This window comes from Toxorhynchites rutilus, chromosome 1, assembly GCF_029784135.1.
Source record: "Toxorhynchites rutilus septentrionalis strain SRP chromosome 1, ASM2978413v1, whole genome shotgun sequence".
Taxonomy (NCBI): domain Eukaryota; kingdom Metazoa; phylum Arthropoda; class Insecta; order Diptera; family Culicidae; genus Toxorhynchites; species Toxorhynchites rutilus.
In genome coordinates this window covers 177,623,361-177,695,449 of record NC_073744.1, presented here as the reverse complement: position 1 = coordinate 177,695,449, position 72,089 = coordinate 177,623,361, and the positions used below count along the sequence as shown (strand labels likewise).

Here is a 72,089-nt window from a genome sequence, read left to right as displayed (position 1 = left end):
TCGACACTGTACCACTGGCATCGCAAATGTTCAATTACAGGTTAAAATTACCTCCAATCCGACACTGAGTGGTGGTAATGCGACGTGCCATTGAATGTAATTTACTGTAAAAAAAAAATATGTCACAAGCTGGATGGGAAGAAATTTTCCAACTGTGAAAGCTGTGGCGAGTGGCAAACGCAATCGCTAAACAGAAAGGTTTAGCCGAACAAGATGGGGATATCGAGTGATAACAAAACAATAAACTCTTTAGATTGAAGATAATTTTGTGATCCTGAAAAGGACCCTTTTTAGCCTGCATGTGAATCCAACGAGCGAACAAATCGTAATGAATGTATTTTTCTTTCTTTTTTTTTGTTTTTAAGAGGCTTTAAACTTTGAAGTTCATTCGCCTCTAGCCCAGTGGAGAGCCACAATAAAACCAGCCCAGAGGGGACTGTCGAAAGGGAAACCAAAAAACGCAAAAACACAACGCCAAAGGTTCTTTTCAGAACCACCAACATGTTCATAAAGAGTAAACAGTACACTAATCCATTTTTCAGGTAGATAGGTAGGTATTCACGTAGGAGAAGAAAATAAAACAATATATATAAAATATATATTTAACAAGAGCTGTCCCCTTTGTATAGTCCTACGTCACTCCGGTTATGTCCCCGACATTACCCACCCGTCTTTTTCAGCACAAATTGATTGCATTTCTATCTGATCAGTTGTATGCAGTGAAAACATGCAAGTCACATTTTGTCCCAATAATCAGTCGGAGTAACTGGAGCCGGTGTTTCCACCTACGGGTCAGTGTTCCACCACGAGACACCACTACCAATCGATACAATTTAGATTTCTCCGAAGTTATCCGACCCCAGCCCACACCACTGTGATATTGCAATTCGCCAGCTAGAATCATTCTCTGTTCGCTCTCTGTCTCCCATTTTCAGTAAATCGCCATGCCATATTCATAATCTTCCAGGAAAAGAAACGATAAGCGTGGTGTCATCATGATCGCAGTTCCGTTGAATCGAAGTGCCGAAACACGCTCGATTCGGAATCGTTGTGTTCGAAATGATCATCGATGCTTGCGTTTCGAAGGAATAAGCCTTGCGCTAGCAAAGGAGAAAAATGTGAAGAAATGTACATCACAAGAGTACACAAGATTATAATAGTTGGATGAGCGAGAGATAAGAAAATGTTAAGTGAGAGCATCTGCATCATCTAGTACAGGTAAACAGAAGGAAGATAAATAAAAGTCAAGATTAAGCCGGTTCTTGCACATGCCTTCGATGGTCGCCACACTCTAGCCAGAAGAATTATCTCCGAGGAATCAACAAAAGGGAGAACGCAACAGATTCCACTCCAAAAGCAACAGGCAATACTTTTTGGAATGCTCAGTCTCGAGCAGCGTTTATCTCGACAAATTATCTAGGATTTGGCCTTCCACGAGATGAAACATCGAAAACTTACCTGGATAGCATACGCACATATCAATTATCGAACACATCCTGGATGAATAATACATAGCACGAAAGGGAGCACAGTGTTTTGATGGTGTGCGCCATGTGTTCGGTGCTGTTGCCGGGCATCATCGCGATTGCATAATTTATACATACATAGCGCGGCGTCTACTATACCGACGCGGTTATATTTGTACGCGTTCGCCGGTGTCCCTCTCGTCGGTCCAGAAATAAATTTGTATGCACATAAAAACAAATCCAATCGCAGCATGCCCTCACTTTACACTCAAATTCCAAGACGCCACGACAGGGTTTGAAATTCAAATCCTGCATTCGGGCTCCGATTGGCAGTCAAATTTTCATCCACCTTCGGAGCGGGTGGACCGGACCGTTGGCGCGTGCATCCGCTGTCTTCCTTCCTCTTGATCTCGCTCAGTTCAGTCCAGTCCTGAAATTTGATTTCTGCTGCTAGCTTCGAGGAACCTTAGCACACCCAATAACCTTGAATTCGTTAACGTATTTTGGTGATTTGTTTATAAGGAGATAAGTCCAAACTACGGAGTGACAATACCTTACCGGGGTGCATTCGAGAAGGGTGTCAGTTCGGCTTGCGGTGCCGTCGTGGTCGATAGAGTGTTCGTTATCCCAGGATTTCGTGTCCAGGATTGGAGAGAAACTTAGCTTTTTGGCGGCACAGGATGGCATCTGTTTCGCTGCGAGGTGACACTGGAGATCTGCTGAAATATGTTGGCCTGTCGACGGTTGCCGCCGGATTGCTGCTGGTGTTGCTCAGCAGGAGGGAACGCCGGAAACGGACCGCCACCGAGCGTTCGGTTGTGTTCGTCACTGGCTGCGATTCCGGTCTAGGGTGAGTACGCAAATTGTGGTTTTTTGGTGGAAGCTTGTAAACGGAATAGCATTCTCTCGTTATCTCCTTTACCACGATTGATGCTTGTATACCGGTATGTGAAAAGGGAATCGTAGTCAGTTCCCTATTTTTTATCGCTTCATATCGTTGAGATTTATCGGTCCGAGTGCTCGATGCGAAGAGGTAATAAAAAAACTCTCTGTGGCTCCGTTGCTCCTACATTCAGTAGAACCTAGTTTGACTCTAAACAAGCTGATTTGTATTCTATGCCGTGATCGTGAAGAGAGGAATTACGATGGCTTTCTTCTCGTACTGATCCAATCTGATCGAGAGAAGAGATAAAGCTGATAAGCTTTTAAATGTAGGGTGGCTCTGGATATTCGCGTTTTTCTTGCTTTTTAGGCGGAATTTTTACAAAATGGTAGAAGTGAATGAAATGGGGGAGATCAAAATTTTTCGTTTGATTGATGTTTCAGAGTATGATGATCACATATCTAACCTCACTAAAGGATACCTTATATATCACCAAGCTATAGATTACAATTATGTTTTACGATTAGCAATTTTATCTAATGAGAATTGACAGAGAAAGTCAAAGTGTTCTTCTAATACTAATAAACGCGCACGACACAAATCACCATCAATAAACCACTGATGTCATGGCGTCATGAGAGTGGAATGCAATGTTATCTCATTAAGATTAAGTGCAAGATCGTGCTCAATTAATTATACAATATCGGTGCTGCTACTTTGGAACGTGCCATTTCGATCTATGGCTCCATAAATTCGTTCCCATGAGCCAACTGTAACGGCCAAAACGTTCTTTACTATCGGGACTATTAAACTGTACACGTTCATTTCAATGACATGCACTCTTCGGAAACTTTTCGCTACCCCTTAGTTTGAAGTGACCAGATGGTCAGAGGTCTAACGCGGGACACAAAAAACAAAACGTTATGTGAACATAAACCATAGTTTAGTGAGTCTAAACTGATCATTATTATTTCTTTCTGAGTATCGGCACTCAGTTGTGATTTTTCGGTGGTTTAGATTTTGTTTACGCCCGAAAATCACTCGCTCAATCAGCTCATTTACGCCTGGCAAGCAAGATTCAAATGCTATAATTTTCTTCAAATTACCGAATGGAATGCTCGAAAATTCCAATTCATTTTTCATCGATTTTAGTGTTAATGTATGCATTCAAAGAAAAGGACAAATTTGGGATGGCGATGAAAGACAATTTAATGGAACAAATTTTCCTTAAATCTTACGTTTATTAAGCCTACAACACAAATGATTCAAGGCTTGATTCGCAGTAGCAGCACTGTCAAGCAACTTGATTATTTTTTTCATACTGCAAGCTCCACCCCACAGCGAAGGAGTAGGACATCTTGACACCTTGTCCGCCAGATATAGGCGATCTGGTATTGACAATATCATCTCTTTGCCGCTCCTTAAGCCGGGAGACCGAAGCAACCGGCCAAACGGTGGAGAAGAATCTGGCCAAAATTGACATTTTTATGCGGAAGGTTCAGACGAGACCGACCGTATCTGAGCAGCAACTTGATGCTAGAATTCAACGAATGGCAGAGGACCGGGTACTTTACGTTCCCCAGGTAAGCGATGACGTCGAATATATCATTCACATCAAGTTCTCGAAGAAGGTCCTTCTCTGACAGACGTGAAGGGAATGTCCAAGCCGCTCTTCTTTCGAGTCATATGGTGAACGGGGAAATATATAGTACGAAGTGCTTGCCGGAGTTGGGAAGGTGATGTGGTCTTTATGCCGAACATGGGATCAGCCCATTATGCCAAAAGATCACTGGAGGATTGATCGGCTGGACATAAACATTGTTGCGAGAATCACAACCCTCCGCAACATTCCCCAGCAGCGTCCGATAGGAAAGTTTTGGGCGAACGGCCAAAATAGAGCGACAGACGACCACCGAAGCCACGAAAAGGTAAAATAACACGCCGTAAGACCGCCCAGCGCTTCATTTACGACACTGCATCAAACAACTTTGCCTCTTCCTGTCGAGTATACACTAGTTCTTCGGGCTTATTTAAAACGTTAAGCCCTGACCGAGCTAGGGAACCAAAGATGAACTTTTCGTCTGACTCACGTTGGTCCCTGCGGATCGATAGGGAACTTTTAAAAATCATTTTCCAATTTTGTTGTTGTCGCTTCCAGTTGACACTCTCTGAACAAAAAGCCCAATGTCGGTGCGATGGAACCAGCTCAACGTATTAATCTTTGGATACATTAGAAGCGCTCTTGAACAGCCTGCCAAATAAAAGTTTTTTTGAGTTTCATCCATTTAAGAAAATCAACATGATCAAATTGTTATATTGAAATATATTGATATCGCAGGACATTTTGGTTTTTTTTTTGCCAAATGCGGGTCTTTTCGCGAGACGGAATCTTACGCGGGACATTTTGTCGAAATGTGGGACTGGTTCCTTGGAGTAATCCATCAAAATAATCCAATACTCTTCGTCGCGCGCAACTGTGTAATGTTTTCGGATATCAGCTAGAAAAATGTAAAGAAGTGATTTAAATTCAAACTTTGTTTAACGCGAACAGATTGATTTTATTCCGGTGGGCGAAGCTAGATAGTTGAACAAATTTTCTGGAGTCTATCAACGAGAAACAATCCTCTGTGGATCTTTGGCGCGGAGAGAACGCGCTAAATGGGAAGAGAAGGCCACACAACCCCATTCTTCAAGTGGATGGTACAACCATCAGCGATCCGCCAGATACTTTGAACACGCTCGGTGAATATTTTGCGGGATTGTCCTCCACCTCCAAATTCGACCCCGAGCTCATCAGTCGGCAGGGAGCGGATACTACTCCAGTCAGCAACTTTGTGGTTCCAGTGAGTCGTCCCAATAATCTTCTCAGCCTGAATTTCACAATCGAGGAACTTTCCGTCGCTATACATTCCGCTAAAGGTGAGTTCACTGGCTCCGACGGTATCGGCTGAAAGATGCTGAAACAGCTGTCCCTGCTCGGATAGTCCGTCCCAATCAGCATCTTTAACAAGTGTGCACGAATTTTTTGAGGGTTGGAGACATAGCCTAAGGTCGGTCAAAGCAGCATCAATGTCAAAGACTACCGTCCAATTCCCTTGAATCCAAGATCGCGGAAAGAATTGCGAACAGACGTCTGGTCACCTTTCTGCTCCAAAACAGGAAATTGGACTAGCGGGAGTTCGCCTTCCGGCCGGTTATAGCCATGGGAATGGTAGCACTGGACCTGGAAAGGGCGTTCAACGGAACATGGATTCCGTTAGTGCTGAAAACTGTGCCAGATTGGGGTTTTGACGGTAAACTACTCAACTTTATCAAGAACTTCCTCACACGCCGAACCTTTGAGGTCGAAATCGGTAGCAATAGCTGCCGAGTTTTCCACAAGGAGACAGAAGTACCTCAAGGTTCTGTTCTTGCCGCTACCCTATTTCTCGTCGCAATGAATTGCCTGTTCCAGGTCTTATCTAGGGAAATCTTCGTGTTCGTCTACACGGACGACATTCTTCTGATGGCAGTGAGTAATACCCCTAGGATTCCACGGATCAGAGTACAAGCAGCCACCACCGAAGGAGCATTTAGAATTTCAGGGCAGAAAAGCGGCCATATGGTGATACGTTACTACAGACAAAAGGGTTCCAACTCCAATGCCAACCGGTCGAACATGTTGAAAACTTTTTCCAAACCGCACTGAAATAACAGCAGAAAGATCCGGCTACGGGTGGCCAAAGCTGTTGCTCGCTCTGGCATCGATCTATAACAAGGCACAACGGACTTTTGCCATCAACATCAGTTGCCTCTGTCTGCGTTAGAATTTGAGAACCCCCCTTTCGACCTAATCATCGACTCGGTGATCGTTTCCAGGATTGTCAGATTGCTGTCTATCTCGCGTGAAGTTGAGGATCACCAACTCTTTTCGCAACATTCCCTGTGTTGCTGCCCGAAATACGATGATGTGAAAAATTTCTATGGAATCAACTGGAGTATACGAGACATCTTGATCGACGATTCAACGAGAGTAGCAGCACTTTTCTGCTACTTAAAAGAAGCCGAACTATTTTTCAGGATCTCACGCCAATGGATCCGCACGAATATCCTTGTTCCTTTTCTCTCCACGATGAAGGGAAATAAGAACATTTTTTAGTTTAAAAAAAACTCCAAAGATTAATACGTTGAGCTGGTTTCATCGCACCGATATTGGGCTTTTTGTTTAGAGAGTGTCAACAGGAAACGACAGCAACAAAATGGGAAAATGATTTTTATGAAAGTCCCTTATTGATCCGCAGGGACCAACGTGAGTCAGACGAAAAGTTCATCTTTGGTTCCCTAGCTCGGTCAGGGCTTAACGTTTTAAATAAGCCGCAAGAACTAGTGTATACTCGACAGGAAGAGGCAGAGTTGTTAGATGAAGTATCGTAGATGAAGCGCTGGGCTGTCTTACGTAAGTTGGCCGGAACCTGAACCATGACCGATGAAAAGATGTATATCGGCGTGTTATTTTAGCTTTTCGTGGCTTCGGTGGTCGTCTGTCTCTCTATTTTGGCCATTCGCCCAAAACTTTTCTATCGGACGCAGCTGGGGAATGTTGGGAAGGTTGGTGGTCATCGCGACAATGTTTATCTCCAGCCGATCCATCCTCCAGTGATCTTTTGGCATAATGGGCTGATCCCAGGTTCGGCATAAAGACCACATCACCTTCCCAACTCCAGCAAGCACTTCGTACTATATATTTCTTAATTCTCCAAATGACTCGAAAGAAGAGCGGCTTGGACATTCCCTTCACGTCTGTCAGAGAAGGACCTTCTTCGAGAACTTGATGTGAATGATATATTCGACGTCATCGCTTACCTGGGGAACGTAAAGTACCCGGTCCCCTGCCATTCGTTGAATTCTAGCATCAAGTACGTCTCGTATTTCATTATGGGTACGAAAAGAAGTTTTTTACTCCTTCTGGGGTATTGCCTGCTGCTCAGATACGGCCGGTCTCGTCTGACGCTTCCGCATAAAAATGTTCATTTTGGTCAGATTCTTCTCCACCGTTTGGACGGTTGCTTCGATCTCCCGGCTTAAGGAGCGGCAAAGAGATGATATTGTAAATACCAGATCGCCTATATCTGGTGAACACAAAGTGGATCAGGATGTCCAACACCTTCGCTGTGGGGTGGAGCTTGCAGTATGGGAAAATCATCAAGTTGCTTAACAGTGCTGCTGCTGCGAATCAACAGCCTTGAATCATTTTTGTTGTAGACTTAATAAACGTAAGATTCAAGGAAAATTTGTTCCTATAAATTATCTTTCATCGCCATCCGAAATTAGTCCATTTTTTTGACGTAGGACTACGTCTAACCGGAAGATATAGGGGGTGAAATGGAAATCTAGGCACTGAACAAGTAGGAAAAAATGCAAGATTTGGAACGCTTATAATTCGAGCATTTCTCAATAGATCGCAAAGGTTTTTGCATCAATTGATAGGAAATATATATATAAATATAATAACATTTCATTTTTCTTGAGATAAATAATTGAATAATTGTGAAATATCAAGCATTGTTCAATTGCACTATGCGCCCATTTTTGATTGGTCCATTTTGTGCTCCTCAAATCGTACCGTCCAAAACGGGCAACCAGAGCAGCAGCGAAATAGAATGAAGTACGATTGGAAAGGAAAAAGAAAAAAAAATAACGAAACAATGGTCGCAGTCTCACACATGCGTAATTCTCGAGCCAGCCAGTCAGCTTAAAAATCCCCGCTCGGCTGCCGTAACGATCATTCTTTGTGTGGACACCGACTGGACAACATCGTTGCTGGACGAGCTGGATGGCGAGGGATCGAGTGCCTTTCTCAAGGCAAGAGGTCGGAGGTGGTAGCGCTGGAGTAGAGTAGAGTAGAGTTTTCAAAGGGCCTTTCTCAAGGCTAGAGACGAATGAACTGCAAAAGTTTAAAGTCTCTATAATACAAGACCTTCCTTCCTTCTTTCCGTAACGATCATTCTCATCCAAACCGTACACCACATGGGTTCGCATCACAACACATCAACAAACCAACCCAAGCAGCCATGTCTGGACATGGTAAAGGAGGAAAAGTGAAGGGAAAGGCAAAATCCCGCTCGAACCGTGTTGATCTGGAGTTCCCCGCAAGGGTAGCTAGGCCGAGCGCGTTAGTACCAGTGCACCAGTCCACCTAGCCGGCGTTATATAGTTTCGGCCGCCGAAGTGATCGAGTTAGCTGGTAAAGCTGCTCGCGACGATAAGAAAACCCGCATTCGGAACAGAACACATTCGGTTCTGTGGACATCAAGACAACAGGCAGTTGCAGCGAGTGGCGAGTGGCAAACGCAATCGCAAAACGGCATCAGGTAGCAGAAGAAAAAAGTTTGTTCTTTATACAAACTGCTTTGGTGGCAAATCCAGAACAAGGCGGCATCGAGGGCGTTCGAAATGGTTTTTGACGTAGGATTACGTCTTTCGGGAACATATTGGGGTACAAATTGAAAATCGAAAATCGAGCACATCGTGAAAATTGTCCAATTTCAACCACTTATTGCTCAGTCATTTCATGATGGATTGATGAAATTTTTGCGTCAATCGATTTCGGCACTTCATAACAAATTTTATATTGAAAAAAATAATATATGTCATGGAACTAACTATCGAACAATTGAAAAATCTCAACCCCTATCCCAACGGAAATAACCATTTCTGATTGGTTGAAATTGACGACACATGCGGCGGGTCCCTAACAGAGACATCGAAACTAAGCTGCCTGGGGGAAATCGGCATTGCAAATACATGAAAGTAGGGAGATCTTTTGTTCCTACCGAAATGTATTCCCTAACAGAGACATCAAAACCAAGCTGTCTGGAGGAAAACGGCATGGCAACTATATGCAAGTCGGGGGCATTTTTATATTGCAATTAAGGTGAGTGATACGATTAATTCTAGCAAATAAAATTTAATCTTAGAACTTTAATGTTGGTTGCTTCGTGAAATTTTATATCCATGACCGATCGTGTATTGTGAAAAATTTAGCACAACTGTAAGTGTAAACTTGTATATGGAAGCAGTTTTGTTAAAAATGACTTGATATATGAAACGACTTATTTCAATTTTTATAAATAAAAACCAAGTTGTGTTCCCGCTCGAGAACAGGTCGTTTGGTTTAAGCTGTCTGTTTTGTTGTGTTCATTTTCACCCAAGGAAAGTTTATACGGCGTGAAAGATTGGAAAAGTGAAGAAATATTAAAAAAAGTGATTCCCCATTTGCTCTACATATAGTATTAGGTGTTGTTAGTCCAATTAAAATTCGCATTGGGTTGAATAAACACTTATTAGGTAAAAATTCTAAAATAAAATTACCTTTTCCATTTTAAATATGTAACATGTTTTCACTGAGGAGAAAAATTGATAATTGTGTTCGGTATTGGTAATTATCTTATATTACATTGGTGAGTTTTTTTTTCTTCATTGCATTCATACATACCAAAGGAGACATCTCGTCTAGGACAGACCTGCATGTTTTCATCTATGTAACTTACAACTGACGAGGCACGCTAGTCATTTCCTACTGGCAAAAATCTCGATCAAATGGTGACTGACAGAGTACAACGCAACAATTTGCCTGTTACTGAGCTTTGTTAATACGTTTTGACCGATCAAGTAGGCGGTAAAATTGTCCATAATGAATTGATGATTGTCGCAGATTGCATTTTATTTTCATCGAGCAAAGTTTCGATTTTCATTCCGGTTGTTGTTTCTTGTATTTACTGAAGTAAATACTATGTCTAACACACGATAACGTGTGAGAGATTGCAAACCTTTTAGGCAACGGAATATATAATTGACCAAAGCTTGAACAATCTCTACATGCTGAAATAATGAAGAAATTTCTCTTTTCGTTGTAATTTCTGCCCGATATCGAAATTCACGTATTTGAAACTCCGTTTGGACTCATTTATATCCTTTGTTCTTCTCGATGTTTTGGCATTTTATATAATAATGGTATTCAGGTAGCAAAGTGAACAAATGCATCCTGGTAAAAGTGTAAACTTCCATTACATCAGGTGACATGGTATTTCTTGTCTTGACGATCATAGTGCGCTGACTTGTAACATGCTTTGATGGTCAAAACACTGACAAACTATTTAACATCAAAGAGTAAGGAATTTGTTTTGTAGCACGTCGTTTGGTGGTAATGTTGCAATGGTCGTCATAGTAGTCCGAAAATACGCAGTGACTGTGACAAATTGCAGCACTGTTCTAGGATCACAGAGTGCGGTTTTCGTCATATCTCGTTTCAATTCGGTTATCTTCTATCTAATAAGCTCCATCCAACGTCTGTTTACCATCCTTCTGTCATCATCACTCGGTAAACACTGGTCGAGTGGACAACCAAAGAAAACGGCCCTTTTCAGGGCCACCAAATCGTTATCAAAGAGTTTAACGATGTAATTCTTCAAACATATCCAAAATCAACAGATAGCCTAACGGAATCCTACGTCAACTATGCGGTCGTGTCTCGGACACAACCCTCCTGTGACTTTTTTCAAAACCACGAGTACTAAGTTTTCTAAATTGGAACCATTCCATAAAACAAGGCGCTTTTCAGGGCCATTAAACCTTCCAAAAAAGAGTTTAGGAAATACAGTTCAATGCTTTCTAAAACAATATCCAAAATAATAATAAAACACAAATTGATTTTTTTCATAATTTGTTTGTCAGGTTATGATGAGTATGTGAATTTGGCAGTTGTTCTGAGCTTATTGATTATTATTATTTTTTTTTATTGAATTTATCACCAATTCTTAAATTGCTTTTAGATTGAAAGTACAGTAATTTACACTTATCTCGACATTTAGCTAATTGGACGGACCTGTAATGTGACATATTTAGTTGGACATTTTTGTAAACATAGAGTTCGGGGTCCAAATTATGACCCCACATTGAAAGTCGACACTGTACCACTGGCATCGCAACATGTTCATAAAGAGTAAACAGTACACTAATCCATTTTTCAGGTAGATAGGTAGGTATTCACGTAGGAGAAGAAAATAAAACAATATATTTAAAATATATATTTAACAAGAGCTGTCCCCTTTGTATAGTCCTACGTCACTCCGGTTATGTCCCCGACATTACCCACCCGTCTTTTTAATGCATGCGTTAACACTAAAATCGATGAAAAATGAATTGGAATTTTCGAGCATTCCATTCGGTAATTTGAAGAAAATTGTAGCATTTGAATCGTGCTTGCCAGGCGTAAATGAGCTGATTGAGCGAGTGATTTTCGGGCGTAAACAAAATCTAAACCACCGAAAAATCACAACTGAGTGCCGATACTCAGAAAGAAATAATAATGATCAGTTTAGACTCACTAAACTATGGTTTATGTTCACATAACGTATATACATAACGTTTTGTTTTTTGTGTCCCGCGTTAGACCTCTGATCATCTGGTCACTTTAGATTAAAAGAATGTTGAAAACGTTTTCAGGAAGCTTGAAAACATATATTTAGACACCCTACACGTGTTTTTTCTGAAAATTTCAAATTTTACCCTCTCCTCCAGCCCTTGCTTTGGAGTTCAAAACCAAAATGACTCAAAAATAGATTCAGCATCTTCGAAAACCCCCGTATATCCAATTTTAAGGCATTCCTATCATTTTTCTATTTAATGCCACCTAGAATTTCTGAGGGACCACTGTGCGCCGTTTTCACCCTTCTATTGAACAATGCCCGCATTCACCGGAAAACATTTTCTTCTATCAAAGCGTGCACGAGTGCACATTTGCGCCACCAAATTTAGCACACAGTGATAGTCTCCCAATTTCAATTATAGAAAAAATGAATGGCGGAAAAAGTTGGAGATGAGGTCATTATTGATATTTACATACAGTAGTTCGAACAATCGCAATTTGTAATACGGTAATAATTATGACCGGATGCGAGCCCACCTTCACGCGCATGTCATGCGCTCGTAAAATATATTTCTCCACATGGCATCACGTCTCTCTCTAACGTGAACTCAATATAGAAAAATAAAGTTTTCAATCAACGGTATGGAGTAACGATTTTTCTATGTAAACAATCTGGGTGTGTGACTTTAAAACGAAACAACAAATTCCTGTGCTGTTTCCAAGAATCAAGAACCCTATGCACCGTCACTTATCTTTGAGATTATTTCACTTTCCATCATGTTCCACTTGCATTCGCTCCGAATCGGTTGCCTTCTTGTACGGTTCCGGACCAGCACTGCATCATGTGCCTCTTTAGCTCAGTAGGCAGAGCGCTGGTCTTGTAAACCAGCGGTCGTGAGTTCGATTCTCACAGGAGGCAGGGCGTTTTTTTTCTCTTCCCTCATTTTAATTATTTTTAAATCCCTCTTCCAGATTCAACGTGGCCAAGCAATGTCACCGATTGGGTTTTACCGTCTTCGCCGGCTGCCTAAACGTCGACTCGGAGGGAGCATCGCTGCTGAAGGAAGTGAGCAAGGAAACTGGCCGACTGGTGGTGCTTCCGCTGAATATTACTCTCGAGGAGAGCATTATGATAGCGCACAAAATGGTGAAGGATTTTCTGGCACGCGAACCGGAGTTTGGTTAGTTTAGCTGAGTTATATATGCAAATTCGCAAAATGTGTCCTTTGATTGTTTCGCAGAATTTTACGCCCTCATAAACAACGCCGGTGTGATGTGCTTCGGAGAGTTCGAGTGGCAGCTGGTGCAACATATCGAGCAGCAGATTGGGGTAAACTTGCTGGGTACGATGAAGGTTACCAAAGCGTTCCTGCCCCTGATTCGACGGCAGCGCGCTCGATTGATTAACGTTACCAGTCACTGCTCGCTGCAGGCCCTCCCCGGTCTGTCGGTTTACTCGGCCTCCAAGGCGGCCCTTCGCTATTGGAACGAAGCGCTGCGGATGGAACTGTCCTACCACGGGGTGGATGTGGTGAATTTCATCCCCGGCTCGCTCGTTATGCAGACAAACATTAGTGCCAACCAACAGGTTTATGCCACCGAAATGGCGGCGGGATTCAGTGAGGAACAGAGAGACTACTACGGGAGGTATTTCGAAGAGTATAACGCGTATTTGAGCTTCATTTCGGGCGTCAAACCGGTGCAAAGTTTGCCGGACGACCACTTTGTGGTGAAGAGTTTTACGAACGCTCTGCTGGATGAGAAACCCGCGCTTGTTTACAAATGTGAACCGTGGCGTTACAAGGTGTATCACTTTCTGTTCCGTAACACTCCGGTAGGCGTTAGCGATTGGTTGGTGCGGAAGTTTATCACGTTGCCAGTATATAAACCTCCCCACAAAAAAGAAACTGAGGTCCACCAGGAGTAAAAATCATGAAATAATTATCACATCTATATTTCAAGAATATAAGTATTTTTGCCACTTGAAACTGATTTCTCGATTGCGTATGATGACAGCCTTATGGGCGGTTTCAATGGGCAGGGTGGCAACTTGATTTGTGTTTCGGAATTCCTGGTTTTCCTGGTCAATTCTTTGAAAAATTCCTGGTTTTCAATAAACATGCAAACTCTCTACAGGTTTCCAATGCAAGATGCATTCATTGTTTTTTCTCTGTTGCAGATTGTCTTGGAACAAGAAATATAGTAAAACAAGCAATAGAATTGTAGAAACTGGACAGAATTATTGAACAAAAGTTAAACAAAATAACACTCGTATATGTAGAGAAAATGCTTAAATCTTTTATTAATCTTACAACTTGACATACAAAGATTATCTTTGAAAAACGTTTATTTCTTGGTGCATTGATTACTGACTTATCAACTTCATTTGCTCGTCAATCTATGGACCTGATTCTCGAATACACTTCGAATACACTTCACGGTGGAAACGGAATGAAACGTATCCGCGATGACAACGGTACGGTGTCGACATCTGGATACGAGATTAGTTTCCCACTAAACTTATCATTATAATATCAAATTATCTTCAGATTAAATTTTTGTATGAGATTATTATATCACATTAAGAAAACAAAGTCTTCCACTCACATTGAATACCAGTTTGATACGAAGAAGTTAATTTTCATTAATGATTTGAAAAGTGCTCATTCTGCCTGAAAACTCGTTATTATCTTCGACACTTCACTAGCTCGTAAAACGTAGTTCAATGGTGTGCCGTTTATTTCGTTTCCACCGTGAAGTGTATTCGAGAATCAGGTCCTATATCTATATACATAAAAATGGATTGCTGTCTGTCTGTCTGATTCTCATGGACTCGGAAACTACTGAACCGATCAACAAGAAAATTGGTATGTAGGGGTTTTTGGGGCCGGGGAAGGTTTTCGTGATAGTTTGAGACCCCTCCCCCTCTCTAAGGGGGGGGGGGCTACCATACAAAATAAACACAAATTTCTACATTACTCGGGAATTTATCAAGCAAATGAAACCAAATTAGGCATATTGAGGTTTTAGGGCGCAATAAATGTTTTTATAATGGTTAGACTCTCCACCTCTCTCTCGAAGGGGGGCTGCCATACAAATGAAACACAAATTTCTGCATTACTCGAGAATTAATCAAGCACTAATTTGGGATGTGAGGGTTTTTGGGTATGAGAAATGTTTCTATAATGGTATAACACCCCTCCCTCCTCTGAAATGAAGAGGGGGTCCCATAAAAATATTTCAACCAAAAATATTCCAACCAAACATGACAATTGAACATTTTCAGAAATCTCTGAAGGAAGAAGGGAAAATTCGGAAAATTAAATTCCCATATGTTCTACAATTACATAGTGACAAGTGCTGTTAGTCCATTTGATGTTGGCGCTAGCGAAATTGATCTCTGTTCGAAACTGAGAATGGGTTCTAATGTGATAAAACGGGCTCCTATATCTTCTTCTATCTATACAAATGAAAATGGATCGCCGAAATTGTTGATAACAGCAAAACTCCAGGAAGGAATAGTCCGATTTAGGGCTGTCTTTATTCTATCATATATTCTGTATCAAACATTTATTCCATGTAACGGAGAAACATGTTATTTGCAAGTGGTTGAAAAATCTTGAACGAGAATTGTGTCTGAAAATAATCTGATATTATGATGATGAGTTTTGTTAGAAATAGTAGGAACTTTATAGTAAAAAGTAAATTGAACGGGGACGAATAGAAGATCAGATCTGCGATTGGAGCCATGAACTTGCTCATAGTAAGAAAACGTGAATGTTTGAAGGTATTGATAACAAAAAGTCACAGGAGGGTTGTGTCCGAGACACGACCGCATAGTTTACGTAGGATTCCGTTAGGATATCTGTTGATTTTGGATATGTTTGAAAAATTACATCGTTCAACTCTTTGATAATGATATGGTGGCCTCCTGAAAAGGGCCGTTTTGTTTGGTTGTTGGGTATTGTTTGTTCACTCCACCAGTGTTTACCGAGGGATGATGACAGAAGGACGGTAAACACTCGTTGGATTTTGCGTATCAGATAAAAGATACCGAAGTAGAACGAGATATGTTGAAAACCACCCTCTGTTATCCTAGACGAGATGCCTTTTGTGTTATGTATGATGAAATAAAGAAAAAAAACTCACCAATGTAATATAAGATAATTACCAATACCGAACACAATTATCAATTTTTCTCATCAGTAAAAACATGTTACTTTAATATAGAGAAAACATATTTGAAATGGAAAACCCAATGCGAATCTAAATTGGACTAACAACACCTAATACTATATGTAGAGCAATCACTTTTTTAAATATTTCTTCACTTTTCCAATTTCCCCCCCCCCCCCCCGTATAGACTTTCCTTGGGTGAAAATGAACACAACGAAACAGACATGCTACCATATGCAATTTTACACTTACACTTGTGCTAAATTTTTCACAATACACGATCGGTCATTGATATGAAATTTCACGAAGCAACCAACATTAAAGTTTCGAATTTAAATTTTATTTGCTAGAATTAATCGTATCACTCGCCTTACTTGCAGTATAAAAATGCCCCCGGCATTTATGTTTTTGCAATGTCGCATGGTTTTGATGTCTCTGTTAGGGAATACATTTCGGTAGGAACAAAAATTCCCCATATTTCCATGTATTTGCAATGTCGATTTCCCCCAGGCAGCTTGGTTTTGATGTCTCTGTTAGGGATCCGCCGCATGTGTCATCAATTTCGTCCAATCAGAAGTGGGTATTTCCATTAGGATAGGGGTTGAGATTTTTCACTTGCTCGATAGTTAGTTTCATGACACATATTATTTTCTTCAATATAAAAAATTGTTATGGAGTGCCGAAATTGATCGACGCAAAAATTTCATTAATTCATCATGAAATGACTGAGAAATAAGCGTTTGAAATTGGACAATTTTCACGATGTGCTCGTTTTTGACTTTCAATTTGTACCCCAATATGTTCCCGAAAGACGTCAAAAACAAATTTTGGGCGGGACGAAGTATGCCGGGTCAGCCAGGTAATGATAATTGTTTCTGAGCATCCGCAAGTATTTGGACCTTTCTCCTTCGTTTCCTGCGCCGCTTTGCGCTTCCGTTCCGCTATGATCTTCTCTTATCTGCTGATCTGAGAGCCTCCTTGCATATTGCATGATATGAGATTGAGATTGCATGACAATAACTGTTGGATCGACACAAGAAATATATCGTGCCACGGGATAGGACAAAGGTGATCGTTCCTTCTTTTTTCGAAAAAATACTATGTAGTACTCTTTACAGTTCTGTCGTATAATACAAATATTTTTCTCAGAGACTTGATTTTCCTCCACAAAACTGTTGATTGCAGCTTTCACAGTGAATCTCAATTCAACGTTAGCTGCTAGCAGAAACGAATCATCAGAAAGATCGACGTTTATGAGGGACTTCAGAATTCCTTTCAAAAGCGCAGGCTTGATCAATTCATCCATTACTGGTTTGATAAGGTTCGTTAGTTGAGAGAAAAGGAAAGGTGTCATAGACTCGTCATTCTGGAAGCTCATCAAAAATGGCTGAACTGCAACAGCTAATGTTGAGAAAAGGCTTAATTCATTCCTCAGCAATTTACCTTCAACAGCCTCTGCAACTACTCTAAAGTACTGACTGTGAGAACAGCAGCAAAGCTCCTACGGTTCCTTTAATGCTTTGACTGCGGCTACGTAGATTTCAAGGTACAGCAGCATGTCCAGTGCTCTTTCTTCTACCGGTGGGTTTTCGATCCATCTAACTCCGCAAAACTTCAGGGAGAACTTTGCCGATCCAGTAGTTGATGAGTACTTCGCGCGTTATAACGGAACGTTCTTAAACAGGCTGTACAAGTACTGAAGGAACTCCTCAATTTTCCAACCAGAACTACGTCTTTCATTAAGGGTGCCAAATCAGAAAACAGGTCACGTTTTGACGTAGGACTACGTCTTTCATTTCTGTACCGGGGTGTAAAATCAAAGTTTCGAAAACGAAAGCGTTACGCCGGAGACCGAGATTTTGAGCGTTAATAGCTCCTAAACAACTGAACGAAATGGTATGATAAACACTTCATTCGAAAGATAAAATGTCCACGCGTTCTATACTTGTTACTTTCTGATCCAAAAACTTGTTTCAATAGTCTTAAATTTGCTTTCAAAATAGGCTATTGAAATCACCAATCGGTATATAAGCGAGCGCCGCTCGGAAATCCACTCAGTTCTAATTGAACAGCGATTGGAGCATGTTGTCGCTGTTGTGGTGAAGCTCTTCGTTTATCATGAAAGCGCGAATGAACGGTGTCACCAAGAGCCTGTTTGTGCACCTTAGGCCAGAAGGAAATCCATCAGGAGGAGAGTGATGCCACAAACGGTTCCCCGGGAAGATCTTGAAGTAGCCGCTATACACACACACACACACACACATACACGCACGGAATTCTTTCCGTTTGGATCGAGAAAGATCCGGAAAATAATCTGCCAGTTCCTCTAGGAATTTAAAAATACATTCATGTGAAAGAGTTTATTTGAATGTTTTCTATCCATGTAACACTGTGACCAAATACATTAGGTTTTGTGATTTTTCAATCAATCGCAATCAACAGGATAGCTTCTGAACATTATTCTTCCCCATCAGTAGGATATTTCCGTATCCAATATTGGATGCATAAAACCTTGTGCCTCCAACGTAACGCTCTCGTTTTCGAAGTTCTCCAAATATTCATTCATTCAGAATGAATTCAGATTCAACTTCATACAAATGATCTCTAAATCAACGATAGTCCTACGTCACCCTTGCGGTTATACCATAGATATAACCCACTTCCTGTTTTTTTATGAAATAAAGTTAACGTTAATAACTATTTTTGCGGCGAACGGATTTTGGCGATTTACATACCAAACGAATCGGAAATTCCCTAAGATTTTTGTGATATGCTATACATTACAATCCCATAGTCTGTATATGGCTTGAATTGATGAAAAATTGAAGCATTTCCTCATACATTTGTTCTGTCCATTTGTATACTTTCCCGAACAGAGCTGTCAATAACGAGCAACTTATCGACGAGCAACGAAGGGGAAATCGTAAGATGTAAAGTCTCCGTGAACAAAGGAAAAGAAGAAGAACGAAGGGGGAATATTTGCCTAGAGTATAAACAGTGGATCTCGCTGAGGAAAACTTTCATTCTTCGTGAGGAAATCGATTCGGATTGAGCTGTGGACGCGACCAAATTACTCGCTCGCTGATGTCTCTTGCAAACATTGCATCAAACATTGCAAAAAGACGCCATTGCATTAAGGTTCTGAGCTACACAATAGTGGGGGGGAATCATCAAGCTAGGCCATCGTCAGCTCACCAAGAAAATAAATGTTCTGGAATTTTAACAGTGATTTGGTTTCGCATGACGGTAGGAAAACTCTTTGACAGCTAAGCTAATCTAGACTGGTGATAATCACAGAAAGGGCTTCTGTTGAGAAGAGCGCAAAACGGAGATAAGTGTGTGTATATTTAGTTGCTTCAAGCCATCGATATATGGATATTTGTGGGCGCGTACATGCGTGCTCCATAACCCGTACGTAAAAATAGTGCATCTTTGCTAGGCTGAAACCCCATTTGTATCTGCTCCCGTGTGCATTGGTCCTGTAACGATGCAACAATCGCCTAATTTTTTTATGCTATGATTGATGATTGTTTGGTGTTGCAAATTATGCAGTCGTAATGTTAAATATAAACATGGAGGGGAGATAGCGGGAAGGAAATATTCACGCTAGGGTATTAGTAATGAATCTCTGCTGAGGAAAATATTCAGCCTTTTTCCAAGCAGTTAACATTGTTTGTTTCCTGTCATCAATGCATTGAACTGACGCTATGGTGAAGCAGGTGTTAAGGCTGTGCACCAAAATTTTTGTTGGGAATACCAAGTTATTCAATAAGTTATATTAAGTTATTAACTTATTTGGGCTTGCGTGCCAGTCGCAAAACTGCTTTCAACTAGGATTGTATTTGCGCTAATCATGATCATAATGAAGCAATGCTACTCTTTTCGAGGTTATGTAGAATAACAGATAGAGTTTATTTCGTTTATTTAGTCACCAAGAAAGTAAATGTCGTTCTAGAATTTTGTATGTGATTTGGTATCGCGTGCCAGTAGCGAAACTTTCTCCACTAAGGATAACAACTGCACTTATCTCGAGCATGTATTGTTCTGCGAGCACAAGAATGAATCATCAAACAATTATCATCAAATGACTCTACAATAATAAAAAAAAAACATTTCCGGGCGACCAAACTGGTAGAATGGTTATTTCAAAATTTTCGTAACATTATGATATCTTCAGTTATAAACAAGCAATTTGAATTTAATCACAGCGTAGTTCTACGTCAACAATGCGGTCGTGTCTTGAACACAACCTCCTATGATTTTTTTCTCAGAAAATCTGTATCGAAATCTGTATTAACTCTTTGCGGTCATTTGTATGCTCTCAGCCACCACAGCAATGAAGTATACTAATATTATAATTTACGGAAAACCCCATGTATTGCGGCACTGTATAGATGTAAAGAGCATTGTTTTGTATGTTCAAACAGACAGATAAGATGCGAAAGACGACAAACTAATTATGTCGGTGATACATGCGACAGATATCACACGAAAAAGAATTATAGAAATTATTTTTTAATCATAAACATAAAAACATTGTTTAGTAAATACTTATCAGAAGTTTACAAAACTAAATGAATCTTCCTCACCTTACAAAGTTATACATCACCGCTTCTTCAAGTAAAAATAATTTTACATGTCGAAATTTAAGACCACTGCAAAGGGTTAAATTTATAAGTTCATCTAGCTGACCCGGCTAGCTTTGTCCTGCCCAAAATTGATTATTTGATATGAATACTTCTGAACATTCACGTTCTTTCAGAAAGCGAACGCTCGTGGCTTGAATTCCAGAAAATTAATTGATCAATCTTTCAATTGGCATTTGTCACTGCTAGACACGAATGAATTTTAAAGTCCAAAGTTATATAATAGAAAATAAATATCAATCTATGATTTGCAATTAACTCCAAGCTCCAGAGCAGTTTCAAATTGCTCAGTTTTTTCCGATTTCATTCCTTTTTCTTTCGAAATTTTCCAAAAAAATCAATTTTTCTCATCGTCACATTGATCTACGGAGGGATCTCAGCTCAAATCGGACAATCTTTACTCGAATTTGATAACCACATTTTGGCGATTCATTTTCATTTTCCACCTGAAAATTTATTTATTTATTTATTTATTTCTTTGAATCATCTGACTCACATTTGGTCTAAATGATTATTTAAAACTAAACGTCACAACTACATCAAAGCTTTGGTCATACGAAAAAAAAACGATACAAAATACAGAATAAGTCATCTATGAATGAGTCGTCTATAAAAGGTGTTCGATGAGATATTGAAGTCAAATAAGTCGAAAACTTCGTTGAAACGGACTGACATGAAACGGACAGGATTATGCAACGCATAGTTCATACTGCGTCCTTCGAGATACAGGAAGTTTCTGACACGAAGAGTACGTTCAGGCGCATAAATATTGATTTGTGTCAACAGTGCAGGGCAGTCGATTCCTCCGGTCAAAAGTTTAGCGACAAACATAGCTTGAGCGTTGAAACGCCTTCTTTCCAGCGTCTCCAGTCCCAAAAGTTGACAACGCGCCTCGTATGGTGGCAAGTTTAGAGGATCCCGCCACGGAAGGTTCCAGAGAGCATGTCGTACGAATTTCCGTTGAACAGACTCAATCCTTGAAATCCAATTTGCTTGAAATGGGCACCATACAACTGCGCTAAACTCCAGTATGGATCGAACTAGGGAGCAGTAGAGAGATCGGAGACAGTGTGGATCACGGAATTCCCTTGTAATTTTAAGGATGAATCCTAACTGCCGGTTGACTTTAGCGATTATTTCACTGAAGTGTAGTCGAAAGCTGAGTGCATTATCGAGTGTCACTCCAAGGTCTCGGATATGGCTTACTCGCGACAGAACTTGGCCACAGATGGAGTAGCCAAACACAATTGGCTTTAGCTTACGATGGAACGAAATGGTACTGCATTTCGTGATGCTGAGCGACATTATATTTCTTGAGCACCATTCTTCAAAACAGTCGACCATGTTCTGAAGTCTAAAGCAATCAAGAGCGTTCCTGATAACCATATATATTTTCACATCATCGGCGTAAAATAAGCGGCAGCCTGATGGAAGTAGTAAGGATACTTCATTGATGAACAATGAGAACAATAGTGGGCCTTGGTTGCTTCCTTGAGGCACTCCCGAAAGATTGGAGAAACTCGCAGATTGCGCAGATCCAATTTTGACACACATCCACCGATCTGTTAGATAAGAGTTCAACCATATCGTGAATCTCGAGGAAATGCCTAGTTTGTTCAGCCTTGCTATCAGGATTTTGTGATCGACACGGTCGAAAGCAGCCCTAAGGTCTGTGTACACTGCGTCCACCTGAGTGCCTTGCTCCATGCTGCGCAGACAGAAAGAAACAAAGTCGACCAAATTGGTAGCGACTGACCTTTTTGGGAAGAATCCATGCTGATCTTGTGATAGATAGTTCTTGCAACAGGAAAACACAGCATCATTGACGATGATTTCGAAAACTTTCGAGCAGGCGCAAAGTGATGTGATTCCTCGGTAGTTTTCTATGTTCCGTTTATCTCCTTTCTTGTGCACTGGGAACATCATTGACTACTTTCATACCGAGGGAAACGTGCTCTTGTGTACAGAGGTGTCGAAGAGGACCGATAAAGGGTACGCAAGGCACGAAGCGCATTTTTTCAGCACACAAGAAGGAATACCGTCCGGCTCGGGGGTCGTAGAATACATTAATTTACGGATCGCTGCCTCCACAACCTCACTGCTAACTCGGAAGATGTCGAAATTCAATGAAATCGAAAATCCATTAATATCAACAAAATGGCGTAACATAAATATCAATGTCGTCAAAATTAATTCCAATTGAATAAATTAACTCCAATCGGACCAACCTATCATTGTAAAACAAATGCGTGATCATTTTTATCGATTTTACTTTACACTGCAGTACATATGCGTAGCCCATTTTTTTAAATTTTCCTTTTTTAAAATATCCTTCAAAGTATTCTATCATTCTAATTTGAATGGAGACAGACATAACAATATATAGACGACTCAAATCTGATCAGCCGTCCTCTTGTGATAATGAGTCGTTCAATTTTAAGTATTGAATTTATTGCAGTGCATACATAGACATTTTGATTTATAAAAATGTGGAACGCAACACAACGAGATGGCTTTCATTGGAGGCAGTTGTTAAGCAAAATCTTAAGCAATTTGAACAGATTAAACTATTCTTTTCGTTCCAAGTTGAGTATGACCATAATCAATCCGCCAATCGTATGTTGGCTCATTCAAACGAACCTATTACTAAACCGATTATCTTGGTCCTAAACTTGTTTCTACCGCTCATCAATAACGTCGATAGCACTTTTCAATCAAAAAGTTCTCAATCTTGCGAGCTTCATAATGAATCAACAAGAATGTTTGGTACTTACGTATTAGCGTCACCGGAGCCGAAATTCAGTAGATAGCAATTTTATGTTTTCGAACGAACACTTTGTTGTCTTTTGTATTGTTGTTGCATTGTTGAGCGTATTTGGGTTTTGCGGTATGCTTACTTACCTGAATGGCGTTAACGTTCCCTGAGGAACTTTTGCCGTCTCAACGTATGCATGACCTAGCTTCATTTGTTAATACTTAATTGAGATTTCTTAAGCCAAATAACACGCCTTGAATGTATTTAAGGCGTGTTATTTGCAAGCTCTAGAATACGCGTGACCACAGTGCAAGTCGAAGGAAATTTCTTTGACGAAAAAATCCCCCGGCCAGAACGGGAATCGAACCCGAACACCCGGCATGATAATGTGAGACGCTAACCACTCGGCCACGGGTGACGGTGACGGCCACGGTTTGCGGTATGCCAGCGGAGTGTCACTCATATTTCGAAGCAAAATTAACCGGGCAAACGTGATGCACCAGGCAAACGTATGCCGTCCGACTGAAGCATCTGAAGGATCGTCTCCTATGTTTTTCTAACTAACCGGGCAGTCGGTGGAACACTGGTTTGCTTGCGAGAGACTGCCGCTTCCGACGGCGGGTTGGCGGTCGACTCGGATTGCGTCATCTCGGCGGCTCCGTCACCATTACATTAACCCTAGAATAAATTTCATTGCGAAAAACTAAATTCATAATGAAAATTGCTCTTCGGTGGCATTCATACGTGAATGCCACAAATCTTAAATACGCTTTTTCATAGCACTGCAAAATAATAAAACACTGCAAACAACAAGACAACAACAATACAAAAGATAACCCCGTGCGAACAATAAAATTGCTATCCATTGAATTTCAGCTCCGGTGACGCTAATACGTATGTACCGAATGTTTTTTGTTGATGTAACTTATGTTTGGAGAGCTACGTGCAACGATTTGCTAATATTAACCTTTTTCTATTAATTCGTTTATTTTGACAGGCTCAGTTACTTAAGTTTAAAGGAGCCCAATTCTTAAATATAGTTTTCAAACTATATATATAAACAATTTTCTTACATCTCTGGTTAGTGAGGTGGGAAACCGATTACTCGTGGTGTACTCGAGTTTAGAAGGGTAAAATATTTTAGGAGAAGGATGCGATATAAGGAAATTGTAACACTGTTGATGAACACTCAACTCTTAAATCAGTGATTGGACATGAGTCGGGAAATATTAACCTTGACGTGAATGATTTTGAAGACTTTCTGAAGAAGTCCTAGGATGCTCACGCTGGTATCGATGCAGAAGGATTTGTAGAGTAGCTAGGAAGTTGACCTACAAATCGATTTGTCGTGGCTTATGCACTGCATTTCATAATTATAGAACCACTCCACTACCCATGTTTGTATAAGAGACGCAAGCGACAAAATGAACAAAATCGACATTTTCGCCGTTATGCATTCTACGCAATGTAATACGTTTGCTCGACATGCAAACAAACATTTTCTGTACTCTGCACTGCGATTACCAAAGAGAAGCAATTGTGTTTTTGACGTGGGACTACGTCTAACCGGAATATATGGGGGGTAAAATGAAAACATAAACACTGAACATGCAGGAAAAAATGCAAGATTTCGAATGCTTATAACTCGAACATTTTCTACTGGATCGGAAAGATGTTTGCATCAATTGATAGGGAATATTTCTACGCATCTATCGCAATTAATAAAATGTCATTTTTCATTAGATAAATAATTGAATAACTGTAAAATGTTAAGCGTTATCTAAACGCCCTAACTGCCTCGTTTTGATTGGCCCGATTTACGGTTTCCCCAACACAGACTTCAAAACCAAGCAGCGTTGGGGAAATCGGAATTGAAAATACATGAAAGTAGGGGGACTTTTGTTCTCCCGAAATATGTTCCCTAACACAGACTTCAAAACCAAGCAGCATTGGCGAAATCGACATTGCAAATACATGAAAGTAGGGACAGCTTTTGTTCCCACCGAAATGCGTTTCCCTAACGCAGACTTCAAGTCCAAGGAGCGTGGGAAAGTTAGCATTGCAAATACATGCAATTCGGGGGCATTTTTGTTCCGACTGAAATGTGTTTCCCTACCACAGACTTCAAATCCATGGAGCGAGGGAAAATTGGCATTGCTAATACATGCAAGTCGAGGGCAATTTGTTCCGACTAAAATATGTTTCCCCAACACAGGCTTCAGAAACAAGGTGTCCAGGGAAATTGGGATTGCAAATTCATGCAGGTCGGGAGTATTTTTGTTCCGACTGAAATCTGATTACCTATAAAGACTTCTAAACCAAGGTGTCTGGGGAAATCGCCATTGCAAATACATGCAAACTGCAATCAATACATACAAATGGTTACTAAGCTAAGATAGTCCCACGTCAACCTTGCGGTTATATCATAGATATAACCCACCCATTTTTTTGATGTTATAATTACTTAAATTTCTGCATTTGAATCTTCAAGTAGATAATGAAACAATCAGATCAGTAGTAAAATTAAAATAATATTGATTCTTAGCATTATGTAAGTCACTCCACCATCTTTGTGCGATTGATCGGTAAATCATGTTGCTAAAATTACCAACATTGAAGATCGCCTTTACAAATTGAATTAATTGAAAAAATACGAACCTGCGGCTCCCATCATATCCCAGAGTATTCAGGAAAAAAGTACTATGATAGACTCGCAACAAACCCAGAGCACCTTTTTCAGACATTTCACTAAATTTCTTCTAACCTTTTTTGATTTTATCCGTTAGCAACTGAAACTACCGACGGAGACGTTTTGACTATTATCGGAAATGTAAATACTAACGCTACAGACAGAGCAACCTGGTGATTACGTCTAGCTATGCGAACAAATGTTCATTGAAATGATTGATTGTCCGCATAAATAGACGCAAGCGTTTTCCAAATGGAAAAAAATATGTTTTAGTCCGCAAAATCTCCTAGGCCCTCGTTTTGCCGATAATATCCTTCAACTGGACATATTATTTCATTGGAAATTTGCATGGTTACGCTTGTAGGCAAAAAGAAATAACAAAATTGCGTTTTCCCAACACTAATGATGTTGGTGATTACGTCTCCTATGCAAACATGGGCAGTCCATGTTTTTGAGTTTCCAGAGATTATAAGAAGTCGGTTGAATTGAAGTATATAGTGTAGGATATAATAACTATCTTTATTTATAAGACTGGCCATTTGAACTTTAGTGTTGTTTTCAAGTGCGAAACAAGCAAAAAACTAAAATTCCAGTGTTTCATAACTACAGAACCAGATGGAGAAACTCTCACTCCTTTACATAATTAACGTCAATTTCACATGAATTACAATAAGTTTCTAATTCGTAGGTCATCTTCAGTTCTCAATCAGTTCAAATAACCCATTCGGGATGGTGTCGACCAAGCTGCACCATGTTGTAGTGTGTATCTTGTTCTAAGCAGAGGATACTGCTCGTTTAAGCTCTTCAAATTACTCATACTGCTTATAAGCTGCATATAATATTCGAACGATCGGTCCCCATGAGTTCTTGACAGGATATTGATTCGGTAAACAAGTTGACCAGTCCATTTGCATTTTTCATTTCAACTGTGTTTTACCGATCGATCGTGAGTTCAAAACTGATGGCCTTCATTGATCATCTTTGTGTTGTTACAGAATAACTACGTCCACGCAAAAATCATCAGCGATGGAGATCGATCCACGGTCGAAATAAGATCGATTCATCCATACAACTGCTCTGCTCTGTCAGACACATCGGGCTACTGTTCTATAAATAACTCGACAATGATCAATCAACTGTCTCCGCTGTCCGGTCTAAGTGGATAATGGAAGAACAGAAAGAAAACTCTTACGCATAAATGGCTACTGTGTAAATGTGTACCATAAAGGGTGTGTCACATCAAATTGCATCCCGGAAAAACTCTGTAGAAATTTAATTTTTAGGAATTATATCTTCAGCTTTCGCTTATAATCAGATAAGAGTGTATAGATCACGTTGGCCATGCTTCACTGTCAATTTTTCGTGAATTTGGAAAAATGTCGTCGAACGAAAAAGAGCGTCGTGAATTAATCCTGTGCACTCATTTCGAGAATCCGGAGTTGTCACATCGGGACATCGGTAAGATGCTGGGAATCGTCCAATCCACGGTCAGCAGAGTACTAAAACGATACTTCGAGAACCTAACCATCGCCCGGAAGGTGAAGAACGGCAAAAATGGAGACTCCGTCAGTGAAAAAGATCACAAGCGCGTAGTTAAGCAGTTTAGACGTGATCCGAGAAGTTCGGTCCGGGATGTCGCCAATAAGTTGAATTTGTCAAGTTCATTCTACCAGCGGACCAAGCAGCGGGAGGGCCTGCGTACATACACGGTTCAGAAGGCTCCTAACCGCGACGAAAGGCAAAACATGGTGGGGAAGACGCGAGCCCGGAAGCTGTACATCGAAATGCTGACGAAGCCGCATTGCCTGGTAATGGACGACGAAACCTACGTCAAAGCGGACTTTTGTCAGCTGCCGGGCCTGTTGTTCTTCTCCGCAGAGGACAAATTCAGCGTTCCGGAGGAGATTAGCAAGCAGAAACTATCCAAGTTTGCCAAAAAGTACATGGTGTGGCAAGCGATCTACTCTTGCGGAAAGCGGAGCGCCCCCTTCGTGATGACCGGCACGGTAAACGGGCAGGTTTACCTTAAGGAGTGCCTACAGAAGCGCTTACTACCACTATTGAAGCAGCACGAGGGCCCGACCATATTCTGGCCGGATCTCGCTTCGTGTCACTATTCAAAGGACGTGTTGGAGTGGTACGAAGCCAACGGGGTCACCTTCGTGCCAAAGGAAATGAACCCGCCCAACGCGCCGGAGCTTCGCCCAATAGAGAAATATTGGGCGATTATGAAGCAGGCCCTCCGGAAGAACCCAAAAGTTGTCAAATCGGAGGCGGACTTCAAGAGAAAATGGATTTCTGTTCAAAAAAAACTACAACCTGATGTTGTACAGAACCTTATGGACGGGGTAAAGAGGAAGGTGCGAGCATACGGGCTTGGGCTCGAAGTATGAATAAAAAGAAAATGCCAAAAGTTGTTTAATAGTTTTTATTTTACTGTCTAAAATATTCAAAAGGATCGGTCTACTGGGTGAATTTCTACAGCGTTTTTATGGTGATGCAATTTGATGTGACACACCCTTTATGCAATGGTATAGAAGGGAATATTCTAACGCCGAAAAATAACAACTGTGTAATGTGCTAGATATGATAAACATGTGACATGTACACGATTAAAATTCGGCTCTTTTACAGCTTAAATGCTAATGAGCTTAAAATAAACAAAGGGGATAAAAAAACTGTGTTCTACAAGTCAATCCCTTTCGTTTGATACCCATATTGATGTAGAGATGGGCGAGCGCTCACGAGCCGCTCATTTGAGCCGGTACGTCAGAAAGAGCGTACGATCCACGGTTCTTTAAAAATGAGCCGCGGCTCTCAAATGAACGGCTCTTATATGTACGGCTCTTGAATGAACCACGGTTCAAAAAAGACCCACGGTTCTTTTATGAGCCGTGGCTCTTTTTGAACCGCAGTTCATTTAAGAACCACGGTTCAAAAAAGACCCACGGTTCTTTTATGAGCCGTGGCTCTTTTTGAACCGCAGTTCATTTAAGAACCACGGTTCAAAAAAGAACTGCGGTTCATAAAAGAACCGTGTTTCTTTTGAGAGCTTGCTTATTGATAAAGAACCGTGAATCGTACGCTTGTTCTGACGAACCGTGGCTTGCGGCAGTGCGGAAGAAATATATGTTTCCCATGCTGCTTTTCAAGCGGTTTCATTTATCTGTTTGTATGTTTGTAAATTTTGGCGGATTACATATTTTCTCGAAACCCTATCAATATGGGTATCAAATAAAAGGGCTTGCCTAGTAGATCACAGTTATTTATGAAAAATGTAAATTCAAAATGGCCGCCATCCCAAGTCGTTGATAAGGATGCTAAAAATGACATCCATAGAACACACACCTACGAAAATACCACAAATCGTTGGTGATGAAGCGCTGTCATCTGTATGGGAGGAGTTTGATGCAATTGGTTGGCAATCTTCGATCCTTACATGATCCAAAAGCTGTTGCAACATCTATTGTAGATAAACATTTAGCGGAACCACATTTGCTGAGACTAAGCGACCCTTCGTTTTGGTGGAATGGAAGGAAATTTACCTCTCCGCGGCTCTATCTTTTTTTTTGAAAATATTATGTATTCCGGCGACTTCAGTACCATATGAGCGAGTTTTTCCGAAAGCAAGACAAGTTTGCAGTGAAAGATGTAGGAGATTTTCATCATATAACATTGGAAAGATAATGTTTATAAATAAAAAAAAATAAAGAAAATCATTGTGATGGAAATATTTCAGAGAAAACCTTTAGTAAAGTAATATTTTTACTTTTCTCTGCACTGATTATTGTTTTAAACCTTATTTTTACGTCTGCCATTCTTTACATATCCGAATAAACCAATTCTTGAAAAGAGCCGTCGAGCCGCTCAAATGAGCCGGCTCTTTTCATTGAGCGCACGGCTCTGAGCCGTTCACTGAAATGAACCGTTTTGCCTATCTCTATATTGATGGGGGTCTGAGAAAATATGTTTTCCTCCATTTTGTAGCGGCCGCCATCTTGGATTTATATTTTTCATCAATAATTGTATTCTACTAATCAAGCCCTTTCATTTGATACCCATATTGATAAGGTTTGGAAAAAAATATATATGGCGCCATTTTGTGCTGGCGGCCATTTTGGATTGGATTTTTTCATAAACAACTGTGTTCTTCTAGTTAAGTCCTTCCGATGATACCCATATTGATGGGGTTTAGAGAAAATATCAAATCCGCCATTTTGGATTTTCAAGATCATGAAACACGCAGTTTTATAATGACTGCAGAGATTAAGGTGTGTTCCAAATTTCAAATCAATCGGTCAACAGGAAGGGTGTTTAATTTATATCTATGTGGGGCAGCGTTACGGTCAAAGTTACAAAGTTACCCATATACATACAAACGGGTCATATAATCGACCCCGTCCTGTATACCGAAGAGTTTTGCGGTTTCCCGGATCGAAAATCTTTGCTCCACACTTCATACTCCATACTGAGGCTTCTAACATACCCTTATGCAACTTCTTCAATGAGAAATTTAATAGTCAACTTTTGATTCGTCCGGATTTAAAATCATTCATTCATTCTTTGTTTTTAAGAGGCTTTAAACTTTGCAGTTCATTCGCCTCTATTAAAGTCATTTTCTGAATGTGCTCGGTCATGGGTTTGTGAAATTCACATTGATTATTGATTTTTGACATTTTGTTTTTGTTAACATCAAGGTACTATGTTTGACACTAAACTAAATTGACACAATAGTAACTATCAGTCACATTAATTCAACATGCAAAAAATGCCATGGTTTTGGCATGATATTGAATGTAATGAAAAAGTGTCCGAATTAAAAAGCGTCCGGATTCAGAAGCATCACTGTAGATGAGGAATCAAACTTCGTCGAAAGCTCCGTTGACTCTCTGATTAATGATGAATGTATATCAAACATACAGATGCACTTCATTTAAATAATAATCAAAAATATTAATCTATCTCATTTTTCCCGGTTTGGAATGAAATTTCTGGTTATTTCCTGGTTTTTCCTGGCGAAAAAAAAATCCTGGCTATCTCCCGGTGTTCCCGGTTTTCCTGGCTGAGTTGCCACCCTGAATGGGGCGCTCCCATGCCAACGGTGTTCTCCACGCTGTTGATTCCATTTCGATTTTTCACTCAGAGTCTGGCTTTTGCATCGAACGGTCCCTTTTTTTGTTACAACACAGAGGAAATAATCACCATCTCCGGAAGTGGGTAATAGTGGCACGAGAACGACAAAATGGTGCAGTTTGACTGGCGCCGGATGTTCCGCAAGAAAAAGAACATCCCCCAGGGTGGTGCTATACTGGACCAGGTGATTTCCCAGAGTGCGAATGCCTCCAACCAGTGCTTGTTGTACAAGATGGCGAACTACAAACGGGGTGGCGATTTGATCGACGCGTTCCAGGTCGGGGGACAGAAAGCAGTGGAGCAGTTGATTCGGGAACAGTTCGGTGTGTTTATGTACAACAACGGGCGCGGCCAGATCATTAACCGGGCCGAGTATCTACGCTGGAAGTATATGGATAATCACGAGGTGGGTTCCGCATGGTTTCGTGTGATTGCGTAATCGTTGTATTGATTTTTCCCTCCAAGGTTGTTATTCCGATTGAGGCTTCCCTTTCGCCCCACGATCCGCTGGGCAAATGGGTGGATCACAAAGCTTGCTGGCAGATGCAGTATCGTGGATTGCTGGGGGAGAGTCTCCTACACGTGCTGATCATTTGCGATACGAAAGTACATACAAAGTAGAGTCCCTTGCCATTCCCTTCTCTGTTGGATGATATTGTGACCCGTTTATTCACTCCCTGCAGATTGGCGCGCATCCTGCTGCGTGTTTTTCCAGAGCAATCGATCGACGTGATGGAGGGCGAGGAGTACTTGGGCGCTAGTGCACTCCACCTGGCGATCGCTTACAGCAACAACGAATTGGTTGGAGATCTGATCGATGCCGGGGCGGATGTGTCCCAGCGTGCCATAGGGCGCTTCTTCCTCCCACGGGACCAACAGGGACTGCGACCGGCAAAGACAACCGATTACGAAGGACTGGCCTACCTGGGGGAGTATCCGTTGGCGTGGGCCGCCTGCTGCGCGAATGAGTCCGTCTATAATCTGCTGTTGGAGTGTGGAGCCGATCCGAATGCCCAGGACACCTTCGGCAATATGATTCTGCACATGGTGGTCGTTTGCGATAAGTTGGATATGTTTGGATACGCTTTGCGTCATCCGAAGTTGCCTTGCAAGAATGGGATTGCGAATATCGCAGGACTGACGCCGCTGACGCTGGCCTGCAGACTCGGTCGAGACGAAGTGTTTCGTGAGATGTTAGAACTCTCCGCTCGGGAGTTTTGGCGCTACAGTAACATCACCTGCTCCGGCTATCCGCTGAACGCGTTGGACACGCTGATGCCGGACGGAACGACCAACTGGAACTCGGCGCTGTTCATAATTCTGAACGGTACCAAGGAAGAGCACCTGAACATGCTCGATGGTGGCATTGTCGAGCGTCTGCTGGATGAAAAGTGGAAGACGTTCGCGAGGAACCAGTTCTTGAAGCGCCTGCTAATTCTCGCCTTGCATCTGTTCTGTTTGTCCTGCTCGGTGTATCTGCGACCGGCACATGTTTTCGAGGAAGAAAACGACGAGGATGGTGGTGGTAGTGGCGATACGGGGGCCTCGGATGCGGGCGAGGACGAGGGGATCGATTTGACGAGCTGGTTCCGATATGGATTTGAGATTGCCACCGTCATGGGCGTGTTGAGTTACGTCGTGCTGCAGCAGGGCGATGAAATCAAGAACCAAGGCCTGATTTCGTTCATCAAGTCGCTGGTGAGTATGGATGCGAGTTGGCGTTTGATTTTCCCATTTCAGCTACGTTCAGCAATTAGGCGTAAGTACGTAATTATTGCCACACAGTGCTTTGGCTTAGTTTAAATAAGATGGACTATATGTTGGAACTTAACTTGTCCTAACTTGTCTTTAAATTGTTTTTTTCTTCGGATTTTTAGAAAATTTCACCCGCGGATTGCACATATCTGCAAGCTTGTGCTTAGCCTTGCCCCAGAAACCGTCGTACAATCGCGCAAATGCCAAGAATGAACTGCAAAGTTTAAAGCCTCTTAAAAACAAAGAATCAATCAATCATAGTTTTATTTGTCACGAAAACCTGTTTTTTTCGCAACTGCAAATACCTAGCCAGATCATAAGCGGGTTGGGCGGGTTTGCCGTACCACATCGATATTCAGCCGCTCCATCTCCTCTAACGATCTCTCCGAGTAGTGGGCCGACGCCAGATCCGGTCAGAACACCGCGTTTTCGCCTTTATGGTATTTCTTGATGAATGACGCAACCTCCGGCACGCACTTCGTACTATAATTTTTTCCGTTAAAGGCCAGTTCGGAGCTAAAGAAGAACGACTTTGACATCCCCTTCTCGTTGATTGTCAGCCATAGCAGCGCCATTTTGGAGAATAAACTTCACTTCAGAGCTCACTTCCTTCGTGGGGGAAGTAAAAACGAAGTGCCCTGCCAGTCGTTGCCATCCAGGGTGAGATGGGTCTCGTCGTCCATCACCACCGCCACGTCGCGATTCTCCGGGAAAATCGACTTGACTATCTTATTCAGCCGCAACCGCTGCGTCATTGCCTGCAGCTCCAAGACCAGTGGACGGGACTTCCGCTTCCTGACATGTATGTCCATGTTCGCCAGGTACTTTTTTTACGGTTTGGTAGGTTGCAACGACCTCCCGGCCAAGCGCACGCAGCCATGTAGTCACTTTTCCCTCGATCTTCCTCTTCTGCATCCTTTGGAGCTTCTTGTCGCTCAGAGTCGTCGGCCGTCCGGAACCGGGTTTTCTTTCGATGTTCTGACTGTTTTCCAATAGTGCCAAGATGTTGTGGATGACGGAACGGGCGTATCCGGCTTTCACAAAGTGCCGCAAGGTAGACGTTGGACTACCGCTGGCTCTGTAATCATTTTAAAGATTGCTGAAAGTTTTCCTTGTCAGTGTGTGAGTGGATGAGTATGAGTTTGAAATTGTCATTGACATGAAACTCAACTATTTCGAACTTGTTGGGGGTCCAGAAAGGAACCGTTGGGTTTACGTGGTTTTGCAAGAGCAATTGATGAAGCTTGATACATAATTCTATTTTGTTCTCGTGAGAGTAATACACGAGAGTTTTCATGAACACTCCACGCGGAAGCAGAATAGGAACTGATGCTCTTGGATACTATCAGGGTTGCCAATAGTATTTAAAAAGAAAAATGGAAGATGGCTCTCAAAAAAACTGGATCCTGTAAAACCGTTTGATCATACGCTCTCGTATGATCAGAATTTTACTTCATATGCGAATACACCTTCTATATATATATTTATATTTGCAATTGTTCATCGGAACACATCGTTCATACATTTTACTTTAGTACTGAATTGTTATTTTTGTTTCAAAGGTATTCCAAGACTCGTGTTAGTGAAGTGCCACACAGTCTGATAATTGAATTGATCTATTTACGTCCAAACCTGAAAACAAACTGTGTGATTTGCTCTTCGTTCACAAACACTATTACCCCATACTGCTTACGTCGGTCCTTTTTTAAGTTTTTACAGAGTTATTTTTTCACAATTATACAAAAATTCGGTGTATTTTGGAAGTAATTTGTATTCTTTATCGAACTAAAACAAAAGAAGTTAAATGTCAACTTTGGTGCTTGCGTCACTTTGTCACTCCCCGTCGGGCGGCTTACCGGAAGTTGGTCGGTACTTTCGCCATTACTATCGAAAACATACTTGTTGGCATGTGTTGCCGTTTTTTCTTTGCTTTATTTATAGGTTTCTCATCCGTTTTCGCAACGGAATTGTCGGAGTAGACCCTCCGCTTCAGGTTTGCCCAGAGGTACTCGATGGGACGCAGCTGGTTGGCGAACTTCGGAACCACATCTACCTCGAATGACTTCTTCGTGTAAGCGTAATGAACGGAGGCCAGGTCCGGCCAAAACACCCTTTCTCGTCCGGATGATATTTTTGGATGAAGGAGGCAACTTCCGGCAGACACTTTGTACTGAAAAATTTTCCGTACACCGCAAGTTCAGAACGGTAGAAGAGCGGCTTTTACATCACCCTTTCGGTGATGGTTAACAAGTGAAGCATCTTCTTTGGGAACTTGGTGTAGGAGATATACTTGACGTCGGAGCTTACCTCCTTGATGGGGGAAGTAAAATATCCCTGTCAGTCGTTAAATACGACTCGACGTCCATAACGACCTCGACGTTCTGCTTCGCCGCAAAAAAATCATTCTCCATCACTTTAAGATAATTGTATCTGGTTTCACTTGATGATGTTCGTCTCCGCTAGATATTCTTACACTGTCTGGCCCGTTGCTCCGAACTTCCGGGCCAAAGCCCGGAACGATGCAGCCACCTTTCTCTCCGTCTACTGCTTTAGCTTCAGCTGCAGTTTATGATCGCATAGCACCGTCGGACGACCGGAGCCAGGCTTCCTTCCAATGCTCTCATTGTTCTCCAGAAGTGTAAGGATATTATAAATACCGGAACGGCCGTATCCGGCGGACTCAACTGACGATGTCCACTTTCGGGATGGAGCTCCCAGTACGCATGAACCATGGAGCACAGTTGCTTTACAGTTTTCGTCATAAGTTCCGTAGTTCAACTGATAGCACTGTCAAGTTTTGTTTGAAAACTCATGGGTTACTATGATTGACGATGCACAAGTGGTCTCAGGTGTTAAAATGAACGAATGAGAAATCGGTAAGGAAGGAAGGAAGGTATTGAATTAGAGAGACTTTAAACTCTGAGAGTTCATTCGTCTCTTGAAATCGGTAAAATTAATCCATTTTTTTTCAATTCAAGCAGGAGTGTAGCTATAGTGATGAAAAGTGAAAATGTAATATGAAAAAAAGTTTTCATGAAGTAAGTGATATATTTTTACAGGGTAACGCCCCAGCAAAGGCGATCTTCCTCATCTCGAACCTCATGATTCTGACGTGCATCCCGCTGCGAATGATCGGCGACATCGAGACCGAGGAGGCTATACTCATGTTTGCCGTTCCTGGCAGCTGGTTTCTGCTGATGTTCTTCGCTGGGTACGTTACTTCGGAAGACTTCCTCCTCACATATATGCGGCTCTGCATTCCTTCTGATTTTTTTCTCATCCACAGCGCCATTGGGCTGACGGGTCCCTTCGTGACGATGATATTTTCTATGATCACCGGCGATATGTTTACGTTCGGCATCATCTACATGATTGTGCTGTTCGGATTCTCGCAGGCATTCTACTTTCTGTACAAAGGTCACCCGGATGCGGAGGAGACCCCGTTCGGGAGTTACTTCGGCACGTGGATGGCACTTTTCCAAACCACACTGGGAGACTATGATGTGAGTTGATATAGTCGATCGCTGCAATCTATTAAAACGATAAACATTTCTCACCGAAACAGTATGCCGATCTCAACCTGACCACCTATCCGAATCTGGCGAAAACCGTGTTTGTTATCTTCATGATCTTCGTGCCGATCCTTTTGCTCAACATGTTGATCGCTATGATGGGCAACACTTACGCGTACGTTATCGAGCAAGCGGAGAAGGAAGGCATGAAGCAGTGGGCGAAGATTGTGGTCAACCTGGAGCGGGCCGTCAAGCAAGAGGATGCGAAGAAGTACCTCGAGGAGTACTCAATCGGGCTGGGCCCATCGGACGATCCTCGGTACGAGATCCGGGGGGTTATGGTCATCAAGAGCAAGAGCAAAACCCGGGCCAGACAGCGAAAGGGAGCCGTGAGCAACTGGAAGAGTGTTCTGAGGGTTACACTGAACGAACTGAAGAAGCGCGGTATGACCGGCGAGGAGCTTAGGAGAATCATGTGGGGCCGGTCGTCAATTACTTCTCCGGCGAAGATATCCAAAAAGTGAGTTTCGAAAGTGTAGGTTTAATGCGAGTTTGACAACAGAGTTTAATATGTCGTTCATTGTAGGAAGAAAGGCTACGAGGATGAAGACCCCTTCGCCATAACTGCGGCCATCGATGTGATGGCCTTCACGCAGGACATCGTCATGGTCAGCACCGAGCCGATGGGACCTCCAACGATCGATCCAACTAAACCAGCCGCCGCCACCACCGTCAAGAAACCCCAAACCGTCCTTCCTTCGCAATCGGTTTCCGTGCAGCCGGAGGTCCCTCCACCAGCCAAGCTCACTAAACGCCAGTCTGTGGTGAGCGCTCCGCCGGCTTACGATGACTTCCCACCGATGAAGAACTACAAGGATCCCTTGCGGGAGCTGGTTATCATCTCGGAATCACCCACGGTGGACGATCATTACGCACAGAACTGTAGAACACTGGCGAACGATGCGTCCACCCTGGATCACGTGCACGAGATTGATCTTGCGCGTCAGAGTCAGCTCCGGCAGGAGGAACGAGAAGAACAACAGCAGCAGCAGAACTTGGGTCAGTTGAATCTATTTCTGGACGCGAAAGACGTTGTCGATCCGGTGAAGGAACGTGAGTTTTTGAAAACATTGGAAGCCCTCGAGGACACCGATAGCGAGGCGGCTGAGAAGCCCGTTCTCGGTAAGATCTCGCTGATCCGACGCGCTAAATCTGCCGTTTCGAGAACGACTTCCAGGAAGAAGAAAACCGACCAGCATCCGCTATTTATGATCGCTTGGGATGACAAGACGCTGGTGCGGACGGTGGAGGACTTTGGCGCACTGAACACCGCCTACGAGTACTCCGCGGAGGATCTCAAACAGGACGTTGACGAGGAGGCAAAGGAAGACGAGGATGGGGGATGCGTGACGGTGGAGGAGGTTCATCGGAGGATGGAACAGTTCCATCAGCGGAGTCGGGCCTCCCCCGAGAGGGACAGCAATTCGACGGAGAGTAGCAAGAAAAATGGTGGCAAGCAAGGTGGTGGTAAACGGCACGGAATGGGTCGCGGGCGGAATAACAAAATATCGCCGGACACCTCGAATGAGAGTGTTTCGGTGAAGAAGGACAAGCGAATGAAGTCCGCCCCGACTACCAGCGGCAATGGACAGAGACATCGCCAGCTGATGATGGGACATCAGCCGGGAGAAGCCTCTCCGCCGGATCCGCTGGAACCGTGGAGCACCAAAGATATTATGAACATCAACAAACTGCTCGATACCGATACGCAGGAAGAGTAGAGCTATTCCAAGTGAAATCGTCCTAAAAATGCAGAACATGATTTTTTGATTCGAATGAAAGTTTGTATTACGTTTGGGTTGGAGGAAATATGAGTTTTCCACATCAATTGGGATTTTTTTTCACTCAAGTGTAACTTTTGAAAAAGGCGTATCGATTTTAGTAAGAAAAATCTTTGATGATTTATTTCTCGAAACCCGAAAAAAGGGTCTTAGAAAGAGTTCTAGAGTATTGATGTTAAAATGTGAAAAAAAAAACACTGAGAAAAAAAATACTTTTTTTGTATAAAAAAAACTTGAATTTGCAATATCTAAAATAACTATTTTTTTATTTTAAATTTTTTTTTCTCATAAAATATAGAAGTCATATAGAAAATTTAAAAAACAGTTCGAGTTGGTAAAACTATTTTTGACGAACTTTGTTGAGCATCTTATTTTTATGAATTTCCGAAACATCGAATTTTTGTATGTTAACAATCATTTCTAGTCACAAATTATGAATTCTGATTTGATTTCAAACAAAAAAGCTCTATATCGATCTCCTTCTAAATGCAGCCATTCTCGAGATATTTGAAAAAAACAATTCAAATTTATTGTCTTTTTTAGTTTTATTTATTTAAAATTTATACATCCTTTTTTTATATAAAATAGAAAATTTAAAAAATAAGTCTAAAATGGTAAAACTATTTTTGCCGAACTTTGTGGAATATCTATTTTTTATGAAAATTCGAAACCTCGAATTTTTGTATATTAAAAAAAATAAAATTAAAAAAGACAAAGAATTAGAAATGTTTTTTTTTTCAAATCTCTCGAGAATGACTGCCTTTAGAACAAGATTAATGAAGAGCTTTTTTGTTTTGATTCGCATCAGAATTCATAATTTGTGGCTAAAAATGATTGTTAACAGACAAAAATTCGATGTATCGAAAATTCATAAAAATTCGATGTTCCACGAAGTTTGTCAAAAATAGTTTCACCATCTTGGACTCATTTATTAAATTTTCTACATAACTTCTATTTTATATGAAAAAAATAAAAAATTAATGAAAAATACACAAATAAATAAAAAAAAAATAAGACAATAAATTCGAATTTTTTTTCCAAATATCTCGAGAATAACTGCATTTGGAACAAGATTGATAAAGAGCTTCTTTGCTTTAAATCACATCAGAATTCATAATTTGTGGCTAAAAATGATTGTTAACAGACAAAAGTTCGAAGTTTCTGAAACTCATAAAAATTCGATGTTCCACAAAGTTTGTTAGAAATAGTTTTACCATCTTGGACTCATTTATTAAATTTTCTACATGACTTCAATTTATATGAAAAAATAAAAAAGAAATAAAAAAATATAAGGGAATCGTGTAATAAGGACAGTGGGGTTAATATGGACAGGTGGTTGATTTGTATAGTTACATTTTGAATTTCAGATTTCTGTTAATGAGAACACCTTCTACATGTTATTCTATAATATTTAAGCCATTCTATGGCAATGAATACTGATCAAAAGTGGAAAAGGGAAACAAAAACCGAAAATCATACATGATTCCGCGAGTGGATGTAATTTTAGCTGCTTCGATATTAGGCATTTTGAGTGGTTTAATATCAACATTCAATTCGCTGATGATTATATTTCGGTTTGTGAGTTAACAGAGAAGCGATATTAGGTATGTACGGAAAAGTAAATTCATTTTTGGGTGGAAAATTTAAATTATTGAAATCATTGTACTGGTGGGGTAAAACGGACAGTTGCCAGTGGGAGTGAGATGGACTGTAAAAAGTCTGTTTAATCTATTCCTAAGGAATGTCCTGCGTCTATAAATGGAAATCAAATCGCCAAATGTGAACTGTTTAGAAGCTGACTGGAACTAAAAGCAAAATAGTTGAAGGTCTGTTCGTTTATATTGCTGAAAAGCACGATATTACTTATAGGTGGATTAATTCGATTTTTTCATCATTAAACGGACATTCGTGATGAGTTCAGACCTTGGTTGAATAAAATTATTCCTCTCGCGATCGATAAACCTCTACGCTTCATATATTACAATCCTGTCCATATTACCCCCACTATATGTTCATATTACCCGCATCGAAAATAATGTTGTACTTTGCGGTCTGTTTTAATTCCAGTAAAAAACATTGGCCAATTAGGTAGAAAAACAGTATATAGAATTGCAAGAAATTGCTTTAAAGTTTTGGCAAACATGAGTTTCCATAGATATAATTGAAGTTCTTCTTAACATGTCCGTTTTACGCCATCTCCCCTACAGGCAGACTCGATTATATACTGTTTTGGATTTATTTTCACTGTATATAATCGAATCCTGTATATAATCGTGTCAAAAAAAAAATAATTTTTTTAATCGTTTTTTAAGCATATATTTTTTGTTTTTTGAATATAAAAGAAGAATTTAATTTTTGATTCATCCCCTTAAAGTCAGAAAATAGTTTTCTCATATAAAAAATCCAAATTCATTCGGGTGGTGATAAGGATCATATTTGATGAAGAAAATCCTTCTACGCACATGTTCGAATTTCAAAAATGACAGAGTTATAGAACTTTTTATTTGTTTCGGACTCTGTTGCCTCAAACTGGCGCTACACTAAAAAGTGCGCTACAGAAGACGATTCTGTTGCTTCCATTAGAAAGATGAGAAAATTTTATACAGGATATAGCTGTAAGACATCTAATTTAGTGGATTTAAATGACATTCTGGAAGTGAAAAACTTCAAAGTTAGTAATTTTTAATGTGATATTATTAATTCTATCCGAAAAATTCATATTAAACTTGATTGTTTCTATCAATCATATTATAGCTTTCTAAACTCTCTACAATTTGTTCTTTGACACCCATGTACACATAAAAGTAACTTAAATATCACTTTGACGTTGACAGGTAATATTTTTTCGTGAAGTAAGTCATTTTTTTTTTTTTTTTATCTTCGCTTATTTTTCGTCGGCCTATTTCCGCCACTTTAGTGCCAATCACCGACATCAGGGAGGCGACTCCACCTGTTCCTACCTATCAGACTCAACAACTCATGAGCCGGGCCAACTTCTTTTACTTCCGCTCCGAAGGAAGACGTAACCAGAGATTTTTCGCCTCAGAAAATCCCAACGACGCCAGCTGGGATTGAACCCAGCCCGATCGGATTGTGAGGCTGTTACGCTAACCATACAACCACTGGCGCCGTCTAGGAATTAAGTCATATTTGAAACATAAAATAGTTTTTGACGTGGAACTACGTCTAACTGGAGTATATGGGGGGTAAAATGAAAACCTAAACACACAACATACAGGAAAAAATGAAATATGAAATATGCTTATAACTCGAACATTTATTACTGGATCGGAAAGATCTTTGCATCAATTGATAGGAAATATATCTACGCATCTATTGCAACTAATAAAATGTTATTTTTTGTTAGATAAACAATTGAATAACTGTAAAATGTTAAGCATTATCTAAACGCTCTAACTACCTCGTTTTGGTTGGCCCGATTTACGGTTCCCCCAACACAGCCATCATAAGTGTGGAGCGTGGGCAAATTGGCATTGCAAATTCATGCAAGTCGGGAGTGTTTTTGTTCCGACCGAAATCTATTTCCCCAAGACAGACTTCAAATCCATGGAGCGCGGGGGAATTTACATTGCAAATTCATGCAAATCGGGGGCATTTTTGTTCCGACTGAAATGTGTTTTCCAAACACAGACTTTAAATGAAAGGAGCGTGGGGAAATTGGCATTTTAAATACATGCAAGTCGGAGGCATTTTTTAAAATGTGTTTCCCCAACACAGACTTCTGAACCAAGGTGTCTGGGGAAATTGGCATTGCAAATTCATGCTGGTCGGGTGTATTTTTGCTCCGACTGAAATGTGTTTACCTAATATAGGTTTCTAAACCAAGGTGTCTGCAAATACAGTAGAACCCCGATTATCCGCGAAATAGTCTGGCTAGGTTACCGCGCATAACGAAAATCGCGGATAACGCGATATACGACTAAAAATGAGGTATAAACACGAAATAAAAATATTTCAGCATGAAAACTATGTTTCATCGACACAGTAAGCATCAAACTATCCATTTGCAAGGTCGTGTGCACCAGAGGTCAGATAATATGATAGTTATGACCAAAACAAAAGAGCAAGCGCCTACGTCTCACTGACAAATTTTGGGAAGCTCTATAGAATTACTATGGAACTCGCTTTCACGGATAATCGGGGTTCCACTCTAAATGACAACTGCGAGTACGAATACTCGCTTGCCTTTGTGCAGACTAGAATATGTTTCCTTAACACGGTCTTGTAAACTTAATAGCCTGAAAAAATCGTGCAGACATTAGAGCCTCTCAAGTTTAAAGCCTCTATAGTATAAAATGTAGAAGTTGAAGTTGTTGATTCATGCAAGCCGGGGGTACTTCTGCACTCGCATGTTTTTTTTTGCATTCCGAAAAGAGTTTTTCTAACACGGATTACAAAAGCGGGCACGAACACAACGCTTGGCTCGGTTATTCAAGATTTCATTGAAGGATATGCCTTATGATATATGAATTTCTGGCACTGAGTGCCTGAAGTTCATCAAATCAAGTAAATTTGCAGTTCTAGAAGTACGTACATTTGAGAGATGCAAACTTCAGAGGGAAATGTAAAATAAAATAATCGTTTGACAATTCTTCCGTTCACATACTTTGTCTTAGGCATCATGCCAAACGTAAAAGGACTGTCATTAAATTTACTTGTAACGAAGGACATAACCTATCACAATGTATGAATTGACCTCACATGGCATTTATTCAATCTCTTTACTCACAAAGCAAATATATTGAATTCGGGAATTGTGTTATTAATACAAACAAATGAGGACTAGCTAAGCTAATCCCACATCAACCTTGCGGTTATATCATAGATATAACCCACCCATTATTTTTTCAAACCGTATATAATCGAGTCCGGCTTGTATTTGCAAATAAATGTTTTTTTTTGTAAATAAAAAAAAAGTACCAATTTTTTTTCACAGTGTATATTTTTTTCCCTTTTTAACATCAATACTATATAACTCTTCCTAAGACACTATTTCGGCACGACTCATAGTTTTTGAGATATAAATTATCAAAGATTTCTCTTACTAAAATCGATACGCCCTTTTCAAAAGTTACACTTGAGTCAACAAATTCCCAATTGCTGTGGAAAACTCATATTTCCTCGAACCCCAGCGGAAAACAAACTTTCTTCTACCCAAAAAAAAAAAAATAATCAGGTTTTGTCATTTGTCGATTTCATTTGGAATTGCTCAGTAGCGATCGTTGGGCGGTGATACTCACTAACATAGCCCTGAGTAGATGGATTCGATTCTTCTTACGATTTATTTCTTAACTAGCGGTTATGTTAGTAGACATCCTATCTCCAACGGGGTTTATAAAATACTATTTACATTGAAATTAAAAAATGAAATAAAGAATACCTTGTAGAGATATCCTCCTATCATTCATGCGGTTGCTGTTGCTGATGGGTTTGATGGTGGAGATGATGATGATGATGGACAGGTGATTGTTGAATTATGTGAGCATGAGGATGTTGTTGCTGTTGTTGTTGCTGCAACTGCTGCAGCTGGGCGGCGTTAATCAGTCCTCCCGCCTGATTTGGCTGAATGATGGTGGTAATCGCCTGCAGTTGAGGTGCTTGAATGATGATCGGTTGGTGGTTTGGAACCGCCGTCGCACCACTTGTCCCGCTCAACTGAATCTGGGACCGGATGAAATTAAGCTGGTTTTGATTCAGTGGGATCTACCGTGAGAGAAACCTTTCATTAGATTCATTTCGAAAATAAATTAAAGTTTGTGGACATACAGGGATGTGGGTTACCTCCCCCGTAGGGGTAATCATTTGCTGCACCAGCTGAATCGGTTGACCTTGAGTGAGCTGAGCCGGATTGATGACGGTTGCTCCTGCGGGTTGCATAGTCGTAGTGCCAGTGGCGGGACTCGTCAGAATTATGTTCGGCGCTGCTGACGCAATCGTTGCGATCTGCGAATACTAAGCTTTTTTGAGGAAACCTTAGTGCCACTCTCGGGAGACATATTTACCTGCGGAGTTTGCTGGTGCATGGACTGGCCTTGCAGCTGAGGCTGCTGGGGCGAAGCCGCAACCGTGATTTGTTGGGTCACACCAGGGGTAGCTTGCAACTGCACAATATTTCCAGCATTGGTACCATTTCCCGAATTGCTACTGCTGCTCTCAACACAATTACTGTTCACACTTACGCCACCACCAGTAGTACTACTACTACTCTGCAGTGCCTGTTGGTGCTGCTGCGCAAGCTGCAGATAATACTGGACGTCATCCGTGGACGACTTGGTCTCACAATCCCTTCGCAACGGTTTGATTTCATCCCTCGGCACGATGTCGATCAGGAAATCGAACATGTCGTACTTGGCGATTGCCATGGCAATATCGCTACGCTGCAGGGTTCGCCGTTTGTTGTCCTCCGTGTGGAGCCAGGCTCGCAGCGTCAACTCCTGGATGAACATTTCCGCCGCTTTAGCGAACAGAAGGGGCGCCTCGGCTGAGATCATCTTGACGTCTTCGTCCAGCTTCATGATCTTTTTGATGCGGGCCAGCGGAAGAAGCTGATTGCCCGGTTCGACGTGTTTTATTTGTTGCATTTCGCGCGTCACCTCCGGCCAGAACTCCTCGATGTTGCGCTGAGCTTCGCTCATCTTCTCCGGTGCTTGGGATGCGTTGTCCGACATCTCTAGAAAAAGAGAAAGGGATCGTTAGTAGTACAGATGGGTAAAACGGTCCATTTCAGAGAGCGGCTCAAAGCCATGTGTTCGATGAAACGAACCGGCTCATTCGAGCGGCTCGATGGCTCTTTTCAAGAAGCGATTTTTTCGGATATGTAAAGAAGAGAAGACGTACAACAAAAAATTAAAGAGGGCTGTGTTCAAGACCATATGTTGACGTAGAACTACGCTGTCATTTTATCCAAGTCACTTGTTAATAACTTCGCACATTATTTGAGAATGATGCGAAATTTTAGAAATAGCTGTTTAGTAGAATTGTTTTGTTGCCCTGAAATGGATTTATTGTGTTTACTTTCTTGATGACTGAATAAACGAAATGAATTCTGTCTGTTAATCTCAATAACCCCGAAGAGAGTTACATTGCTTTATTTTGATCAAGATTAGCGCAAATGCCATCCTTGTTGTAGGCAGTTTTGCGATTGCCACGTGAACCCAAATAACTCACAACATTCCAGCACGACATTCACTATGGTTTAGCTTGATATTCCACAAATAATTATGTGGCGCACAACCCTAACGCCTGCTCCGCCATAGCGTCAGTTCGATGCATTGATGCAATGTCAAAGGCACCAACGAAGCCCTTATGACGACGAAAAACAAGCGATGTTAACTGCTTCGAATAAAGAAAGTCTGAATGCTTGCATCAGCAGAGATCCATTATTCATACCGTAGCGCAAATATTCCTCTTCCGCTACCTCCCTTTTTGTTCATAATAATTATCGCGACTGCATTATTTGCACCACCAAGCAATCGTCCATCATAGCATCAAAATCTTAGGTGATTGTTGCATCGCGACAGGGCCAATGCACACGGGAGCAGCTACAAAAGGGGTTTCAGCGTTGCGAAGATGTGCTGTTTGTACATACGGGTCATGAAGTACGCACGTACACATACAAAGCAATATATCGATGGCTTGAAGCAGCTAATATGATGATTCTCCACATTAAGACAATTTGTGGAATGTCGTCAGTTTGATGTAACGATTGCAATGCTAGAGACAACAGCGAGTATGTAATTTGATCGCGTCTAAAACTCAATCCGAAACGAAGACATGTGATAACGCAAAACAAGGAAGAACAAGCGGTGTTCAGTGCTTCGTATCTAGAACGATACTGGAAGTTTGCCTCAGCGACTTTCATTATTTATGTTCTAGGCAAATATTCCCTTTCGTTCTTCTTCTTCTTCTTTCCTTTGTTCACTGAGATATTTAATCATTCCCCTTCGTTGGTCGTCGATAAGTTGCTCGTTATTGACGGCCTGGGTAGGGAAGCTCACAAAGTAGCAGAACAAATGTAGGGGAAAATGGAAGTGCTTTTAGTTTTCATCAATTTAAACCATTTACACACCAGGGGATTGGAATATATAGCATAAAAAACAAATATTAAGGAATTTCCGATTCGTTTGGTATGTAAATCGTCAAAAAAACGTTTGCGGCAAAAAATAGTTATTACCGTTTACTTTATTTCATAAAAACGTGAAAATCGATACCGGATATCCGGCAAGCTTCGAAGCCGGAAGGAAGGAAGATCGGAAGAATTCCCGCGAACAAAGTCAGAAGTCAACTGTTTACGTAATCAGTTTGGGTGCATTTTCACTTGTTCTCCGCGCTTTTTCTGTTCGTTTGATAAAAATGTCATCGGCAAAAAAAAATGGGTGGGTTATATCTATGATATAACCGCAAGGTTGTCGTGGGACTATCTTAGCGTAACAATCATTTGTTTGTATTGATTAAAATTTTGATTGAATGAAACAATTCCCGAGTTCAATTGAATTCAATATATTTGCTTTGTGAGTAAAAAGATCGTATAATTCCATATAAGGACAATTCATGCATTGTGATAGATTATGTTCTTCGTTACAAGTTTGATGCTTGATTTGATGAACTTCAGGCACTCAGTTCCGATTTTGACAAGTACGTCGAACGCATATTGTTTAATCAATAGGCGTCATCGCAGCAATTGGTTATCAACATCTTGCCTGATCATCAAATGGTATGTTTAGAAATTCAGTGAGCAGAAGATATGAAGGCATATCCTTTAATGCAATCTTGAATAACCGAGCCAAAGAGTGGTGTTCGTACCCGCTTTTGTAATCCGTGTTAGGATAACACTTTTCGGAGTGCAAAAATAAAACGTGCGAGTGCAGAAGTACCCCCGGAAGACCGTGTTGAGGAAACATATTCTAGTTTGCACAAAGGTAAGCGAGTACAAAAGTACTCGCAGTTTGCATTTATTTGCTGAGCCGATTTCACATTTCAGTCGGAACAAAAATGCCGCCGACTTGCATGAATTTGCAATGCCAATTTCCTCAGACACCTTGGTTCTAAATTCTGTGTTGGGGAAACACATTTCAGTCGGAACAAAAATACCCCCGACTTCCATGTATTTGCAATGCCGATTTCCCCACGCTCCATGGATTTGAGGTCTGTTAGGGAAAAAAATTTCAGTCGGAACAAAAAAGGCCCCGACTTACGTGTATTTGGAAGGCCAATTTCCCCACGCTCCTTGGATTTGAAGTCTGTGTTAGGGAAACACATTTCAGTCGGAACAAAAAACTCCCGATTTCCATGTATTTACAATGCCGATCTCTCCAACGCTGCTCGGTTTTGAAGTCTGTGTTAGGGAACACATTTCGGTGAGAACAAAAGTCCCCATACTTTCATGTATTTGCAATGCCGATTTTCCCAAGGCTGCTTGGTTTTGATGGCTGTGTTAGGGAAACCGTAGATCGGGCCAATCAAAATGAGGCAGTTAGGGCGTTTATATAACGCTTAACATTTTAAAGTTATTCAATTGTTTATCTAATGAAAAATAACATTTTATTAATTGCGATAGAAGCGTAGAAATATTCCCTATCAATTGATGCAAACATCTTTCCGATCCAGTAAGAAATGTTCGAGTTATAAGCATTCGGAATCTTTCATTTTTGACGTAGGACTACGTCTTTCATTTCTATACCGGGGTGTAAAATCAAAGTTTCGAAAACGAAAGCGTTACGCGGAGACCGAGATTTTGAGTGTTAATAGCTCCTAAACAACTGAACGAAATAGTATGATAAACACTTCATTCGAAAGATAAAATGTCTACGCGTTCTATACTTGTTACTTTCTGATCCAAAAACTTGTTTCAATAGTCTTAAATTTGTTTTCAAAATAGGCTATTGAAATCACCAATCGGTATATAAGCGAGCGCCGCTCGGAAATCCGCTCAGTTCTAATTGAACAGCGATTGGAGCATGTTGTCGCTGTTGTGGTGAAGCTCTTCATTTATCATGAAAGCGTGGATGAACGGTGTCACCAAGAGCCTGTTTGTGCACCTTAGGCCAGAAGGGAATCCATCAGGAGGAGAGTGATGCTACAAACGGTTCCCCGGGAAGATCTCGAAGCAGCCGCTACACACACACACACATACACGCACGGAATTCTTTCCGTTTGGATCGAGAAAGATCCGGAAAATAATCTGCCAGTTCCTCTAGGAATTTAAAAATACATTCATGTGAAAGAGTTTATTTGAATGTTTTCTATCCATGTAACACTGTGACCAAATATGTTTCAATCAAGTGCTATTAACAGATGGTTATCGAGTTAGCATTAACCACTGGTGGGCTTCCAGTATCGAGGAAAATATGGAAATATCTAATCGTTACTGAAAATAATCTGCCAGTTCCTCAGGGAAATTAAAATTACATTCATATGAAAGAGTTTATTTTAATGTTTTCTATCCATGTAACACTGTGACCAAATACATTAGGTTTTGTGATTTTTCAATCAATCGCAATCAACAGGATAGCTTCTGAAGATTATTCTTCCCCATCAGTAGGATATTTCCGTATCCAATATTGGATGCATAAAACCTTGTGCCTCCAACGTAACGCTCTCGTTTTCGAAGTTCTCCAAATATTCATTCATTCAGAATGAATTCAGATTCAACTTCATACAAATGATCTCTAAATCAACGATAGTCCTACGTCACCCTTGCGGTTATACCATAGATATAACCCACTTCCTGTTTTTCCTACATGTTCTGTATTTAGGTTTTCATTTTACCCCCCATATACTCCGGTTAGACGTAGTCCCACGTCAAAAGAGCGATCGCCTGTTTGGCAGCATTTCGATATAGATGGAGAAAACAATAAATTAGCTTTATGTTTACTATGTCGGCTTCAATTTTTTTCGAGGTGATGATGGAAAAACAGCTGGTACGTATTATTACGGCATTATAGGTTAAGTTTTCGTATGAAATTGAACTATTTTCAATGAAATAAAAAAAATCTAGGTTTTTGACGTGGGACTACGTCTAACCGGAATATATGGAGGGTAAAATGAAAATCTAAACACAGAACATGCAGGAAAAAATGAAAGATTTCGAATGCTTATAGCTCGAACATTTCGTACTGGATAGGAGAGATGTTTGCATCACTTGATAGGGAATATTTCTACGCATCTATCGCAACTAACAAAATGTTGTTTTTCATTAGAAAAACAATTGAATAACTGTAAAATATTAGGCGTTATCTAAACGCCCTAACTGTATCGTTTTGATTGGCCCGATTTACGGTTTCCCTAACACAGCCATTAAAACCAAGCAGCCTTGGGGAAATCGGCATTGCAAATACATGAAAGTAGGGGGACTTTTGTTCTCATCGAAAAATGTTCCCTAACACAGACTTTAAAACCAAGCAGCGAAATCGGCATTGCAAACACACGAAAGAGCCTAGAGGCGAGTAAACTGAAAAGTTTAAACCCTCTTAAAGCCAAAAAGAAGAAAAAGAACACACGAAAGTAGGGGGAGCTTTTGTTCCCACCGAAATGTGTTCCCTAATAGAGATTTCTAAACCAAGGTGCCTGGAGAAATCGGTATTTCAAATTCATGCAAGTCGGGGGTATTTTTGTTCCGACTGGAATGTGTTTCCCTAACACAGCCTTCAAATCCATGAAGCGTGGGGAAATCGGCATTGCGAATTCATACAAATCGGGGGTATTTTTGTTCCGATTGAAATGTGTTTCCCTAACACAGACTTCAAAACCGAGGTTTCTGGGGAAATCGGCTCTGCAAATAAATGCAAACTGCGAGTACTTTTGTCCTCGCTTGACTTTGTGCAGAGTGGAATATGTCTGTCCTAACATGATCTTCTAAACTTAGGAACCTGGGAAAATCGTGCAGCCACTAGAAGCGAATGACATATATTTTACACATATATTTTGTTCTAGTCATCATACCAAACGTAAAAGGTCCGTCATTAAATTTACTTGTAACGAAGAACAATCAATCACAATAAATGAATTGACTTTACACGGCATTTGTTCATTTTTTTCACTCACAGAGCAAATATATTGAACTCAATTGAATTTGGAAACTGTTTCATTCAATCAAGAATTTAATCAATACAAACGAATGATTGCTAAGCTAAGGTAGTTCCACGTGAACCTTGCGGTTATATCATAGATATAACTCACTCATTTTTATGCACATCCTAAATCAGTTTTTTTTGACGTAGGACTACGTCTAACCGGAAGATATAGGGGGTGAAATGGAAATCTAGGCACTGAACAAGTAGGAAAAAATGCAAGATTTGGAACGCTTATAACTCGAGCATTTCTCAATAGATCGCAAAGGTTTTTGCATCAATTGATAGGAAATATATCTACGCATCTATCATAACGAATAACATTTCATTTTTCTTGAGATAAATTATTGAATAATTGTGAAATATCAAGCATTGTCAAAATGCACTATGTGCCCATTTTTGATTGGTCCATTTTGTGCTCCTCAAATCGTACCGACCAAAACGGGCAACCAGAGCAGCAGCGAAATAGAATGAAGCACGATTGGAAAGGAAAAAGAAAAAAAATTAACGAAACATTGGTCGCAGTCTCACACATGCGTAATTCTCGAGCCAGCCAGTCAGCTTAAAAATCCCCGCTCCGCTGCCGTAACGATCATTCTCATTCAAGCCGTACACCACATCGGTTCGCATCACAACACATCAACAAACCAACCCAAGCAGCCATGTCTGGACATGGTAAAGGAGGAAAAGTGAAGGGAAAGGCAAAATCCCGCTCGAACCGTGTTGATCTGGAGTTCCCCGCAAGGGTAGCTAGGCCGAGCGCGTTAGTACCAGTGCACCAGTCCACCTAGCCGGCGTTATATAGTTTCGGCCGCCGAAGTGATTGAGTTAGCTGGCAAAGCTGCTCGCGACGATAAGAAAACCCGCATTCGGAACAGAACACATTCGGTTCGTGGACATCAAGACAACAGGCAGTTGCAGCGAGTGGCGAGTGGCAAACGCAATCGCAAAACAGCATCAGGTAGCAGAAGAAAAAAGTTTGTTCTTTATACAAACTGCTTTGGTGGCAAATCCAGAACAAGGCGGCATCGAGGGCGTTCGAAATGGTTTTTTTCAAAACCACGAGTACAAAGTTTTCTAAATTGGAACCATTCCATAAAACAAGGCGCTTTTCAGGGCCATTAAACCTTCCAAAAAAGAGTTTAGGAAATACAGTTCAATGCTTTCTAAAACATTATCCAAAATAATAATAAAACACAAATTGATTTTTTCATAATTTGTTTGCCAGGATCTGATGAGTATGTGAATTTGGCAGTTGTTCTGAGCTTATTGATAGTTGGGGACTTTCCTGATTATTCAATTTTCATCAATTCTTAAATTATTTCCAGATTGAAAGTACAGTAATTTACAATTAGTTCGACATTTAGCTAATTGGACGGACATGTAATGCGACTTATTTAGTTGGACATTTTTGTAAACATAGAGATCCAAATTATGACCCCACATTGAAAGTCGACACTGTACCACTGTCATCGCAAATGTTCAATTACAGGTTAAAATCGCCTCCAATGCGACACTGAGTGGCGCTTCGGCACGTCGCATTGAATGTAATTTACTGTACAACATGTCACAAAGCTGGATGGGAAGAAATTTTCCAACTGTGAAAGCTGTGGCGAGTGGCAAATGCAATCGCTAAACAGAAAGGTTTAGCCGAACAAGATGGGGATATCGAGTGATAACAAAACAATAAACTCTTTAGATTGAAGATAATTTTGTGATCCTGAAAAGGACCCTTTTTAGCCTGCATGTGAATCCAACGAGCGAACAAATCGTAATGAATGTATTTTTTTGCCATCGCTCCCTTTTAACGCTCATTCGTTCGTCTCGTTGGACTCGCCCCTCTGGCTGAGTCTGCCGATTTGTCTCTATCCTGTGAGTGTGTACCGCTAGAGTATAAAACACGCGGACCCCAAAAAAATATCTTATTTTCTTTCAAACCGTAAACCCGTGTGGTTGTACGGCATCGGCATAGTGGACGTAACAAAAGAGGACAAGTTAAGGGAAAGGCAAAGTCTCACTCGAACCGTGCAGGTCTCCAGTTCCCTGTTGGTCGCATTCACTGATTGCTCCGCAAGGGTAACTAAGCCGAACGGATTGGTGCCGGAGCACCAGTATACCTAACAGCGATTAAAGAGTTTCGGCCGTCGGAGTGCTCGAGTTGGCTTGCGAAGCTGCTCACGACAATCAGAAAACCCGCATCAAGAACAGAGCAGCTTCGGTTCGGCGCTCATCAAGGCAACAATTAGTTTCAGTGAGTGGCAAACGCAATCGCAAAACGACAGCTGGTAGAAGAAGGTAAAAGTTTGTCTATACAGACTGCTTTGGTGGCAAAAGCAGCCACCATAAACCACGGCGCTTTTCAGGGCCATTAAACCTTTCAAAAAAGAGTTTACGAAATACAGTTCAATGCTTTCTAAAATAATATCCAAAATAATAATAAAACACAAATTGATTTTTTCATAATTTGTTTGCCAGGATATGATGAGTATGAGAATTTGGCAGTTGTGCTGAGCTTATTGAAGATTGGGGATTTTCCCGATTATTCAATTTTCACCAATTCTTAAATTGCTTCTAGATTGAAAGTACAGTAATTTATATTTAACTCGACAGTTAGATAATTGGATGGACATGTAATGCGACATTTTTGTGACCATAGAGTTCGGGGTCCAAATTATGACCCCACATTGAAAGTCGACACTGTACCACTGTCATCGCAAATGTTCAATTACAGGTTAAAATCGCCTCCAATGCGACGCTGAGTGTTTCTCCGGCACGTCGCATTACATGTAATTTACTGAACTACATGTCACAAGCTGGATGGGAAGAAATTTTCCAACTGTGAAAGCTGTAGCGAGTGGCAAACGCAATAGCTAAACAGGAAGGTTTAACCGAACAAGATGGGAATATCGAGTGATAACAAAAACACAACACCAAAGGTTCTTTTTAGAACCATCAACATGTTCATAAAGAGTAAACAGTAAACTAATCCATTTTTCAGGTAGATAAGAAAATAAAACAATATATTTAAAATATATATTTAACAAAAGCTGTCCCCTTTGTATAGTCCTACGTCACTCCGGTTATGTCCCCGACATTACCCACCCGTCTTTTTTTTTTGTTCATCAGGTACTTCAGCTATAAGTAATCATTTGAAATCTAAACATTCGGAGGAGTTTCAAAAGATAGACAAAAATAGAAAAGCCGAAATTTCTACGGCGATTGAAACTCTGGAGCATGCTATTCCAGGAACAAGTTTGTCATTAACATCAACAAAAAAAAGTAGAAGGGTCTAAGCCTAGGGGCACGGATGGAAGTTTGACGTAGGACTGTGATTGTTCAGAACACTTGGTTATTTAAAATGTAATTCTTTACTTTTTTTTTGAAACTCTAAATAGTAGCCCTGAGAAGGGCCGTTCGTTGTTTGTACTCATAACCTTCAAACGGTTTATAACGAACAAAGAAAGACAATAAGCTTCTGGTAGGTTTTCCATTGTCTGATTGAAAATGATTAATGAATATCAGTGGGACACATAACAGAAAAAAATGACACAACACATAATATTGAAAATGAATAATTTACAAAAAAAATAGCAAGTTTTTGCTACTTAGTTTGTTGGTTAAAGTAATACTTAAGGACACAAATAATGTTAATTTTGTCGTCTTCTAATCTAGATCGGAAAACATTAAAAAAAATTCAGAAGAGGACCGCACGTTCAGAGTACAATGATGTTGAGCGTACATTACGAAGAGCATCGAATACCATTGTCATGTAGGTTTCTGCCTCCGATACCCTCTGAACGAAAACTCTTGTCTGAGGGTTTCCATCAATCCGTTTATAGACGTTGACCTTGAGCTTCAAGTTTTTCCTTGACGCTCAACTGTTCTGCATAGTCCAGTGGATTTTTCCCTCATGTTGTCCAGTTACTGAATCAATACCATAATCGTTAAATTTCATCAAATCACGAACCATTTTAAATGAATGCTTGGTCAATGCAGTCCGTGACGTTTGATAGAAGACGCCGAAGTCATCACGAAATGTGTCATGACCACGAGAATGATTATTAATATACGCGATCAAATCTGCATATACGAAACGTTTTACTGCAGTCAGGGCTTCAAGTAGCTGCTTCGAAATAGCATAAATTGCAATCCGACGTCAGCTTCACAAAGGGTTCGGTTCATCCGGCATAGTGGCAGTTCAACAGCGACCAGAACTGGTTCGATGGCATCAACCAATTCCTTCATCGCTGTCAGTTTTTCATCCCTGAAGCTTAACCTGTGTTTCGTTTTCAGATCGAGCAGCGATTTTTGAATTGAAGTTCGGAGGTCGTAAGATCATTGCAGCACTGTTTTTTCGATCTTATTTTGATTATCGGGTAATATTTCAAAGCGGCATAAAGGCAAATATCATTAAAATGAAAATTACCGAAATTACCGGCAATTTAGTAATGAGAAATGACCCGGTATTACCGGTTGAACCGTTTAACAATCCCTAATGCTACATCCATCCATAATCAGTTGAGAGTCGTGATGGCTCGTGCTGTCTCAATTATTCGTCTCCAATCTACTCGGTCCTGGGCCACTCGTCGCCAATTCCGTGAGCGTCCCATCACTCGTAAGTCGGCTTCGATCTGGTCGAGCCACCTGGCACGTTGAGCCCCTCTATTGCTGGTGCCGGCGGGGTCGTTGAAGAGAACGGATTCCACTGCACTGTCGTCCGGCATCCTCGCGATATGTCCGGCCCACCGTAACCTCCCGACTTTCGCCAGGTGTACAATGGGAATCTCTCCAAATAGTGCCTGTAGCTCGTGGTTCATACGTCTGCGCCACTCTCCGCTCTCCGTTTGTACTCCACCAAAAATAGTCCGCAGCACTTTCCGCTCAAAGACGGCCATAGCGCGTATGTCCTCCGTGAGCAGCGTCACAGTCTCGAGTCCATAAAGGACCACTGGTCTTATTAGGGTTTTGTACACCGTTAGCTTTGTGCGACGCCGTTAGCTTTGTTTCTCCTTGACCGAAGCGTCATGCGGAGCGCAAAGTATGCACGATTTCCAGCTTGAATGCGTCGTTGGATCTCTTTCGTGGTATTGTTGTCGGCGGTGATCAGAGATCCCAAGTACACGAATTCATCAATCACTTCCAGTTCATCGCCGTCCACTGTCACTGTCCGTGGTAGGCTCACTGTTTTCTCCTTTGAGCCGCTTCCCACCATGTACTTGGTTTTTGACGCATTAATTAAAGGGTGTGTCACATCAAATTGCATCACGGAAAAAACGCTGTAGAAATTTAATTTTTAGGAATTATAATTTCAGCTTTCGCTTATAATCAGATAAGAGTGTATAGATCACGTTGGCCATGCTTCACTGTCAATTTTTCGTAAATTTGGAAAAATGTCGTCGAACGAAAAAGAGCGTCGTGAATTAATCCTGTGCACTCATTTCGAGAATCCGGAGTTGTCACATCGGGACATCGGTAAGATGCTGGGAATCGTCCAATCCACGGTCAGTAGAGTACTAAAACGATACTTCGAGAACCTAACTATCGACCGGAAGGTGAAGAACGGCAAAAATGGATGCTCCGTCAGTGAAAAAGATCACAAGCGCGTAGTTAAGCAGTTTAGACGTGATCCGAGAAGTTCGGTCCGGAATGTCGTCAATAAGCTGAATTTGTCAAGTTCATTCGTCCAGCGAACCAAGCAGCGGGAGGGCCTGCGTACATACAAGGTTCAGAAGGCTCCTAACCGCGACGAAAGGCAAAACATGGTGGGGAAGACGCGAGCCCGGAAGCTGTACACCGAAATGCTGACGAAGTCGCATTGCCTGGTAATGGACTACGAAACCTACTTCAAAGCGGACTTTCGTCAGCTGCCGGGCCTGTTGTTCTTCTCCGCAGAGGACAAATTCAACGTTCCGGAGAAGATTCGCAAGCAGAAACTATCCAAGTTAGCCAAAAAGTACATGGTGTGGCAAGCGATCTGCTCTTGCGGAAAGCGGAGCGCCCCCTTCGTGATGACCGGCACGGTAAACGGGCAGGTTTACCTTAAGGAGTGCCTACAGAAGCGCTTACTACCACTATTGAAGCAGCACGAGGGCCCGACCATCTTCTGGCCGGATCTCGCTTCGTGCCACTATTCAAAGGACGTGTTGGAGTGGTACGAAGCCAACGGGGTCACCTTCGTGCCAAAGGAAATGAACCCGCCCAACGCGCCGGAGCTTCGCCCAATAGAGAAATATTGGGCGATTATGAAACAGGTCCTCCGGAAGAACCCAAAAGTTGTCAAATCTGAGGCGGACTTCAAGAGAAAATGGATTTCTGTTAAAAAAAAACTACAACCTGACGTTGTACAGAACCTTATGGACGGGGTAAAGAGGAAGGTGCGAGCATACGGGCTTGGGCTCGAAGTATGAATAAAAAGAAAATGCCAAAAGTTGTTTAATAGTTTTTATTTTACTGTCTAAAATTTTCAAAAGGATCGGTCTACTGGGCGAATTTCTACAGCGTTTTTTCCGTGATGCAATTTGATGTGACACACCCTTTAGTAGTCCCCCCCTCCTGGCCTCCGCTTTTAGTCTGGCGTAGTTTGCCTCAGCCGTCGCAAAGTTTCTTGTTATTGAGTCAATATCATCTGCGAAGCACAGGAGTTGGGTACTTTTGTTGAAAATCGTGCCCTTCGTTTCGATGCCCGCACGTCGGATTACACCCTCAAGGGCTATATTAAATAGCATACAGGATAGTCCATCCCCTTGCCTTGAACCTCTGCGTGATTCAAAAGGGCTCGAGAGTGTCCCCGAAACACGAACGTAGCACATAACTCGCTCCAAGGTAGCTTTGATCAGCCGTGTCAGTTTGTCCGAAAAACCGTAGTCGTGCATGATCTGCCATAGCTGTTCTCGATCGACTGTATCATAAGCTGCCTTAAAGTTTATGAATATGTGATCCCTAATGCTGCAACACGCCAATTGGGAGATGCCTCTGAAATGGCAGTTCATGCAGGATAACGATCCGAAGCACACCGCCAAGACCGTCAAAAAATCGTTCCAGGATAAGAAAGTCCACGTCATGATGTGGCCAGCGGATCTGAACCCTTTAGACTCTAAAGTGTAGAGAACCTATCGTGAAAAGGTCGGTGTACACGGAAAAGTCTAAGAATAAGCAGCAACTGTGGGTTAGGATCCAAGCTTGTTGGTACGCCGCCCACGCCACCACGTGCCAGAAGCTGATGGAATCTCTGCCGAACCAGGTGCGTGAAGTGATGCGTAACAAAGGTTACACAACCAAGTACTAACCCTAGAAGCTTTTCACGGTATGAATTTTTCATGTTTTCATTTTTTTTACCATGAATTTTTAGGCTTAACTTTCTCTTAATTTTTGTCGCGTCATTTTAGTTGTTAAGTAAGCTTAAAACGAATTTTTTAATGAATGACTATTGCTTTAACTACAGATGTTATAAATTTCTTCGAAAAATGCAAATCAATTATTATAAAAAGATTGAAGTACTGGATTGGATTATTTTTTTCTCAAAGTTTTGTCACTTTTATTTTTGCTTGTGCAGTGGTCTTAATGCTTTGTCCGACACTGTAGATAGTTGATGTCTCCATATTATTCGTGTAAAGTTCGCATTTTACCGAATACACTATGTCGCTATCTTGACTTCAAATAGAATAAGGATCAGTTGTCATTTTTTCTAAGAAAACATGAAAAAGTTGTTAGAAAAACTAACTAATGATATGCATACTTCTACCGTATGATTATTTTTCATTAGACAACAAAACCACGCAAAATAACACAACGTAGTATTTTTCTTAGAACTGATTGCTCTTTATTTTGCCTACATTCGTCGCTCCAATCAGTTCGAGCTGAGAGCGTAATCACACACCAAATCACAAACCAATCAAAGACCAGTGGATTTTCTGCGAAGGCACAAACGCATCATTCGCTTTTCACCTTGATAGAAGAGAAAGAAGATCGCAAATCAGCGACGACGACGATGGTGAGTGACAAGGGGGCACGACGGGGGTGTGTGTAGTCTCCACCAATCTCGATAGTAACAATTTTGCACCAATCGTAGTAGCTCTCTGGCGACGCTATTGGCCCCCTTTCGCTTTGGTCAAATTGAAGCAGCCACTCGAGTGAAAAAGCATCACCGACAAAGCTGGCTGACAACCACCTCAGCCAGAGACCGAGTGAGGAGTGAGCGTCACCACTACTATCACTAACCAGTCAACCGACCAACCCTCGATGCGGCACTGATCACAACACTGCACACAGGGCCAATCGTGATGAACAATTTTCGAAAAAAGCACAAATACCCCAAACCAGCCACCCGATTGGCCAATCAGGCAGCCACCCGCAGCAAATAGGCTCGCTTGTGCTCGTTTGACGGATAGCAACGCAACGCAGGCAAAACAACACTCACTCACTTGTTATGTTATTATTTGGCTTCTCCCTTCCGCTGCTGCTGCTGCTGCTGCAGACGGACGACGATCCGAATCGACGCTTGTTGCACTACTTTACGCGAGATAATTAATTAGCGAGCGCTTACCACTAGTCGAGATTTTTGACACTTCCGAAAAACGACGCGATTCCGATGCCAAACGATACGCACGCACACGTGGAATGCGTTGTCCAGTTATTTGTTTATATTTCCACCAGCGCCACACACCACTTTTGAGATGCAATTATTTTTTTTGTTCGCGTTTTTTCGTCCCATTCACGACTACCGAGTGCTCCAATAGTTAGCTGACGTATTCGATCCTCTGCTTCTGATTGACCAGAAAGTTTTACCAATAGAAGCAGCAGCGGCCATTTGATTGGCTCTGGGTGTTTTTTGACAGACCAGTCCTGAAGTGGTAACTCACGGCACTCAGACGGTGGGTTTTCCAGCCGGTAGGTTGTCTCGAGCTCGAGCTCGGTCAAAAGCTGGCAGCGCGCGGGAAATTTTTTGACGTTTATGGCTGTTTCGGTGCGAGTGAATTGAAACTTGAATTTATATTCTTCTAATACAAATAAAATAAAGGGTAGCTCAATAGCCAATTTTTGATGTAGAACTACGTCTTTCAGGAAGGGTACCAAATCAGAAAACAAGTCGCGTTTTTATGAAATAAAGTTAACGTTAATAACTAGTTTCACTGTGAATGAATTCTCATGATTTGCATACCAATCGGAAATTCTCTAAGATTTGTTTGATTTGCTAAACATTACAATTCGCTAATCTCTAAACGGTTTGAATTCATGAAAACTGGAAGAACTTCCTTTTTTCCCATACTTTTGTTCTGCCGATTTGTGTGCTAACCCTACCCGTATTTCGAATGCTTATAACTCGAACATTTCTTAACAGATTGGAAAGATGTTCGCATCAATTGATAGGAAATATTTCTACGCGTCTATCACAATTAATCCATTACTGCCAAGGTATACAAGAACTTGATCCAAATGGCATGAAACTTTCTTGCCCATCAAGGTTTGTCTCGAAACGGGGGGGAAACGCAATATTTTGGTTTAGAGTTCTTTGGAAGTTGAGATATCTGACGTATGAAATTTTATACGCTGAGCCGGTACAGTATCAAAAATGGAAATCATTTGAATATCGAACAAAACGGTTTTATTTCATAAAATTCAACTTCAACAACCATTTTCGTGTACTGTCATTCTACGCATAATTGTCCCACGGTTCAATTCCTAGAAATTTGCACATTTCCGGTACGGACACACGGAATCTTGTATCTCCTTTTAGCAGTGCGTACTTATCTGTCTCCGTGGTGATTAGTCCGACGAAATCTGCGTCAAATAGGTAATGGAACATTTGAACGGCAGACCATTTATGTTTCGATCAGAGGTCACTAAGATCAGGGGAACGTCCTTCAAGAAAAACGGCTGCATTTGCATCCGAATTTAAGGTCATTTTTTCCCAGTGTCTGGCTCTCCGCTTCTTGCTGCTGCCCGAGGAGCATTCTTTTGATTGGCCTCGTTCAATGTTGCTCTCGACATTTACTTGTTTGCCAAAACCGGAAGGGCCGTCCTCCGTGTCACTATCTCCAGCATCCACATCGCTGTCTCCACCGCTTGGGGGCACGATGACAAAGTTAATATCATTTGTTGACACTAGATTTTTGAAAGTGTCTTCGTCCAAAGCAATCAGATTATTGTACAGCTCCTCCGGATTATCGGGAAGCTGATATATCCTATTGAGAAAAAATTATTCCGTAGTTGCACAGCGTATGAAATTTCATACGCTCAAAAGTAAACATAGATTTTGACGTAGGACTACGTCTAACCGGAAGATATAGGGGGTGAAATGGAAATCTAGGCACTGAACAAGTAGGAAAAAATGCAAGATTTGGAACGCTTATAACTCGAGCATTTCTCAATAGATCGCAAAGGTTTTTGCATCAATTGATAGGAAATATATCCACGCATCTAACATAACGAATAACATTTCATTTTTCTTGAGTTAAATAATTGAATAATTGTGAAATATCAAGCATTGTCAAAATGCACTATGTGCCCATTTTTGATTGGTCCATTTTGTGCTTCTCAAATCGTACCGACCAAAACGGGCAACCAGAGCAGCAGCGAAATACAATGAAGCACGATTGGAAAGGAAAAAGAAAAAAATGAACGAAACATTGGTCGCAGTCTCACACATGCGTAATTCTCGAGCCAGCCATTCAGCTTAAAAATCCCTGCTCCGCTGCCGTAACGATCATTCTCATTCAAACCGTACACCACATCGGTTCGCATCACAACAAATCAACAAACCAACCCAAGCAGCCATGTCTGGACATGGTAAAGGAGGAAAAGTGAAGGGAAAGGCAAAATCCCTCTCGAACCGTGTTGATCTGAAGTTCCCCGCAAGGGTAGCTAGGCCGAGCGCGTTAGTACCAGTGCACCAGTCCACCTAGCCGGCGTTATATAGTTTCGGCCGCCGAAGTGATCGAGTTAGCTGGCAAAGCTGCTCGCGACGATAAGAAAACCCGCATTCGGAACAGAACACATTCGGTTCGGTGGACATCAAGACAACAGGCAGTTGCAGCGAGTGGCGAGTGGCAAACGCAATCGCAAAACGGCATCAGGTAGCAGAAGAAAAAAGTTTGTTCTTTATACAAACTGCTTTGGTGGCAAATCCAGAACAAGGCGGCATCGAGGGCGTTCGAAATGGTTTTTTTCAAAACCACGAGTACTAAGTTTTCTAAATTGGAACCATTCCATAAAACAAGGCCCTTTTCAGGGCCATTAAACCTTCCAAAAAAGAGTTTAGGAAATACAGTTCAATGCTTTCTAAAACATTATCCAAAATAATAATAAAACACAAATTGATTTTTTCATAAGTTGTTCTGAGCTTATTGATTTTCATCAATTCTTAAATTGCTTCTAGATTGAAAGTACAGTAATTTACACTTATCTCGACATTTAGCTAATTGGACGGACCTGTAATGTGACATATTTAGTTGGACATTTTTGTAAACATAGAGTTCGGGGTCCAAATTATGACCCATTGACATTGAAAGTCGACACTGTACCGCTGTCATCGCAAATGTTCAATTACAGGTTAAAATTACCTCCAATCCGACACTGAGTGGTGGTAATGCGACGTGCCATTGAATGTAATTTACTGTAAAAAACAGGAAGTGGGTTATATCTATGGTATAACCGCAAGGGTGACGTAGGACTATAGTTGATTTAGAGATCATTTGTATGAAGTTGAATCTGAATTCATTCTGAATGAATGAATATTTGGAGAACTTCGAAAACGAGAGCGTTACGTTGGAGGCACAAGGTTTTATGCATCCATTATTGGATACGGAAATATCCTACTGATGGGGAAAAATAATCTTCAGAAGCTATCCTGTTGATTGCGATTGATTGAAAAATCACAAAACCTAATGTATTTGGTCACAGTGTTACATGGATAGAAAACATTACAATAAACTCTTTCATATGAATGTAATTTTAAATTCCCAGAGGAAGTGGCAGATTATTTTCAGTAACGATTAGATATTTCCACATTTTCCTCGATACTGGAAGCCCACCAGTGGTTAATGCTAACTCGATAACCATCTGTTAATAGCACTTGATTGAAACATATTTGGTCACAGTGTTACATGGATAGAAAACATTCAAATAAACTCTTTCACATGAATGTATTTTTAAATTCCTAGAGGAACTGGCAGATTATTTTCCGGATCTTTCTCGATCCAAACGGAAAGAATTCCGTGCGTGTATGTGTGTGTGTGTGTGTGTAGCGGCTGCTTCGAGATCTTCCCGGGGAACCGTTTGTAGCATCACTCTCCTCCTGATGGATTCCCTTCTGGCCTAAGGTGCACAAACAGGCTCTTGGTGACACCGTTCATCCGCGCTTTCATGATAAATGAAGAGCTTCACCACAACAGCGACAACATGCTCCAATCGCTGTTCAATTAGAACTGAGTGGATTTCCGAGCGGCGCTCGCTTATATACCGATTGGTGATTTTAATAGCCTATTTTGAAAGCAAATTTAAGACTATTGAAACAAGTTTTTGGATCAGAAAGTAACAAGTATAGAACGCGTAGACATTTTATCTTTCGAATGAAGTGTTTATCATACCATTTCGTTCAGTTGTTTAGGAGCTATTAACACTCAAAATCTCGGTCTCCGGCGTAACGCTTTCGTTTTCGAAACTTTGATTTTACACCCCGGTATAGAAATGAAAGACGTAGTCCTACGTCAATATGTCACAAGCTGGATGGGAAGAAATTTTGCAACTGTGAAAGCTGTGGCGAGTGGCAAATGCAATCGCTAAACAGAAAGGTTTAGCCGAACAAGATGGTGATATCGAGTGATAACAAAACAATAAACTCTTTAGATTGAAGATAATTTTGTGATCCTGAAAAGGACCCTTTTTAGTCTGCATGTGAATCCAACGAGCGAACAAATCGTAATGAATGTATTTTTTTGCCATCGCTCCCTTTTAACGCTCATTCGTTCGTCTCGTTGGACTCGCCCCTCTGGCTGAGTCTGCCGATTTGTCTCTATCCTGTGAGTGTGTACAGCTAGAGTATAAAACACGCGGACCCCAAAAAAATATCTTATTTTCTTTCAAACCGTAAACCCGTGTGGTTGTATGGCATCGGCATCGTGGACGTAACAAAGGAGGACAAGTTAAGGAAAAGGCAAAGTCTCACTCGAACCGTGCAGGTCTCCAGTTCCCTGTTGGTCGCATTCACTGATTGCTCCGCAAGGGTAACTAGGCCGAACGGATTGATGCCGGAGCACCAGTATACCTAACAGCGATTATAGAGTTTCGGCCATCGGAGTGCTCGAGTTGGCTTGCAAAGCTGCTCATGACAATCAGAAAACCCGCATCAAGAACAAAGCAGCTTCGGTTCGGCGCTCATCAAGGCAACAATTAGTTTCAGTGAGTGGCAAAGTGTTTCTCCGGCACGTCGCATTAAATGTAATTTACTGAACAACATGTCACAAGCTGGATGGGAAGAAATTTTCCAACTGTGAAAGCTGTGGCGAGTGGCAAACGCAATAGCTAAGCAGAAAGGTTTAACCGAACAAGATGGGAATATCGAGTGATAACAAAAACACAACACCAAAGGTTCTTTTCAGAACCATCAACATATTCATAAAGAGTAAACAGTAAACTAATCCATTTTTCAGGTAGATTGGTAGGTATTCACGTAGGAGAAGAAAATAAAACAATATATTTAAAATATATATTTAATAAAAGCTGTCCCCTTTGTATAGTCCTACGTCACTCCGGTTATGTCCCCGACATTAACCACCCGTCTTTTTTTTGCGGTTTCATAATTTTCTTCGGATATTTTGCTAGATATAATTTTTTACACTCGTCTAGTATTGTTGTGTCACAGATTTGAGCAATTTAGAATCCTTTAAGAGGTAAAACTTTGATAAACTTATGTTTTTTTTGCGACTCCATTAAACTCGAACTTTGCAGGCATTAATACACAACAAAACAATAAAAATGACAGATAAAATGAAACTGACACAAAAAAAAAATACTTTTAAATTGTCATGCTGTATCATTTAAAATGCGCTTAACATTTTAGTTTCATCAAAACCAGTTTTTGAAAAACGGACATTTTTGCGTATTAAATTTCATACGCTGGGCACTAATGGGTTAACCTATTTTTGACGTAGGACTACGTCTTTCATTTCTATACCGGGGTGTAAAATCAAAGTTTCGAAAACCGAAAGCGTTACGCCGGAGACCGAGATTTTGAGTGTTAATAGCTCCTAAACAACTGAACGAAATGGTATGATAAACACTTCATTCGAAAGATAAAATGTCTACGCGTTCTATACTTGTTACTTTCTGATCCAAAAACTTGTTTCAATAGTCTTAAATTTGCTTTCAAAATAGGCTATAGAAATCACCAATCGGTATATAAGCGAGCGCCGCTCGGAAATCCGCTCAGTTCTAATTGAACAGCGATTGGAGCATGTTGTCGCTGTTGTGGTGAAGCTCTTCATTTATCATGAAAGCGCGGATGAACGGTTCCTCTAGGAATTTAAAAATACATTCATGTGAAAGAGTTTATTTGAATGTTTTCTATCCATGTAACACTGTGACCAAATATGTTTCAATCAAGTGCTATTAACAGATGGTTATCGAGTTAGCATTAACCACTGGTGGGCTTCCAGTATCGAGGAAAATGTGGAAATATCTAATCGTTACTGAAAATAATCTGCCAGTTCCTCTGGGAATTTAAAATTACATTCATATGAAAGAGTTTATTTTAATGTTTTCTATCCATGTAACACTGTGACCAAATACATTAGGTTTTGTGATTTTTCAATCAATCGCAATCAACAGGATAGCTTCTGAAGATTATTCCTCCCCATCAGTAGGATATTTCCGTATCCAATAATGGATGCATAAAACCTTGTGCCTCCAACGTAACGCTCTCGTTTTCGAAGTTCTCCAAATATTCATTCATTCAGAATGAATTCAGATTCAACTTCATACAAATGATCTCTAAATCAACGATAGTCCTACGTTACCCTTACGGTTATACCATAGATATAACCCACTTCCTGTTTTTTAATATTATTTTTCATGAGATGAACAACTGAATAACTGTAAAATGTCAAGTGTTATCTAAACGCCCTAACTGAAAAGTTTTTATTGGCCTGATTTACGGTTTCCCCAACACAGACTTCAAAATCGTTGTGCCTGTGGAAATTCGCTTTGCAAATATACATTCAAGTCGGGGATATTTTTGTTCCCACCGAGCTGTGTTTCCCTAACACGGACTTCAAAATCAAAGTGCCTGGGAGAATCCGCTTTGTCAAAACATGCAAGTCGAAAGTATTTTTTTCCCACTGAGCTGTGTTTCCCTAACACGAACTTCAAAATTAATGTGCTTGGGGGAATCCGCTTTGTAAATACATGTAAGTAGGAGGTATTTTTTGGTGTTGAGTACTTTTGTATTCCCTTGTCCTTGTGCAGTCCGCAATGTTTCCCTAAAACGTACTTTTAAACTGAGAAGCCTGGGAAAATCGTCATTTCAGATACTAGAGGTGATTGAACTGTAAAATACAACGATCGCATTTGACAATTCTTCCGTTCACATATTTTAGTAGTCCTAGGCATCATATCAAACGTAAAAGGACGTTCATCAAATTTATTTTTAACGAAGAACATAATCTATTACCAAAATTTCGATGCATTTTAAAGTAATGTTCAAAGTGGTAAACAAGTAGATTGCAAAATATAATTGCGTAGTTCTACGCAATTATACATTTTTTTGTAGATTTGGAATACGATTAATCAGTACCCAACTAACCCCATCTGTGGTGTATTTTTATGATAGTTTTGTTCAGCTCTATGCCTAATAGATGTAATAAATGCAATGCTTCAGAACCTCTATTAAAGTCTTGTTCAAGCACATTAGGAGAATTTATTAGGCTATAGCCAATATGGTTCGTTGAATGCACCTACTCTCCTGTGTTCTGAAATCCGATCGAGTCAGAATTACTCGAACGGATCGTAATATTGCATTTTGTAATCCGTTCTGCTCCAATCCAATTAGGTTGTGTAAATGGTGCAACCTTGCCACACATTTCGACATAGACTACATAGAGCTTCGTGTTTCATTTCTGTGAAGGGGTAAATGATAATAAATTTTCGGCTGAAATCAGCACGCTTTTAAATCAAAAATTATTAATGAAAATAGACCCTAATATGTGTTCTGTGTTACAGAGTTACACATTCTTTTTTTAAAGTGGGGAAAAATCTTGAACAAAAATTGTCTTTGATAATTATTTCAAATTATGGATAAAGTTTTGGCGGAAATGCGAGATATGAATATAAAGATATAAAGGTAGTTAAGTTAGGTCAGGTACTTAAACAACTTTGAGCAATATTTTTCATTTAAATTTTAACAATTTAAAATTGCTTTTGGGTCTGATAATTTGATAGAGATTATTTTTTCACCAACGAGACAGCAGTTGAAAGATATTAATATTAATTTTTTTAATTTATTTATTTTTAGTTCACTACAAAAATATATTATTTTAACTTTCAACTTTCATTTTTTCATGTGATGACAATAGGAATTTTCTTACGCCTAAAAATGCGACATGTGTTGTGTATCGATAGAATAGGAATACTCTAACGCCTTAACGGCTAATGTTTACTAGATAAAAATGTGTATCAATGGGATAGGAATATTCTTACGCCTAAATGACTACTGTGTAACATACAACAAGAGAAAAATGTACACGATAAACTCGGCTCTGTTACAGCTGAATTGCTAGATGAGCCTTATAACAAAAATAAACAGATGTGATAAAGAAAAACTTTCAAGAGATCGAACATGTCAGTTACATCAAACACACTTCCGTTCGAATCGTTTCATTCGTTCTATTTTATCGATCATATTCAATCGATTTTATAGATCGTTAAAACATTTAACACGTTGAGCGCCGTGTCGGTCCCTAGGGACTGATGTTGAGCATTGAGTTAGAAAATCTCAAATAATTGGGACTGACAGTTACAAAATAAATACATATTAAAAAAAACAGGAAGTGGGTTATATCTATGGTATAACCGCAAGGGTGACGTAGGACTATCGTTGATTTAGAGATCATTTGTTTGAAATTGAATCCATCCATTCTGAATGAATGAATAAATGAATATTTGGGGGACTTCGAAAACGAGAGCGTTATGTTGGAGGCACAAGGTTTTATGCATCCAATATAGGATACGAAAAACTTTGTTCTGAAGAATAATCTTCAGAAGCTTTCCTGCTAACTGTACTTGATTGACAAATCACAAACCAAAATGTATTATATGGATATTTTATGGATAGAAAACATTAAAATAAACTCTTCCGCTTGAATGTAATTTTCAATTCCAAGGGGAACTGGCAGATTATTTTCCAGTAACGATTAGATATTTCCACATTTTCCTCGATACTGGAAGCCCACCAGTAGTTAATACTAACTCGATAACCACCTGTTAATAGCACTTGATTGAAAAATATTTGGTCACAGTGTGACATGGATAGAAAACATTAAAATAAACTCTTTCACATGAATGTATTTTTAAATTCCCAGAGGAACTTGCAGATTATTTTCCAGCAATGATTAGATCTTTCCTGAACTTTCTCGATGCTGAATGACATCCAAACGGAAAGAATTCCGCGCGTGTATGTGTCGATCCTTCGCCGTCCATCTCGTCCAGCACGTTAGGCAACGATGTTGTCTTGTCGATGTCCTCACGAAAAATGAATGCGTCTCACCACCAGAATATCGCTTAAGTATGTTTTGTGTGTGTGATTGAGTCGAGAGGTGTGGTTTACGATGGCAATTTGGTAGGCAATCTAGAGGGGAATGAACTCTCTGAGCTCGAAACTTTCGGCGACTGAGCAATAATCGATTGCGTGCGCATACAATATTGGATACGGAAATATCCTACTGATGGGGAAGAATAATCTTTAGAAGCTTTCCTGCTAATTACACTTGGTTGAAAAATTACAAAATCAAATGTTTTTGGTCGCTGTGTTATTTGGTTAGAAACATTAAAATAAACTCTTTCACGTGAATGTATTTTTAAATTCCCAGAGGAACTGGCAGATTATATTCCAGAAATGATTAGATATTTCCGGAACTTTCTCGATGCTGAATGGCATCCAAACGGAAAGAATTCCGCGCGTGTATGTGTGTGTAGCGATGTCTTCCCGGGGAACCGTTTGTGGCATCACTCTCCTCCTGATGAATTCCCTTCTGGCCTAAGGTGCACAAACAGGCTCTTGGTGACACCGTTCATCCGCGCTTTCATGATAAACGAAGAGCTCAGCGACAACATGCTCCAATCGCTGTTCAATTAGAACTGAGTGGATTTCCGTGCGGCGCTCGCTTATATACCGATTGGTGATTTCAATAGCCTGTTTTGAGAACAATTTTAAGGCTATTGAAACAAGTTTTTGGATCAAAAAGTAACAAGTATAGAACGCGTAGACATTTTATCTTTCGAATGAAGTGTTTATCATACCATTTCGTTCAGTTGTTTAGGAGCTATTAACGCTCAAAATCTCGGTCTCCGGCGTAACGCTTTCGGTTTCGAAACTTTGATTTTACACCCCGGTATAGAAATGAAAGACGTAGTCCTACGTCAAAAATGGTTTATTTTCGGATGTTTCACGATATGCGATTACTTTCTAGGCTAATTTCTGAATGTTTCAGTAAGTTGTTTATTTTTTATTTATCACTAGCAATAATGTATATGGCAGAACAACGTTTGCCGGGTCAGCTAGTAATTTAATAAAAATAAGAGTAGAATAAGAATATTAAGAACACAACTTTTGAAATAAAAATTAATTATTCGAAAAATGTCGTCATTATCCCCTTACAAATAAGAACTATAATTTTCACTGATATTGAAGCAATGGAGGGCCAACAAATCAGCCATACTAAAGTCGAAATTGGGCCAACATTGGACTTACAAAGCGTAGTTTTGTTGGAAATGTATGCCCACCAATTTTTTTCCTTGAGATGTACCAATGATTAGTGGCTGTCCACATACCCCGTGGACAACTTTAGGGGGGGTAGAGGTCGCGAAAATGTGCACGGTTGTTCACGGTGGGGGAGGAGGGAGTTTAGATAATATCCACGTGGACACGATAAATTTCCAAGCTGTATTTTCAAGAATTATTGAACTTTCCGCCCACTCTGTGTTTTCTGAAAAAGGGTTGAGCTGCTTGAGTGCATCGAACATCCGTATTTTTCATATGGCGGAATTTCTTCCCTGAAATGTGTATTCTGAAAGTCATTCATATGAACTGAGAGCGATCGATTTATTTCCATTGTTAGAAGAGAACTCGAGGTATTCGACAAAGAAATTAGAGGAACAGAGTGTTAAGTTGAAAATTTTAAGTGATTTTGAAATGCTGTAACTTCTTGGAAAATCAACATACATCATTCCAAATCTTCAACTTCAACATTTCAAAGCTTCGAGTTTTGGAATATATTACGGACACATTGTTATTTTGGTGTATGTGAATGTGGTGAATAAAAATATAGGAACAAATAAAAACCCATCCTCTTTCTGTTATTTCAAGGTATTTCGGGACTTTTAGCTAAATAAGTGAACAGAAAATCCAGTTTACCTTATCAACCAGTTTTCATTGGATTCCAAGAACTTGTCTGTAGAACCTTTCAATACAAATTTATTTTAGTTTGAATGAAAAAGTGCTCCATCGTCTTCGATGATTAATAATTCAATAAATGATGAACGCGCTGCAGTTTGGAAAATTTCAATAAATTGCTAAAGTTTTGCTACAGTGTTTTAGAAAATCGTCTGTAGTTTTGCAAATATTGCAAGTATTCCAATGTTAGCACAACATTTTGAGCCTAGTATATCCTCAAAACCCCTGTGAATATAATGATACTTTTAATCATTCTTTTTGGCCAATCAAAGAAAGTTTTGAGTAAATTATAGAAGCACTCCATCGCAAATTGTGCCAGAAGTACAAAATGCTACGCGTACCCCTGAAATAAACGATTATTAACTTTAGTTTTCATGCGTTTGTGTTGAAAATTCAAGCTTCAAATTATGTATATCCTATATTCATGCGTTGAATTTTCACGTTATTCCAAAAATTACTTAAAAATTTCGACTGGCAGCTTCCCGTCTCTGTACCTCAAATTTTTTTTTGTCGGATGTATTCAAAGCACGACTTTATTTTTGTATATGCGGGTTTCGATTCAGCAATACAGATTCATTACAGATATCTAAAACCACCGTTCATTAGCACCTGGTGAATAATGGTTCATAAAACGTTGCAATGGATTCGTTACACATTATTTGATCAAAAACATTTGATTGAATGCATCTCCATTTGCGATTCACTTCATCAACGCAACTAAAACACGTATCGGTTCTTGCCTCGAAGAAATCATACACTGTGTCTGGTTGGATCGGAAAAAACAGGAAGTGGGTTATATCTATGGTATAACCGCAAGGGTGACGTAGGACTATCGTTGATTTAGAGATCATTTGTTTGAAGTTGAATCTAAATCCATCCTGAATGAATGAATAAATAAATATTTGGGTGACTTAAAAAACGAGAGTGTTACGTTGGAGACTTAAGGTTTTATGCATCCAATATTGGATACAAAAAACCTTGTTCTGAAGAATAATCTTCAGAAGCTTTCCTGCTAACTGCACTTGATTGACAAATCACAAAACCAAATGTATGTGGTCGCAGTATTATATGGATAGAAAACATTAAAATAAACTCGCTTGAATGTAATTTTCAATTCCAAGGGGAACTGGCAGATTATTTTTCAGCAACGATAATTTCTTTCCAGGTTTCCTCTCGATAACCAGCAAATGAAAAGAGTTGCGCGCGTGTATGTGTGTGGCGGCTGCTTCTATGTCTTCCCGAGGAACCGTATTTCGATGCTGATACTCTCTTGGTCACGAGAGTATCAGCAGCGGCTTTTCTGCGCTCCGTCACAGTTAAAACAAACTGATTGCATTTCAGGTCAGATCAGGCCAGGTAATGAATCCCTCGATCCCTCGCCGTTCAGCTCGTTCAGTAACGATGTTGAATATCATTTCAGTATGCTTTTCGTGCGTGATTGAATCGAGAGAAGGTGTGGTTTACGATGGCAATTTGGAAGGCAAACTAGAGGAGAATGAACTCTCTGAGTATGAAAATTTCGGCGACTGAGCAATAATCGATTGAAAATTATATAATTTTCGCGATACGAAACATTTTCCGTTTTTCATGTTATGCATCCAATATTGGATACGAAAATATCCTACTGATGGGAAAGAATAATCTTCAGAAGCTTTCCAGCTAATTACACTTGATTGAAAAATTACGAAATAAAATGTATTTGGTCGCTGTGTTCGCCATATAATTTGAAAACATTAAAATAAACTCTTTCGCATGGATGTATTCTTCAATTCCCAGGGAACTGGCAGATTATTTTTCAGCAACGATTAGATCTTTCCGGAATTTTCTCGATGCTGTATGGCATCCAAACGAAAATTCTCGTTTTAGTTTGGCCTGTAAAAAACTTTTCTAAACTCTAATCCATCAAATTTGGAGCCCTGAAAAGGGCCGTTGATTATATGCTAAGCTAATATAGCACCCTTTCCTTGGATTCGATGGGCCAGCTGAATGTCCTTGGGCATGATGTGACGCGTTTTGCGTGGATAGCACACAAATTTGTATCTTCGAATAAGCCTCCTGCAGCGTCATAACCGCGGAAC

At 40.6% G+C, this 72,089-nt stretch overlaps 3 protein-coding genes and 1 non-coding gene across 7 annotated transcripts; 3 read left to right on the top strand and 1 right to left on the bottom strand.

The window, feature by feature from the left end:
* Positions 1 to 1,708: 1,708 nt before the first annotated feature.
* LOC129776230 (D-beta-hydroxybutyrate dehydrogenase, mitochondrial) lies at positions 1,709 to 13,743 on the top strand. The gene is made up of 3 exons (XM_055781755.1): positions 1,709 to 2,316; positions 12,728 to 12,936; positions 12,997 to 13,743. Exons 1-3 carry the CDS (start codon positions 2,147 to 2,149, stop codon positions 13,680 to 13,682), a joined length of 1,065 nt encoding a protein of 354 aa, XP_055637730.1. The 5' UTR covers positions 1,709 to 2,146; the 3' UTR covers positions 13,683 to 13,743.
* Positions 12,602 to 12,674, top strand: Trnat-ugu (transfer RNA threonine (anticodon UGU)). Its single transcript has one exon. It is a non-coding gene; the product is annotated as a tRNA-Thr (tRNA).
* Positions 13,744 to 31,174: 17,431 nt separating the features above from the next.
* LOC129763150 (uncharacterized) lies at positions 31,175 to 44,534 on the top strand. Of its 2 annotated transcripts, XM_055761953.1 has the most exons (7): positions 31,175 to 31,560; positions 31,620 to 31,771; positions 31,838 to 32,852; positions 35,969 to 36,120; positions 36,196 to 36,412; positions 36,475 to 36,941; positions 37,008 to 44,532. In XM_055761953.1, exons 1-7 carry the CDS (start codon positions 31,264 to 31,266, stop codon positions 38,200 to 38,202), a joined length of 3,495 nt encoding a protein of 1,164 aa, XP_055617928.1. In that variant the 5' UTR covers positions 31,175 to 31,263; the 3' UTR covers positions 38,203 to 44,532. The 2 variants fall into 2 exon arrangements, with proteins under 2 accessions (XP_055617928.1, XP_055617927.1); XM_055761952.1 differs by having other exon boundaries at positions 35,969 to 36,412; positions 37,008 to 44,534.
* Positions 43,326 to 59,173, bottom strand: LOC129763151 (nuclear transcription factor Y subunit gamma-like). 3 transcript variants are annotated; one of them, XM_055761956.1, is made up of 4 exons: positions 58,894 to 59,028; positions 44,286 to 44,953; positions 44,050 to 44,235; positions 43,326 to 43,986 (listed from the first exon to the last, which is right to left on the bottom strand). In XM_055761956.1, exons 2-4 carry the CDS (start codon positions 44,949 to 44,951, stop codon positions 43,684 to 43,686), a joined length of 1,155 nt encoding a protein of 384 aa, XP_055617931.1. In that variant the 5' UTR covers positions 44,952 to 44,953; positions 58,894 to 59,028; the 3' UTR covers positions 43,326 to 43,683. The 3 variants fall into 3 exon arrangements, with proteins under 3 accessions (XP_055617931.1, XP_055617930.1, XP_055617929.1); XM_055761955.1 differs by having other exon boundaries at positions 43,328 to 43,986; positions 44,050 to 44,226; positions 58,772 to 59,173; XM_055761954.1 differs by having other exon boundaries at positions 43,332 to 43,986; positions 58,772 to 59,173.
* Between the last annotated feature and the right edge of the window lie 12,916 nt (positions 59,174 to 72,089).

Coding starts and splice junctions, on each gene's coding strand:
- LOC129763150 (XM_055761952.1), top strand. CDS start 31,264: ATGGTGCAGTTTGACTGGCGCCGGATGTTCCGCAAGAAAAAGAACATC. Junction 31,772..31,837: donor GATACGAAAGTACATACAAA/GTAGAGTCCCTT, acceptor CACTCCCTGCAG/ATTGGCGCGCATCCTGCTGC. Junction 32,853..35,968: donor TTTCGTTCATCAAGTCGCTG/GTGAGTATGGAT, acceptor ATATTTTTACAG/GGTAACGCCCCAGCAAAGGC.
- LOC129763151 (XM_055761954.1), bottom strand. CDS start 44,951: ATGTCGGACAACGCATCCCAAGCACCGGAGAAGATGAGCGAAGCTCAG. Junction 44,236..44,285: donor TGCACCAGCAAACTCCGCAG/GTAAATATGTCT, acceptor AAAAAAGCTTAG/TATTCGCAGATCGCAACGAT. Junction 43,987..44,049: donor GGGAGGTAACCCACATCCCT/GTATGTCCACAA, acceptor CTCTCACGGTAG/ATCCCACTGAATCAAAACCA.
- LOC129776230 (XM_055781755.1), top strand. CDS start 2,147: ATGGCATCTGTTTCGCTGCGAGGTGACACTGGAGATCTGCTGAAATAT. Junction 2,317..12,727: donor GGCTGCGATTCCGGTCTAGG/GTGAGTACGCAA, acceptor TCCCTCTTCCAG/ATTCAACGTGGCCAAGCAAT. Junction 12,937..12,996: donor GGCACGCGAACCGGAGTTTG/GTTAGTTTAGCT, acceptor ATTGTTTCGCAG/AATTTTACGCCCTCATAAAC.